The 72,089-nt window shown below is 38.5% G+C and overlaps 2 protein-coding genes across 2 annotated transcripts; both read left to right on the top strand.

The window, feature by feature from the left end:
* Positions 1-11,747: 11,747 nt before the first annotated feature.
* LOC139638056 (major intrinsically disordered NOTCH2-binding receptor 1-like) lies at positions 11,748-24,967 on the top strand. The gene is made up of 3 exons (XM_071512079.1): positions 11,748-11,894; positions 18,199-18,447; positions 24,767-24,967. Exons 1-3 carry the CDS (start codon positions 11,748-11,750, stop codon positions 24,965-24,967), a joined length of 597 nt encoding a protein of 198 aa, XP_071368180.1.
* Positions 24,968-33,312: 8,345 nt separating this feature from the next.
* Positions 33,313-39,773, top strand: chsy3 (chondroitin sulfate synthase 3; the record flags this gene model as incomplete). The annotated part of the gene is made up of 2 exons (XM_071512080.1): positions 33,313-34,645; positions 39,490-39,773. Coding segments are annotated over exons 1-2 (900 nt in total), but the record flags the coding sequence as incomplete, so codon positions are not given.
* Between the last annotated feature and the right edge of the window lie 32,316 nt (positions 39,774-72,089).

Genomic DNA, 72,089 nt, shown 5'->3' with positions numbered 1-72,089 from the left:
TAGCCATTAAACTGTGCGATCAACATTTACTTCATAATGATAAGTTAAAGCAAAAAAGTTGTCTGTAGGGTCTTTAATGAATTCATAAATAAATAATTTAAAAATCTATTTCAAAATGCAGTTTAAAAAGAGAAATAAATAACTGGATTCACAATTAAGAATACAGATTTTAGTCAGGCATTTAAAAGGGCAATTTCCTTTCCCATTTGCATTTCCATTTCCTCGCTGCTTTTCCTTTTCCTATTACCTATTCGCTTTATTGTACAATTAGTTATGAATTAATGAAATGCTTTATTATTATTTCCCTGACACTTGTGGTCCTCCATACATTTCTACTCTGAGGTAATGTGCAAAATTTGTTGTCCCTTCACCAATAGGAGGCGCTACAGCAACATTTACAATTTGAAATGCCCATAACCCAGTGACTATAAATTGTAGAATAAAATTCTTTCATTCAGAGACCAAATATGCCACAGGGATCACACTTGCACGTTGATCCACACATTTACCCCAGAGGTCATCTGGTGCTTGGACCCTGCCAATTGCTTATTTACTATTAGTTGTCACTGAATAGATGTTCAAGGCTTGATGTTCCTCTCTGTGTCCATGTTGGAAAGGATTTTTTGTTGATTTGGATCATAGGGTAGCCAGGGCAGAAAGAGAGGGTGGAGGACATAATTTGGTTTCCACCAGGTGATTTAAAGTTATATTGAGGATTTCACATTTGAAGCAGCTGTGATTTTTTTATGGTTTTGTCAGTGAAGGCTATCTCGTTAATGGGCAGCTCTTGAGCTATTGATTGCACTGTGTGCAGTTTCAAATGTACTGAAATTGGATTGAAAGGAAATAATAGTCAAATTCGGAGCTTCGATGCCCCCAAGAGACCTGGGCGTTTGCAGGGTGGATAGTTCTATTCAGGATTTTTTGCCTTTCTAGTAAAATGTATTCATTGCAGAGAGGAAAAGAGGACAGACAGCCTGAAGGTGGACGGACAGGTTTTTTGTGAGGGATACTGGCAATTTATTCCACCTTTTGTAAATTGTCTTTTGTGGTCGGAAGCAGGGGATTAAAGTTAAAAGCGTTACGGATTTCAAGATATTGAATAGATGGCCTCAGCCCCCCCCAGTTGAGTTTGGTTAGAGGCTTCTGATTGGCTTATATTAGGCTTATAATATACTTTTAATTTTGTGAATGTTTTTAAATGTTTTTCATATGTGAAGTTCCCTTAGATGGTGACACATGAAGCGTGGTTTTCCTATGATACAGAGATCATATGGTATTGATTATGAAACCTTTCTGTCTGGATGTAACATTCCAGCATATGTACTTTGAAGCAGTTATAACACTTCACTTAAATTCAAACTGGAACTGATTGAAAATGAAGCAAAATTGTGCCATGCAATGTATAAATATTACAGTTAAAACTGCCAATTAAAATATGAAAAAATTGCCTCTAAAGCATCACAATGCACTGTTACTTCCATGACTGTTTTTTTGTATTCAATCAGATAAATGTTAAGTCCACTGTATTCCCAAATGGGAGTCATTCCTATGTTCCCAGGGTCCTATTTTCCCCAGATTTATATGGCACATAATGGGAACATGACAAAGGGTCCTATGTTCCCCAGTTCTAGGGTTAGGGTTAAGGTTAGTAGGGTTAGGGTTAGGGTTAGGGTTAGAGACCTTCAAAATCAAATAAAATGATAACCATTGGTTTTGTTGTGTTTATATAGCTGTTTTGAAGCCTTGTTCCAATAAAAAAAACTGGATAATATTTATGAAATATTTTAACTTGAAACGGCTCAAACTTGACCCTAACACAATAGGAGGGTTAATGTGTATTAACAGAATATTGAACTGGGGAACATAGGACCCTGGTAACATAGGACCCTGGGAACATAGGTACGCTCCCCTTAAATGCTCTTACGATCCAGAAAATATTCATATTTTGTCTCAGCCGATAACTCACACTGACGACTCCTAGTGAGAATTGCACGCTGTATTCTGCCAGAGAAACCCTTCGCTCACTGCCTATCAAGACAAGTGTGCAGGATGTCAGACCTTGATGTGTTGGCTAGTTAATCCAAAGCCCTAAAGGTTCCTGGTATTCTCCTATCAAAGCTTACGCAGTGATACTTCCTACTCTTTTCACTCCTCTGTCTCTCACTCCCTCTGCATTTTTCATCCCTCTCCCTTTCTCTCAAGGCTTGCTGGCACGAGACGAAAGGAGCCTAACCTTGACGATTTTTTTAAAACTATCAATAGAGAGACGATATCTCAATCGACGTTTCTTTCATGTGGCTCCAAATTCTTCAGTTTTATGAAGATTCCTGCTTTTCTCACTATAAGCAACTAACGGCAGCAGTTAGTTTAGGTCATTTGCAAAACGCTACATAACCATTTGAGAAAAACACCATTACCAAAAGTTCATCATTAACATTATATTGATGTTACTTACAGTACTGATGGCTTACTCAAATATGGATTATGAAGCGTTAAATATGTTCTACATGTATAAATGTAACATTTTAGTTAGTTAATAAGCATTAACTAACCCTTAATTAACAGTTAACTAATGTGTCTGGTAACTGTTTACTAATGGTGTTCATGTTAACTAAGGTATTAATTTATACATTATTTAATAGTCATCTTTATAAATTATTAAATAATGTATAAATTAATACCTTAGTTAACATGAACACCATTAGTGTACATTAACTAACCCTTAACGTAGTGACCCTTATTGTAAAGTGTTACCGATCCATTATGAAATATGTAACAATGAAAGGAATTGGGAGTGTGTTGAAACTCCAGTGGATGGTGAGTATTTCCCTCCCCGCCCCCATATACTGTATATACATACTTTTTAGGGGGTTTTTTTTATGATAATTTTGTGCTATGGAACATATTTTACTTATTGCAGCTTTAATAGTTCTGGAAATATATAGTCAGGCCACTTCTTTTTTTAATAAACACAGCCCAAGTAGTATTTACAGTAGACCACCACACCATCTAAGCCATCTCTGTGTTACAGTGTTCAGGCAAGTGTGGCCGTGGGGTGCGCCACAGGCTCGTGAAATGTACCAACCCGCGCAGCAAGTGTGACCTGACCACCTTTCCCCGTGAGGTAGAGGAGTGCGAAGACTACTCCAAATGCTTCATCTGGAGGACTGGGGACTGGTCCAAGGTGGGTATCCATCCGTCTGTCTTGATGATGTCAGTGGACGGCATGACTGGCCAATGTCCGATATTTAATAACAGGCCGATTTCATCCTGATGTATCGTTATAGCGGTCTAACCCTAGTCCAGTTGTACGGCATTAGCATCTGGCATTGTGATTTGCCTAGATTAAATACTTGATGAAGACACAGATGTTCAGCCTTGATATTGATGTTCTGACTTCAAAATGTGGCAAATCGTCAGTCCTCAACACAACATGCAGGTTTCTTTGTATGTTATGCCAAAAAAATCTCTTGATCGCTTGTAGGAATAATCTAGACATGTAATTTACTGTGGGGCCTGTGTCAGGATTGTTCAGGTTTCATATGATATGTCATGGACAATTCTTAGTCACCTACTGGTTTGCATTTGCAGTTACATATATGTGAAATGAGCAGGTCTCAAAGATATTTTCCACATTTTAGAATAATAGTAAAGACATCAAAACTATGAAATAACACAAATGGAATTATGCAGTGACCAAAAAAGTGTTAAACAAATCCAAACTATCTTATATTTTAGATTATTATTATATTTTAGCTCTTTGCCTTGATGGAAAGGCAAAGGCTTTGGCAAGAAATTCATACATAGGATCAACTTCACTATTTATATTTGTCTAAGAAACACATTTCAAGCATTTAAGCAGAAGCCTTTAGATCAAAATGGCTTAAAGAGAATGAAAAACATAGAACATTCAATCAGGTGTGTCCATACCTTTGACTGGTAGTGTATATATACAGTATGTATTTTCAGTCAATATAACAGAAATGTACATATAAAACACCTCTCTTTTGTTGCAATAAATTATTTCAATCTTGAGTCGTGCCCCCCCCCCCCCCCCCCAATCAGTCAGGCTACAGTGGGCTATACAACTTCTAGTGCGATTTTGCCACTTTAAGATCATTTTCCTTGCCACTGCATTAGTAGCTGAGAGAGAAGTGGGGCAGAAAAACAACAAAAGAAAAGCTGCCCTTGCACCTATGTTTTCCTCAGCCCCATCTTGAAGGTAATATATAGAAAGGATGGATTAAAAAGGGAGAGGGGTGGGATTCAGGGGGGCCCACGCTTGTCTTTGCCTTGGGCTGCCAAATCACTAAGTCCGCCCCTGTGCATGCAAATAGTATTCATGATTACACAGAGCGATAGCATTCAAAATCTGACAGAAAACAATGAAAAGAAAGCTCTTCGTTCATGCTTTGGGGATATCACCTTTTCAGGTAATTCATCCATTAATACAGTGGTTCTCAACATGGGGTCCGGGGACCACCAGGGGTCCTTGAGGGGGTTCCAGGGGGTCCCCAGAAAATTGATGAATTATTAAACTTCACCATTATTTCATTTACAAGAAGTTAACACAATTAGAAATTGTAGAAGAATGACTGTTTTGATCATAGTTTCTCTGTTATCTCTCTACCTACAATATAGATAGTCATGGAATTCTGGACAAAGTCATATCTAACAATAAAAAATATTCTCAGATTTGGGTCTGAGAGACAAAATCTCATCAAATAGGGGTCCGTGGCTCTAATGTGTGCAAAATTAGGGTCCTTGATATGAAAAAGGTTAAGAATCACTGCATTAATACAGTCTTCCTTCAATAATATACAATAACGTTGAGTGTTTTGAGTGGCCTTCTCATCTTTGCAGCATACTGAAGGTCACAGCCGCACTGCAACCAATAGAAAATACATTATGTTGATTTTTCAAGTGAGGCGGCGTATACAATGTGTTATGCTAATGACTGTGACTTTGCGTTAACGGCGCTGACAGTGCTCGGTCACCTGCGGTAAAGGCATGCAGTCGAGGGTGATCCAGTGCATGCACCAGATCACCGGCCGCCACAGCAGCGAGTGCTTCCCCTCAGAGAAGCCGGCGGCGTACCGGCCGTGCCAGCAGCAAACATGCAACAAGAGGATAAACGTCAACACCATCACCTCGCCCAGGCTGGGTCAGTATCTCATGACGCATGACGCTGCACTACCTGTGTTTAATACCTGGCCCTTTTTACACACTTCTTCACAGGGAATCACTGTCAAACCCCTGTCTGGTGAGGTATGCCAAGTCGCTCCTGTGGTTTCTTAGTCCATATAACACACAGGGAGGTTGCCAGCACAACTTGGTAGCAGCCTTCTCCAAATTCAACTGAAGTCAATGGGGACCAGTTCTTTAGAGTTCCAAAACAGAAACAGCCAAACAATCACACTGTGAATAGAAAGACCTATACACCAAATCAGTCAGCTGTAGTTCAGATTTGCACTAAATGATGGTGTAAATATACTGTAAGTCATTTTGGAACTCTGAAGAACTGGTCCCCACTGACTTCAGTTGTTTTGGAGAAGGCTGCTATGGAGTTGTGTTGGCAACCTCCCTGTGTGTTATATGGACAAACTTCACCTGTGTTTCAACTGGCATGAGGGGGAGTAGATGATGACAGAATTTTCATTTTTGGGTGAACTATTCCTTTAAGGGTAGAGTTTGGCTCACTCTGTTACAGAACAGAACACATGTTTTTTGTGCTTTTATGAGGGAATTTGCCATGGGCAATGCAAGAGGAGATTAGATTGTAAATTGATATACTACTGCCACCCATGGGTGAAAAGCTGCAATGGCCATTCTGATGTATGTTCTTGAAAACAATATTTCAATTTTCAACATTTTACCTTTTTCAAAGATTACATTTGATGCACAAATTGGAGCACATTCAGAGTATAATACACGTTATCAACTGACTCTTCCGTCCTCTTCCTTCCCCAGCTGCGCTTACTTTCAAATGCTTAGGAGACCAGTGGCCAGTTTACTGCAGAGTCATCCGAGAGAAGGACCTGTGCCAGGATATGCGTTGGTATCAGCGCTGCTGTGAAACCTGCCGGGAGTTTTATGCGCAAAAGATGCAGCAGAGGAGTTGACCCCATCCCACCACCCACCCTCTGCAAACCGAGGCATCCGGATCAAATTTATGTTTATTATGTGCACTTATTGTACCACACACAACAAAAACCTAACCAGATTATAAGCACTGCAGTTTAATTTTTTTTTTATTTCAGTAGTGATTTGTAGCATCATGAAGTCACACCAGCTATGTCCAGCTTTTAAGTGTGCTATGGTTGGCAAGCCTTCATCCAGAATCCATTTAGGAAAACAGACCTTAAGCTGATTTAGGAACAATATTTAATATATTAATGGTGCTTATTCTTGCGCATTTCTTTTTTTGGTAATGGCGTATTGACAGTCTGACTGTGAGAAGTCTCACTTCTTGGATTCATGTGAGCCTGCGTTATTTTAAAGAAATAAATGTGAGGCTCTCAAAATAGAACACCTGGATTACAGTCAAAACTGTCCAAAACAATGGTGCTGAATTGTAAGCTTGAGCCGAGTATTTGTGTGTAATCCTTGACATTGAGATTCTTTAACTTGATACCACTGCTTACACATTGTTAATTCACAACGCCTTCAGGGCCAAGGGAAATATTCCTTTTTGTATGACAAAATATCTATCAGTGTGTGCAGGACTGAAATGAGCTTAAAGTAATATTCCACTTAGTTTTAACATGGGGGTTATCTGGCTCTTGACCACCATGAAAACCAGAATATGAACTAATCACCAACATCAAATTCAGCTGGACGAGTTTGTAGCATTCAGATTTTTACTTCCCATTCATTTGAATGAGGCCAGAAAACAGACTGAAAACTGACATTTAACACGTTGGTGAACAGATTCAACAACAAATCCCACTACTGTGATTTTCAATTGACTGTGGGTCCAATTTTTTAGAACATCATTTTGCCAAATAGCATTTTTATTAATAGAAGAGAACATACGGAGGAATACCATTTAGAAGAGATAGTTCCTGTTTGGGAGACTGGATCTACTTTTATTTTTAAATACTAATTTTAGTGTAAACCAAGAATAGAATTCGTGACCTTGGTATTATAAGATTCTATCTGACCTTTTTGTCAAAACTGAGTTAGTCAAATGAACCTATTCTATGAGTGCCTGTTGATATATGTGTGGTGTTATTTTTTGAAAATAATGATTTTTGAGTCTGTAATTTCTAAAACAAAAGGACCCATCTCCATTTAACTTAATGAATGCTGAAAACTTTGAAGCTCAATATCTCAGAACTATCCTGAAGGCAGATAGAACCTTATAATTCTAAAATCACGAATTGCAAAATGACGAAGGACCCAAGATTGCTTTATTGTCTTAAAAGCAGGATCTGTTGTTGAATCTGTTCACCAACGTGTTAAATGTCAGTTTTCAGTCTGTTTTCAGGCCTCATTCAAATGAATGGGAAGTAAAAATCCTAACACTACAAACTCGTCCAGCTGCATCTGATCTTGGTGATTAGTTTATATTCTGGTTTTCATGGTGGTCAAGAGCCAAATAACCCCCATGTTAAAACTAATTGGACTATTGCTTTAAGCAACATTTTCTGGTCAAAATGCACGGTATAACTTGCATGTTAGTAAATGTTACCATGCTATGGGCTGTTTAAGCTGATTATGGCGGGACTTGGTTTGTGTGTCATTTTCAACACAATGGCACAATTCTTAACATGAGGTCATAATTTAGACAGTTGCCTGCTTCACTAGCGATAGAGGACAATCTGCTGTAACATGCTAATAACTGTGCTACACAGTGCTATTCCCTCTACTTGAAGAGACCGATGGAGAAAACAAGGAAACACTGTACATGTTTACACTGAAGTATACTGCTGCAATGGGTACTGGTTCTCACCAGTTCCCCTAATGTTGACTTCACATGGTGCAGAAATACAACCTGTATGCCTTCTGTTTTAGGCCAAAAACATGTGGCTATTGAATCATATGGATGTTTTATACAGTAGGAGCCTTTTTTTTATTGTAAAACTGTGCCTTATTTTTTGTCACTCCCAACGTAAATGCATAATGAAGTCAGAATATCTTGCAGTTATTATGGAGAAGAAACTGCTGGAACATCATATTTTATTGAGAAATTAAACAGTAACACTTTACAATAAGGGTCACTAAGTTAAGGGTTAGTTAATGCTTAATAAGCATTAATTAAGCATTAACTAACCCTTAATTAACTGTGTAAACAGTTAAATGTGTAATTTACTAATTGTTCATGTTAACTAAGGTATTAATTTATACATTATTTAATAGTTTATAAAGATGACTATTAAATAATGTATAAATTAATACCTTAGTTAACATGAACACCATTAGTAAATGATTACCAGACACATTAGTTAACTGTTAATTAAGGGTTAGTTAATGCTTATTAACTAACTAAAATGTTACATTTATACATATGAACATATTTAACGCTTCATAATCCATATTTGAGTAAGCCATCAATACTGTAAGTAACATCAATATAATGTTAATGATGAACTTTTGGTAATGGTGTTTTTCTCAAATGGTTATGTAGCGTTTTGCAAATGACCTAAACTAACTGCTGCCGTTAGTTGCTTATAGTGAGAAAAGCAGGAATCTTCATAAAACTGAAGAATTTGGAGCCACATGAAAGAGACGTTGATTGAGATATCGTCTCTCTATTGATAGTTTTAAAAAAAATCGTCAAGGTTAGGCTCCTTTCGTCTCGTGCCAGCAAGCCTTGAGAGAAAGGGAGAGGGATGAAAAATGCAGAGGGAGTGAGAGACAGAGGAGTGAAAAGAGTAGGAAGTATCACTGCGTAAGCTTTGATAGGAGAATACCAGGAACCCTTAACTTAGTGACCCTTGTTGTAAAGTGTTACCAATTAAACACTTTATTCAATTTGATGTGGGTTTCAAGTCTGCTGCAATAATTAATGTTGTATGCAAATCCTGCATAGAGTTTTACCTGTAATATGCACAACAATGTGCTGTGTATTTGTTTTTACTACAGTTTTTATCCATAGGTTGTTTGATCATGAAGGAACTTTGCAATCATACATCACTATCTACCATAATATGACTGCTGTCTGTACACTGCATCCTTTTTAGTTTAGTTTGACACATATTGTAGAGCTGCACAGTGTAGGTTTTTCTTGCTAAGTGCTAATATATTGCTGTAAAGTGACTGATGACAGTCTAAAGCTAGCAAGGAACACAACCCACAGGTACAAACAGTCTGTAATCTCTGTATGACACCTATAAAATAATACACATCAGCAACTTGGGTTGTTTCTCTGTGTTCAGGTTTACTGTGAATCATTTTCCCTCAGCACAACATGTGGCGGAGCAGATCTCGCACTATTTGGCATGCGCAGTAAACAGTGGTGGAAAGTAACTAAGTACATTTACTCAAGTACTGCACTTAAGTACAATTTTGAGGTACTTGTACTTTACTTGAATATTTCCATTTGATGCTTCTTTGTACTTTGGACTACATTGTAGAGGGAAATATTATACTTTTTACTCCATTACATTTATTTCACAGCAATAGTTACTGGTTATTTTTCAGATCAATATTATATATGTAAAACATTTGATCATCTTTATAAAATAACTATAAAATAGCATTGTTATAGATTAGACTACCCAAAAGTATAGCTAAATTGTTAAGATTAGCTTCACGTTGACAACTTTAAAATGCTGCTTATATGTACATGTTTGTCAATAAATCAGTATTAATATTCCAATAAATTATGAAAAATATAACTCTCTAAATGGGGACAGTTTGCATAATGAGTACGTTTACTTTGATACTCTAAGTACATTTTGCTGCCAATACTTATGTACTTTTACTTAAGTAAGATTTTGAATGCAGGACTTTTACTTAAGTAAAAGATCTCAGTACTTCTTCCACCACTGGCAGTAAACGTCAAACTCATCTTAGGAATTTCCATTCATTACACAGTCGACCCAACTGATTCATGGTGAAAACTTAATAACCATGAAATGTGGCAATTCCTTTGATAATGATGTAATTAGAGAAAATAGTTCATCACTGAGTAGCCTGAAGGTGTTAGCTTGTCACTGGAAGGTTGCTAATTTGAATCCTTGGCCTGACTGGGAAAACGCAGTGGAAAATAAGTAGGCTAATATTGCTGTGCCCTCTTTCAACAATTACTGACAATTATGCCTTCAAGTGAGGCACCAAATTTGCTCTAAAAATTGCTTTCAGGCAACATAATTCACACTCTGATTGCAGTTCTAAACGTGGTTAATTTCTGTGCTGTTTTTGACTGGTTTTTGACTGATCACTGATCCATCTGATTGATTTTGTGTTCAGATAATGTCAGCTTGTTAGCTAGCTGACCATCTTGTAACATATCAAGTAGAAGCTAGCTAGTAGTCGCATATCGATTAACATTCCTTGACTAAATTATCTTGCTGGCCAGTTAGCTAGCCAACATTTGCTCAGGTTAAAGGAATAGTTCAGCCAAAAATGAAAATTCTGTCATCATCTCCTCCCCCTCATGCCAGTTGAAACACAGGTGAAGTTTGTCCATATAACACACAGGGAGGCTGCCAGCACAACTCCATAGCAGCCTTCTCCAAAACAACTGAAGTCAGTGGGGACCAGTTCTTCAGAGTTCCAAAAAGACCTACAGTATATTTACACCATCATTTAGTGCAAATCTTAACTACAGCTGATTGATTTGCAACAAATAATGGTGTATAGGTCTTTCTATTCACAGTGTGATTGTTGCTGTTTTTGTTTTGGAACTCTAAAGAACAGGTCCCCATTGACTTCAGTTGTTTTGGAGAAGGCTGCTACCAAGTTGTGCTAGCAACCTCCCTGTGTGTTATATGGACTAACAAATTTCACCTGTGTTTCATTTGGCATGAAGGTGAGTAGATGATGACAGAATTTTCATTTTTGGGTGAACTATTCCTTTAAGTGAGGTGACTTCTCAAGCTAGAGTGTTTTGGACTAAAAACACAATCACACAAACACAAGTACAGTTTACTCAACCTACATTTGGAAACACATATCAGACTATCCACTTTTATTTATAACATTAATAAATTGACCTACAACCACATCAGAACAATGTTTTCCAGGTAGCCTATCTCTCTTTTTCTTTTTCTTTTTTATCCCGGCTGTTGCATATTTCACCATTATTTGCGCACAGCCAATTCTCCAATGGCCCTCCATGATGAAGCCAGACGTGGCTGACAGGAGATTTGTAACATAACTGCAAAGCCCGAGGGATTCAGAGGGCTAGAAGGCTACAGCTGTACTCCGAGAAGTCTGATCATTGGTGCAGAAAGTCTATCCAGCCTGGGTAAAGGTTAAAAAGGAAAGAGTGAATTACATCATGGACCAAGGATCGTAGATTCCACCCTGTATCATCCATTACCCAGTGAAGTGTTAGTTTCTTCGTTAGATAGTCACACTCTTCGTTAGTGCCAGGTTTTACATAACCCAGTTCTCAGATCTCTCTCTCGCAGGGCTCAGGTTGGGTTACACACACACCTGCAAGTGATACCTGCTCATAAATATCTAGCTGCTCATGCATTATTACAGAGCTGGCGAGTTGTACTGAGCATGTGCATCCAGCCAGGGCCGCAGACTACTGACCGAGTCAGTCGGGGAGCAACAGTGAACCGAGCATGGACATCTCTGTTCTACCCAACAACAACCACCCAGAGAAGTTCCTCCAGCTGGATGTTGGGATGCTGCCCGTCACCCACAGGATGTTCCAGGTTGGGGCAGCCATGTCCAGTCAGAGACTTTGGCAAAATAGGGTCTACTCCCAGGTACGTGTCCAGTTTTAGCTGTTGTATACTGTGAGGGCAGAGTGTAGTAAAAATGGATCGACTTGAATGTTGCCAAATAATGGGCTGGAATATTGCAAACAATAAATATTAGGGCAAAAGACTGCTTTTTTACTGTTGTAGTCAGTGGTGGAAGAAGTACTGAGATCTTTTACTTAGGTAAAAGTAGCAATACAACAATGTAAAGATACTCCATTACAAGTAAAAGTCCTGCATTCAAAATCTAACTTAAGTAAAAGTACATAAGTATTGGCAGCAAAATGTACTTAGAGTATCAAAGTAAACATACTCATTATGCAAACTGTCCCCATTTAGAGAGTTATATTTTTCATAAATGATTGGAATATTAATACTGATTTATTGACATACATGTACATGTAAGCAGCATTTTAAAGTTGTCAACGTGAAGCTAATCTTAACAATTTAGCTATACTTTTGGGTAGTCTAATCTATAACAATGCTATTGTATAGTTATTTTATAAAGATGCTCAAATGTTTTAAATATAAAATATTGATCTGAAAAGTAAGAAGTAACTATAGCTGTGAAATAAATGTAATGGAGTAAAAAGTACAATATTTCCCTCTAAAATGTAGTGGAGTATAAGTACAAAGTAGCATAAAATGGAAATACTCAAGTAAAGTACAAGTACCTCAAAATTGTACTTAAGTACAGTACTTGAGTAAATGTACTTAGTTACTTTCCACCACTGGTTGTATTACAAGAAACTTTATTAGTGTATCGCTTTTCTGAACAGGTAGAGAAATATCTGTATAAAACCCTGACTGTAAAAATTTGTTTTAAAAGCTGATACTGATTTTGCCAGCTGCAGTTCCTCAGACAGGGCCTTGTAAAACCTTGGAGTCGGTCACCTTTGGTCTTTAGCTGAGACATTCAAACGGCCACGTGGTAGACTGAGGATGTCAGGCTGAACGCCTCCTCATAAGGGGGTTAAAAGATCTGAGATATATTTCAGAGCCGGACCTAGATGAGCCTCAGTGGTTTTTAGTAAACCCTTAAAACTCAATTCTATAACAAACAAGTCACTAAGCTAAAAAAGATAGAGATAGAGAATCCAAAATGTGTTGCAGTTAAATTGAATAAAAGTGGCTTAACAGGATGTGACTAGGAAAAAGAGTGATAGAAATAGGCGCATTGACCTTAGACCTCATGCCTTCAATCTGCTGCTTAGCATTAATTGGTTCCCGAAAACATTGGCTCTTGCATTTTAATTTATAAATTTTATGAGGACGTGAGGTTTGGTGGATTTCCACCAATGTTGCTAATAGATTTTAATTTTGTTTTGAATAGGGCAATAAAATTGTAATGTGGATGAGCAGAATTGGTGAAAAGAATTTAAGAAATGATTTGTTTGGGGAAGATTGAGCCTTGCACTTAGATCATAAAAAAAGGGGGAGTATTGTGTTATTATATCTTTCATTAAAGAGAGAGCACACAGTTTGCCTCATAATACATTGGTGGTCAGAGCAATTATTATAGTAATTATGTGTTCCATCTTGAAATAGGCTTCTATGTGCCAAATATTGGCCTAGGTTTGTTTTCTACTTCTACCAAGCAAAATTCAACATTACAATTTCGACTATAGTGGGTTTTTTCTAAATAATACAGGCTATGCCTATCCAAAGGCCTGATTGGCTTGTCCACTTTAATTTAGTGCACTTTCATTTGATCTGTTTGATCTGGAGGACTAGGCTACTGACTAATATCAGCTTCATTTCAGATAAATATGCTGATGTCACCATGATTTACTTATTTATGATCACATATGATTCTGTCTGCAGATCATGCCTAACACTCTATAACTAATAGTTACTGGCAATATAATTATTTGCAATGATAATTACATTGTTGTATAAATTAGTTCATTTTGACTTTTATAAATCCACCAAATAGTTTTATATATCCACAACTCACTTTAAATTAGGGCCCATTATTACACAGTTTCTTTAATGTACATTATTACACCTCTTTCCAGGCAAAGTTATAACAAATCCAAAAAGTTTCAATTTAAATTGCAATGAATTAAGAACAAACTAGGACACGCTTGTTTTGGAGAAACCCAACCCTAATGTGATTTGAAGCGCTCATTAAAAAACATGTGTGTGACACCAGGATCCCACCTAATCTGTAATGAATGCATGTTGTTGTGTCCACAGAGTGCTACACGAATCCTGCAACTTAAATGTATTCAGATGAAACTGATTAGACTAGTTAGTCATTGTAGTATTACAGCACACTATTTGGTTGCTGATTTACTGACAAGAGGCAGCAAGAAACAACATTGTTTTTTTTATTTTACGCATGCATTATCAACGTATAAGTAGTAATCAGAATCAGAATCAGCTTTATTGGCCAAGTATGTACACATACAAGGAATTTGACTCCGGTTTTTCATTGCTCTCAATGTACTTACACAGAATAAATATACAGCTAAAAACAAGGACAACAAGGACAACAAGTAGAACAAATCGAACACACGCAATACCTGCATCACAACGCAGTGCATCTGTAATGAACTGATGCAGTGGTAACGGATTCTCTCATTTGAAATGTATGAACTTCCATTGGAGAGAAGTGCATTCATTGCACTGTGTGCAGCCTGAGGTTTGAATACTGATGGGTGCAGTTTTACAATTAATTAAATCCCATGTGCAGACTTAACTCTGGCTTGAATCTTTGTAGAATAATATAAAATATTGATTTGATTCATATATATTTTACATCACAGTTATCTGAATAACAGACCAAACAGTCTCATCTTTACCCTCTTTGCAGTCTTGGGGCTACCAGTAACTATTTGACCTCCTCGACAGTTGTCATGTATGACAAGTGTTTTGGACAAAATGACACATTTTTTCAACAATAATGACTATTTCTTTCTTTTGGGTAGCATTTTTGTCTGTGTGTCGGCTGTTCTGTCTGAATATGCCCTTATTATGTGCTACAAAACTCTGGTTGATGTACTGCTCAGAGTAGATTATAAAACACCATCCTCAGATTTGACAAGGTTGGACCGAATTCTGTAGCAGAAATGTAAATCATGTTTGATTGGATGTTGGATAGGAATCTCATCAAAACACATTTCCCTCCCTACAAAACAGAAATGCATGGTGAACCATTCTGAGGCACAACACATAAAAGCATAGCTGAAAACATTTTGAAAGTGGTCCAAAACCCAAAATGCACAATCAACAGAGCCTGAATTTTTCCAACATGGTGAAGGGATGTTGATTTATAATGTTAAACCAGATGTATGAAGATAGCCTATATGCTCCTAAAAATTCAGCTAACCTCACATGCTACACAGATATATAAAAAAAACTACACCACAGGAAAAGTCCACCCTAAAGCATTTTACTGTAACTCTTAAAACACAGCTATTAGCAATGCACCTTGCATTTCTGGCCCAATTTAATTTTTTTGTGTATTTATGGGAAATGTCAGGTTTTTTTGTTGCACAGACGTTCAACAATCATACAGGGAGAAATCTGTTTTTAATGCTGTTTTTTTTATGCTGTTTTAATGCTGTTTTCTTTTTAAGTTGTAAAGTGCTTTGAGTTATCGAGAAAGCGCTACATAAATAAAATGTATTATTAGGGGTCCAAGCACGTATGTATTTGCTGGAATTATTCTGCTTCTTTCTTTCTTTCTTTCTCTCCGCTAAAAGTATCTGCAGCTCAGAAACCGTTAAGTCCTACAGCAGCCATATTTGGCAGGTGGGCTCCCACTCAGGCAAGGCAGCCCATGCACATTGGCCAGATGGTGGCGCTGTAACAAGCAACTTTACGTTTTGGCCAATAACTTCTGAACCGCGTGTCGTAGACTGAAAATTCTTGTGTTCCTAGATTCTTTGGAAGGTGCCGAGTCCAACCCATATATTACTTTCAGTGTCCACTATATTGCATTGTCCGCCATTTTGAATTATTTAAGAAACACTTTTTTGATCCAATTCACATGAAACTTGGTGTGGAGAATCTTGGGACCGTCCTCTTTCAAAGTTGTATAAAGGTTATTGATAGGTCAAATGGTTTGGCTTTTATCGACCAATAAACTTTTAACGGAACACACCATAACACTAAATTGGCCATAACTCAATAACCATTCATCTAATCAAGCCAAAATTGTAAAAAACATGTTGCGTGAACACACCCACAAAAGCATTTTGAGCTGTACCACTAGTGGGCGCTACAAATGCAAATCTCATAATTGACTGCATAGATTTTTATGAAAATTTTTACATATTTTATAGGCAAGGCAAGGCATAATAACAAAATCTTCATTGGTATTAAAGTCACAATTCAAAAATTCATTAAAAATCAGCCATATGTCCTAGAGAACTGAAATTTTCAGAACATGTCAGCTGAAGTGAGGTAAATCTTTTGTACACTGGTACCTACCCCAAATTCTGATGTCGCCCCCCTCTGTTTATAGCAAAAACTGACTGTGATCCTACAGTGTTGTCCTCCTAAAGCATACGTTAACGGAAAAAAAAACATGTTTTTTGAAATCGCCATACCTTAATTAGTAAACAGCCCAAAAATTATAATGATATCTTGAAAACTGAGCGCACAGTAGATGGAAATGTACAGCTGCAAATAGTTTGATAAATTGCCAAACTAAATACAAATGATGTCTGGACTGTCAAGATGATGTCTGTAAAGCCATGTGTAAATTGATTTGATGTGTGCGCTAGTACAGTTATAATATTCTTTCTGAGGCTTTCAATATGGGTTGGACTAGCACCTGTGACCTATCACTTGCTCACTTGCTTTGTATTGTTTCCCCACTGTGGCGCATACCAAAGTGGAAGTTGGCAACCTTGGACCACAAGGTTATGAGTTAAAGCATCTGATGAACTGTGACCATTTTGAAGTTTCATGAAAAGTAAATCAACACTAAATCACACAGTGCAGAAAACTCAAAGCAGGTGTTTGACATCATCTGTCAATGGCAAAATACCTGAATGTCATCACTGTATGGCCAGACCTTTCAACCCATAGAGAGCAGTGCAGCAGCAGTTTTCTGGCCCATGTGACTTACTATTTGTTTTATTTGTTAATGGAGAGTACTACAATGTTCTATAAAGTGATTAGCACTGTCAGTCTGTCAATCATAGGCTGCAGTATCACACTACTTCTCCCTTTAGTTATTTTCTCCTCACTAAACCTATAACAGGCGTTTGGCTCGGTAGGTAAAGCATCAGCCTTTCATGTGGAAGGTTGTGGATCCTTTCCAAAGTCATTAGTCATAAAGGACAAATAATAGAAAGTTTGGCCGTTGTGAACAACTCCAGCAATAAAAAGATTAACTTGACAGAAGTCACAGCCCAACACAAAAGCCGGTGTTAAACTGCATGTTTGTGTGTGTCTTGCTACCTTCTGTAATGTTTTGTCGATCTGTCTGTCCTTTCAAATTGTGCTTGGACCCCGCAATTGCCACTTGCGGCTATATTTATTATTATGGTTATGTGTACAATTGCCTGGTAGGGCTGCTAACTGTTTAAGGTAAGTCACAAAACATAATCTTTTAAAAGAAAGAGAAATTGGGATTTATAAAAAAAAAAGAAGTCAAAAATAATCTCAAACAATATTCAATGAATTTTTGCAGAGAGAGGTCACCTCTTCTGCAACACTGTAATCTACTCTGAGCAGTATATCAACCAGAGTTTATCAGCACATAATGACGTCGCCACAAATAACCAAGACAGACACAAAATACTTCCCAAATGAAAATGCGTCACTTTGCCTGCACTTTCCAAAGTCTTTCAGCTCCGACAACTTATAAAATTGTACAAACATCTTACAGCATCATGCTTGCAACTTCGTCTTTATTCTCACTGCAATGACCACTGTGTTTAGCATGAATTTTGAATTATTTTCCTACCAGGATAGGGGGGAGGCGCTGAGACTTGTTCAACAGATGATTGATAATTATGAAGACATTCAGAAAGTTTCATGACTGTTGTGTAATGGTCATAGATTATTTTGTTAAATAATTTCACCGTAGCAGCATTTTATACCCTCTATCTATTTCTCTAGAAGAAATGGAATAACATTTTCTCTCCAAAACAACAAAGATATGAAACTTAAAAGCAGCCTAATTTTTATTACTCCCCACTTTTTCTATGAAAACACCAAATGCATTGAAAGAATTTAACATTTTAGGCTGCATAGTATATGTCTCTCCTCTGTTTTCTCCCTGTATAAAAAAATGTGGAAACCATGAAAGGAGATGGTAATTCAATTCTCTCCCTCTTTACCTCCACAGAGGGAGCGAACGCTATTGACTGAAAACAGGTCACCTCCGTCACCAGAGGCTACTCCTGTGATATTTGTGGACAGATATCTGGAGAAGCACATCACTCCAGTCACATTCGAGCCTAACGTTAAAAGGAATCCGCTGTACATGGACATAAGGACTGTAGACACGGGGGACGCAGAGAAATCCAAGCCCTCCTGGACCATCCAGGACTATGATAGACAAACACTTCATGGCAACCTTGCAGACTATATGAAGGTAATTTGGGAAAGGAGAGAAAGGATAGATGGTTGATGTTGGTTGATGTGCAGACTGTCCATTTGACTTCAGACAGTGAAGAATGGGAAAGATAAAAAAAAATCATACAGAATTTGTTCATGCTACACTGCCTCCATGCATTGCAACCTAATCAGTAGTATTACCCTAATCACTGCGAATTGGACTGTGAGTGTCACTGGTTCCATCTCACCTTATCAATGCCTTCTGCCAGCTAGTTAATGCAGAAGATAGATGATTAGCTGTTGATGACAGAGCCACTATACCTCCAGCAACCACCCCTCAAACTGATTTGGAACCTGTGATGCTTAATATGTCTTTAAAAACAGGAATACAGTGCCTCCCAGGCCAAACTAAAAATGTAATTCCCCTCTGAAATGCAATAGCATCCCGTGAGAGTTGAATCTCCAATAAAAGATGACAAGTATAACAGCGTGTTATTATTTTGTTCCCTATGACAACAAAGACAAAGTCACTTGGTGAATAAGATCCGTCCTCTTTATTAGTAAATTACAGTGCAGTGAAGAGACGGCTGCCTTCCACTAACCGGCTGTGTGGGAGTTGCTGTCATAGCACATACACTGTAGATGACAGGACTAAACACATGTTGGCTGAGGAGAATATTGTGTTTTCATAATCCTTTGAACAAAACTATTATAAGACTAGGCATGAAAAAACATTTTAGCTAAAATGGAAAAACTGAAACTTAATATGTCTCTTAACATTAGCTGAAATGAAATCAAAATCAACCTCAACGTTTTTGAGTTTTGGACTCAACTTTGTATCTTTGGAAAGGATGCTAGAAATGCATGAGCTTAGATCCTCTATCACTACTAAATCAATACATTATGAATATTTGGCATTCCCACAGCTTGTCCCATTTCAAGGTCTTACAATTCTTATGCCATTAATAAGTATTTAGACTTGACTGAAGTCTCAATACTGCTTAGTTTTGCTTGCTTCCAGTGGCAAGTATATATCAGATCTTCTGTACTGTGTTTATATAGCACATTTTCCTTAACAACTGTTACAAAGTGCTTCAACAAAGGAAAATGGATCATGTGAAGAATAAAACAATAAAATAAAAACAAATCACGTAAGAGTTTAAAAAGGTGCATTTACAATTTACAATTACAATTTCACATTTGGCAGACGCTTTTATCCAAAGCGACTTACAAATGAGATTTGCAGACAACACAAGCAAGTTTCTAGATAGGAGAGAACAACGACAGTAAGTGCTATAGAGCTAAGTTCTGGTCCAACAGGACAAAGGTGCTACGAGACAGTGCAACAAGCTAAGTTCTGGTCCAACAGGACAGGTGCTACGAGGGAGTGCTACAAGGCAGTGCTATGAGGTAATGCATAGAGTGCATCAAAAATTATTTTTTTTATTTTTATTTATTTATTTTTTTTTTATGATTTAAAAGAAGTAAGACAGGTGACCGTACAGTTTAAAAGGAAGTTCCATAGCTTAAGTGCCCTGGTGACAAATGCCCTCTCCCCTTTAGTTACCAGATTAGCCCTTGGAACTAAAAGCCTTTTTTGGATGGCCTTAGTGAATGTCCCTGTACATATGGGGTGAGTAGGTTGGAAATGTAAGTTGGGGCTAATCCATTTAAAGATTTAAAAATAATCAATAAAATCTTAAAAAGTATTCTAAAGGTAATAGACCTCGAAGGCCAATGGAGGGATGCTAAAATGGGGGTAATGTGGTCTCTTCTCTTAGTTCCAGTAGTTAAAAGCCTAGCTGCTTCATTCTGAACCAGCTGCAAACAATTTTGTGCTTTTTTACTGGAGCAGAGGGATTTGCAGTAGTCGAGACGTGAGGATATAAAAGCATGAATGACTTTCTCCAGGTCAGAGGCAGATAAAAATGACTTGATTTTAGAAATATTTCTTAAATGATAAAAAAAAAAGACTGGAAAAAAAGAGTAATTGCTTGTATTTGAGAATCAAAAGAGTCAAAAATAAATCCCAAGTTTTTGGCAGAGGGCTTGATATTGGTTACCAAGGTGCCAAGACCATGCTAAAGCCCTGGTGTCATATTTGGAGAACCAAACAGGATAACCTCAGTCTTATCCTTGTTGAGTTGGAGAAACTTTTGAGACATCCAACACTTAATGTCCTCAAGGCAGTTTTTCAGAGAGACCAAGCTACTAGCATCCCTGGGGTTTCCAGGAAGGTAGAATTGTGTGTCATCTGCGTAACAATGAAAAGAGATATTGTGTCTGCTAATTATGTGGCCTAAGGGTAGCATATATATAGAAAAGAGAATTGGACCCAGAATTGAACCTTGCGGTACGCCACAGTTGAGTTTGGCAGAGGAGGAGGTTAAACTACCTAATGTCACCAAGAAATATCTGTCAGAGAGATAAGACCTAAACCAGTCCAGAGCCAAGCCATTAATGCCAATGTCAATCTTGGAACCCATCGTCTATTGGTCTGACGACAATTAGACACTGGGGGCGACGGCCAATATTTTGGGGTTTCCGGTGTAGCCAGCGGACATCCGGGCCAAGACTTCCTCTTCCGTGCGCCGGTCATTGTTTACAGTCCAATTAGCAACTTAATACGTGAGAGTCGAACGTTTCTCCACACAATACACAAACATCGATACTTTTTGTAGGTGTTTTAGGTCCAGACGACATTTTGGCTAATCTCTATAAACAGATATCTGCATATGAGACGTCGTCTCTCAACTCTAACTCCATTCTCACATCTCAAGTTGCTAATCGGACTGTAAACAATGACCACAGAAGAGGAAGTGTTGGCCCGGATGTCCGCTGGCTACACCGGAAACCCCGAAATATTGGCCATCGCCCCCAAGAGTCTAATCGTCATCAGACTGATAGACGATGGGTTCTGAGATTGTGCCAATGTAGTTCATGAGGTGGTCAAGTAAGATATTATGATCAACAGTGTCGAATGTCGAGGTCAAGCAGGACTAATATTGAACAAGTTCATGCATCACCACTGGCTTCCCATTGAGACTTCTCCATTTCCAACTCTAAGAAGAATTGAACCACTTGTTCTAGACCCCCAAACTTGCAAGCCAGGACCTCTCTACAGATCTCTCCAAGAGAAGTCAGAGGCATTTTCCACGTCAGTCACCGAGAGACCAGAGCCCCTTTTCAATCTCCAATAAGAAATGCCAGGATTTCCTTCTGTTCTCCCCTCAGAAATGTCAGGAATCCCCTCTGACTTTTCTTCAATGTAGCCAGCTCGCTGCTCTTCCCCCTCATTCAGAATTCACACTTTTCTCCATTTAAATTTCAGAGATATAGGCCTCTTGTTTGCCTACTTTCAGATAAGCCTTCCTCCAGCCTATATCCAGAGATGTCATATTCTTTCACCTACTTTCCAGACATATCAAGAACTTCCCTCATGCCAGATCCAGAGTTTACAGTTTCTAGGTCTGCCCACTCCAGATCCAGAGTTTCTGCGTCCCAATCCTCAACTTTCACTGCAATCAGAAGTCCTTTCGTCTTCCAATACAGAGCTTCAAAGGACGCTAGGTTTTTTTGTATGATTCCCACCCAGAGTCAGCTAGCACAACCTATTTCGAAAGGCCATCTTGAAACACCTCTTTACTTTCCATTTCCCACTCGTGCTGCTGCTCCACCTATTTTCTTGCACCCTGTGCTGACTCGTGTCAAAGTGAGACCTTTACATAGGCTGTTGAACAAAAGGCAAGTTGTCTAACATCCATAGTATCACAGAAGTGAAGAAATTGAGTCAGATGCTCTAAAAGGGTTTTGCAGCCAGCCAGTACCTCAGTAACGTTAGGATCAAATGTAATTTGTGAAAATTTGATGAAGTCAGCAAAAGTGAGCCATAATGGGGCCAGGAGTCTCAGTCATTTCTACAGTTTACACAGAACTCTAATAAAATGCTCAGTCATAATCCTGTTCCTGTCAAGACTATTTTCTCTTTTTGTAAGATTATTTTAAGGTATTTCTGCTTTATTATGTAATCACAGTGAAAAGAGACAGGAAAAGAGAGAGAAAAAAGAGATGACTTGTGACAAAATTCCTGGGCTGGATTTGGACCCACAACGTTGCTGGTACATGGAGATTTAACTCTTAGCGTCAGTTTTGGTTGTCTTAATGTTATATTGCCAAACAAGTCGTGTATTAATTTCCTTTTTTCCTATTAATTCTAATTTCCTTGTGTTGACAGAGACACAGAATTACAATGAATTTTACTCCTTAAGCAAAGACGATCCCTCTAATTTCTCATTTTCAGAAACCCAGACTCACTGTTCATGATGGAGCTGTTCTTCATTTATCATATCGGTACCATAAATTATTACCAGACACATTAGTTAACTGTTAATTAAGGGTTAGTTAATGCTTATTAAGCATTAACTAACCCTTATTAAGCATTAACTAACCCTTAATTAATGTACCCTTATTGTAAAGTGTTACCCAAATATCTTTCAGTGTAACTCCATACCATTTCTGGAATTCTCTCTTTGAGGTGTCTAATGTTTTCGATAAATAAGAAATTCTAGTTTGTGTGAATTGCTGCATCGACTTTCAAAACATAATAATGTTATCTCTAATTTCTATGATTTCTATGATTATTTGTGATTATGGCTATGTCATTATCAAAATGTGATGTTAAAACAATATTCAACTACACATATAGGATGCAGAGTTGATTGCTGTAATAATTAGAATTTGTCTGGATAGGATTTTTCTGTCATCAAAAAAGGTATTTTTATAGTGAAAAGCAACTACAGATACAGAATAAATGTCAGTTGCTGCCTTTTTTACTTACTTTTGTCTTTGTGAGGCAGTGTGGTTGTAGAAGTGAGTAGTCATACATTATCCACAGCTCCTGGTGTAATTGTTTTATATAGTTAATTAAGTCTCATATTTGCTGATAAAAAGAGGTTTCTGAACCTCTGATGGGCTGCAGAAGGATCAGCAGTCCCTTGTTGACCTTTGTTGGTAGATTGCAGTTTTTCTTTTTATACTGGCAAAACTGATGGCAGCTTGTGTGTCATGAAATTGGTATAATGACTTGCACCAGGTTGATTTAATGCCCTTTATTTAGGTTTGTTGGATGATTCTGTCCACACACAGTACACCCCCGAAGATGACCTAGAGTTGAAATCCTGTGTGGGAATAATCTACTCTATTCAGAGATCGGGAATTCAATTTTCATACAAATGTTGCATTATGCTATCAGTATGTCAATGTATCACTACCTCCTTTTTTTGAGCTGATCTGGTCCCTTGTTGATATCTGCCAAAATTGTGATGACTATATACTTTATTATAGGTCCTACTGGAGTTTTTTTTGCTGGTAAAATATCACCAACAAAAAGCGTAAAAACATAGATCTCCAATTTCAATGAGATATCCACCATTTGAAAAATCTGAGTCATGATTGCTGGCAGAAGATAAAGCACCTCAGAATCATTTGACTTTGCCAAGTACAATGATGCAGAGGGAATTAAAGCAATTCTATTCTGGGTTACTGCTTCATGCTATGTGTCATCTTAAGGCCTTTTAGATTTGATGATAGAATTATCTGTTTTTGAAATACTGACGGTTTGTTTTTCGGCAGCAAGAATTTTGGAATTCTAATTTTCAAATGCTATGAAAATTACAGATCCGAAATCGTTGTTGACCTTATGCTCAAAACTGTTAAAAGCTATAGCTGCTTCTCAGTTCTACATGGCCTTTAAGGATTTTGTGCTGACACTAGATAAGAGGATTTTTATGGAAAGAGAGGCTGGAAAAAGCCCAGCGCCCTTTGACTAAATGGCAGACAAGCTCAGCAGAAAGATGCACTGTAGACTATAGAGTCCCCTTTACTTTGCACATACACTTTTCTGAAAGTACTAATGAGTATTCTTTGCATGACCCTTTCCAGCACAAACATTATTATCCTACAAACAGCTACTGCTCGGCGAATGCATGGGATATGATTTCAAGATTGTATCTGCTGTTGTATAATGCTATACATTTGACCAGGGGCTTTACAATATGTCATATATGGTATATTATCATGATGAATTTGGTAATCTGGCACTAAAAAATTGCTTTAGAGAGTTTTTACATTGCTCAGGTAATGGCCAGGTATATTGATAAAAATTCATTCTGAGGCTCTTGCCTATTGACTGGGGACTACATACATATTGTCAGTTGTCTTGAAATATGCATTTTACAAACTTACAACTTATTTATTCTAATATTATTGTATATGGGTATTAATGATAATAAGAAGCACCACAATACCTATTCATACTGGTTGGTGTTTCATAGTTCCTATTTTCTTGTGCTTTGCAGGAGGAAGAGAAGACTGCAAAAGATTTAGATTTTTGGCTTGAGGATCTCTACACACCCGGATTTGACTCGTTGTTAAAGAAGAAAGAAGCAGAGCACAGAAGGAAAAAACTCTGTAAAATACTTGCTTCAGTGATTTTGACCATTTGCGTAATCATTGTTATCGTTACAGTGCCGGTTGTGGTTACAAAAAAGGCAAATTGATTGATGAAAGTGTTGCCATGGTAGAGTGTAGGCATATGTATTCATTATGCATTGCCCTATTCTTATTTTACTTTGTATAGACTGAGAGAACTGGGAAACTGTGACTATTTAACAGTCACAATGAACAATGTTAAGGCAATAGGCCCTTTTCACAAACATGGCTGCCGTACTTCCACAGGATATAGCTCGGTTCTCACCATTGCCAGGGGCGGACTTAGTGATTTGGGGGCCTTAGGCAAAGGCAAGCATGGGGCCCCCTGAATCCCAACCCTTTCCCTGAGCAAAGTATGCATGCAAGGGCACTTTTTTGTTGTTTTTCTGCCCCACATGGGTAGCTTTGCTTATTTTTTTTATTTATTTTATATTATATAAAGTAAAAATGTAACGGTAGGTAATGTAAGTCCTTGGATGACAAAGTGATACCACTCTTACAGAAATACTAAGGTATTAATTTATATATTATTTAATAGCCGTCTTTATAAACTAATTAACTAACCCTTAATTAATGTACCCTTATTGTAAAGTGTTACCAAATAGTTCAGCCCAAAATGAAAATTCAGTGATTATCGACTCACCACTGTCAGTCGAAACTCCATTGAAGTTCATAGGACCACCAAACATACAGCCAGTTAGCCGTGTATTTCTATTTCAGCCTTCTTCCAAACTATTTCAGTTTTACTGATCTAAAAAAAAAAAAAAAACATAAAATGTCCATCCAATTTCTCTAAACAGTTTGTGCGATATTCCAATTGTTTTGTAACCAAATAATTGCACTGTGGGTCCAAAAGTACATATGTATTTCATTATCTTATTTCATTTTCCTCACTGACAATCCTCTGGTTGTGCACACCCAACAGTAGCAAGCAGAGTCTTCTGCCGGACCACTTTAGGGGGCGAGTGCAATCAGAGCATTGACTTATCCGGTTAAATTGTCCTTCCAGCGATGATTCTCCCACTCCTGAGTGGATCTTCTCTTCTTTCCCACCCTGACAGGCTCCTGCCTACCTCATTCAGCTACAGTGTGTGCCTGATAGTTTTCTGCTTGTCTTATTCAGCTGATGTGTAATGCTTTTGTGCTTTTTTTCCCCCACCAAAGGGGGGACTATGGATCGGTCTCCGTCCGTTAGTTTGTTCGTTAGTTAGTCACACTGCAACGTTGACTTTGTGCCGCTAGGGGGCGGCATTGACAATGAATGGGGACTCAGTGGTAAAGCAGCTCATACAGTTAAAGTTATCATACAATGTGGGGGACAATGAATGGGGACTCAGTGGTAAAGCAGTACAGTTAAAGTTATCATAGGTAACATAATAGTCTACACACGCTACACACTTGGAGACATCAGACTGGGTTGATGTGTTGAAGTGAGAGTCAATGGAGAATTTTTGGGCAAACCTCTAACCACAAGACACTGTAGTTATTGTACAGTTGTTGGACTGTTGTACTGTTATTGCATCATCACTGCACTACCACTGTGCCGTCAGTGTTGACTACTTATATCATATTACCACTTACCTACTGTGCAATACCATATATCACTTATCATTTAGCATTTATATTATTCATAACACTCACACTCCTGGTGTTGTATGTTATATTGTATGTTGTATTATAAATTGTATTGTAGATTGTATTTATTGCGTATTGTAGTTCTTATATTTTGTACTGTATTGAGTAAAAACAGGACAATTACAGTTACTACATTTCAAGATATAACTTGTAAGCCTAATTCTGAGGCAACAGAAATATATGGTCAATCTGTCCTTTCATTGTCCCAAACCAAAATGCTTAAACAATTTCACTCATATTTCAAGTTCACTCAGCAATCACTGACTGACCCAAGGGTGGAACTACATCACTGGTGGGGGACAACATGTTTACTATTTGCTTGTTTGATTCTATTCCAAAGTCAGATAGTAGAGTAGATGACTCACTTTCACACACTCACATACACACAAAGATAAACAGTTACCTAACTGCCTAATCGCCTTCCCTTAAAGTGATGTTGAACTTTGGTATAGTACCTTTGGTTGTGTAGCTTCCTGGCCATCATATAACCCCCAAAATCTGCGATTCTGTTATCTCATGCTCTGGTGCGACTGTAATTGTAAATAGGCGAAAAACAGGGTTTTTTTAATATATATATTGTCAGAATCTGCTTTGTTCACATTGGATTTTCACCATACAATGGCAATGAATGGAGAGAGAAATAAAAAAGCAATTCTCCAATCATCTCTACCATTTTGCATATATCTGTCTTCTCCTTGCCCACCTGGACACTCTCTCAGACACTAAAACTTCAAAATAAGAGTGATACACCGACCAAACATGCAAATCCTAATAAAAAATCCTTGTATGGTACAGTACCTTGGCCTTATATATTAGGATTTGCTTTATCCAGAGAGGACAGAGATAAGCATGTTGTCATAGTCATAGTTGTCAATGTCAGTCTTTTTTTTACAGGAACATCCTGAATAAATTTAGGCTACTGTTTCCCATTCCACTGTTCAGATCCTCCTCCTAATCTCTGAACCTAATTTTGTTTTTTCTGGATTAGCTCATAGCTCTATGTTTATCTTATATTGGTTATGTCTTGCCCTCCAAATAATGCTCAGCTGCTACCTTTTGCAAATACTGAGGCAGTTTATCTGTTGGTTATGCTGTAGAGCCAAATCATGTTGATTGTTCCTGCTAAATAACGACACAGCTCATAAGTTTTTTTGAGAATATTGCCTATTTTGTTTCTAGATTTTGCAATTTTTTGTAGCCTTTTACAACTCACTGTGTATTTCTTTGTATTTTTTAGTTCAATGCCTGCAGCATCTATTTGTAAAAAATGAAAAAATCAATATTATGTATCATGCATCTAGCAAGTACTCCTGCTTCAGTTGACACTCACAAATCTGAATTAATGGGTAACACTTTACAATAAGGGTACATTAATTAAGGGTTAGTTAATGCTAAATAACTATTAACTTAATGCTTAATAAGCATTAACTAACCCTTAATTAACAGTTAACTAATGTGTCTGGTAATCATTTACTAATGGTGTTCATGTTAACCTAGGTATTAATTTATACATTATTAGGGTTAGTTAATGCTTATTAAGCATTAACTAACCCTTATTAAGCATTAACTAACCCTTAACTTAGTGTACCCTTATTGTAAAGTGTTACCAATTAATGAAGCCAAATGAAGATGCTAAATAACTTGTATGTATATGGTGTATCAGTGGTCTCCAAGCATGTGCCAGAGAGCCATCTGTAAACAGGATTTCAGTTTCAACCAATCAGTTTGGACAAAATGAAAATCTCTACATGGCACATGACTGGAAACACTGCTGTATACATATTTTCATTTGTCACATCTTGAGTTTTCATGGCACACTGAACTGGTTAGGACATAACACATCTTGGCTCGATGCTTCTTCTCAGTCTGCAGGGGTAAAGTGATTTGATGATAATGAATTGAACCGTGATCATTTGAAGTTGAAGGGTTACGATTTAAACTTGGGTGTATTATTATTCAAACAGGCCATGCCAATGTTAAGGACAAATGAGAGTATGTTTGGAGAGTGGTCTGATAATCGTTGGCAAAGGGGGTTGGGTTTGGGCTGCTCTTCTGTGATTGGTTGAATAATCGACAGGGTCTAAAAAGTTCAAAGGGTAACCGTACTTGCAGACCAAGCGCAACCACTTCATTTTGCATCACTTCACTCGATCCAAAGTCGTCGCTTGAGTGTTTCATTGGGTGTATTCTGGGATTAAATTCTCAGTTTGTTTAACATTGTTTGTATTTTACCATTTTTATCATTTCATTTTGCGCAAATATGATCCATAAGCATACATATGGAAAAGAAAATGTAATCTTGACATTCTGCTTTACTCTAGTGAGCTAGGTAGCTAAGTGGCTACAGCTGTTTGGATAATGGGATAGTTAGGCTAGCAAGCTATAGCGCTGAAGTTAGCAGCTAAAGTATTTTAGACACGTGCAAAACTCAAATTTCTATGAGCAAAACAGTTGTTTTTCTGTGTTCTAATATTTTATGTGAAATGTATATGGTGTAAGTAATTTGACGTTACCTTTTCTTGAGGTCTCAAAATGCTAACATGACTCCTCTCTTGAACCGAAGTTTGCACGGAAGTTTGCTAGCTTGTTAGCATTTTGTGACTTCCAGAAAGAAACATTTTAATGATAATGCAGTTCTTCGATAACTGGTGTAAATAATTTGTCATTATCTTTTCACATATAGCCTACATTTCCCATTATCAGAACGCAGAAAAAGCAACCACAGAAAATTTCGATTTTTTTGTTTTGCCCGTAGTGTGGGCAAAACAGACTGTGGCCCATTTGAAACGTCACACCATTCTAATCTATGGACATCGTTCCTATTTGCATAGTATAAAACTTTTGAAACTTTTCTCATTGCATCACAGGCCTGGTTCAGGTCGCCACCTGTCCCACCATGCTTTGCACACACTGTTATTCACTTCATACAGACAATGAATGGAGGCAAACTGTTGGCCTTGTGAAATTGTATCTGCTGTAAAGAGTCAGTCAAGAATAGGTGACTAAGATTGAAGCCACCCAAGTGAGAGAAAATAAAGTTATTTTTTGTAAATAAGAATATGCTGTCTGAGTCATTGATATAAGCAGAAGCCACCATTTAAGTGTGCAACATTTGGTCCTGGACAGTGGTGGAAAGTAACTAAGTACATTTACTCAAGTACTGTACTTAAGTACAATTTTGAGGTACTTATACTTTACTTGAGTATTTCCATTTGATGCTACTTTATACTTCCACTCCACTACATTTCAGAGGGAAATATTGTACTTTCTACTCCACTACATTTATTTGACAGCTTCAGTTACTTTTCAGATGGAGATTTGACACAATGGATAATATAACAAGCTTTTAAAATACAACACATTGTTAAAGATGAAACCAGTGGTTTCCAACCTTTTTGGCTTTTGACGTCTTCCAAAAAGCAGTGTGTAGTCGGGTCACATTTCAGATGTCTATGAGTTGTTAACAGCTCCACCAAATAGTGATTTTTCCCTCTAAACCTCACATGGTTTCATTTCAATAAATGTTCAAATGATCCAATATTTCAGCAAAAATCAAAGATTAGAGAAAAAGTCCAAAAACTGAAAACAGATTTGTGTCTCAGAACTTTGTTTTTTCTTCTTTCCCATTAATCATCTCACGACCCCTCCGATTTATCTGGTGACCCTTTGGAGGGGCCCGACCCCTAGGTTGGACTAAACTAGCTAACTGTATATAAAGTAGTTCAAACTAGCTCCACCTCCAGCAGCTACAACAGTAACATGCTGCTTACACACTGATACTTCAGTATTAATAATCTAATGATGTCATATATAATAAAATATCAGTCAGAGGGACCAAACCACTACTTTTACTTTAATACTTTAACTACATTTTGCTGCTAATACTTATGTACTTTTACTTAAGTAGGCATACGACCTCAGTTTTGTGCTCCTTTCTATTCTATAAAGCCTGAAACTGCAAAACTCACCCAAAATACATTTTTACATTGATAACACTGAGACGCCTCATCTCTTTATCTATTTCTTTCACACACACACACACACACACACACAGTTTACGTCTCGGGTGATAACACTTAGGAGAAAGACAGTAAGAGCTTTGTATATTAGTGTGTACATCTAGTCTTTTGTTCCAAATCTTAGATAATATTTAGATTCATATTTCTATTGAGAAATGTGCACAGTATAACTATTATATTTACTAATTTTGGAACAGCACATGCACCATATGTATGGCTGTAGACATAGGCAGGCATTTATTTTATTAACTATAGAAAGGTATTTATTCTGTGCACAACATAATGACTCATACAATTTATTATTATTTTGATTAAAAAGTGCCTCGTAATTAGTGAATTATACAAACAGTAAGAAGTAGCCTACATAAAGGTTCAACATAGCAATAAGGGAAAAAATCAGTTGGAATAGAAATATGAAAAAGGGAGAGAATGGAAAATAAAATGGGTTCCAATTTCAGTGAATATTTTGCATTTTTTCTTCTTTTTTTTTACCATTTGTTGTCATTTTATAAGCTATTCAAATTCTATCAGGAAAATGTCAAGCTTTGGTAATTTCTCAAAATGTTTCTCTGTGTTTACAATAAAATCCACACATTCCAATGGACATGATTATGAATTTTTTGTTGTTGTTTTTTTGCAGTTGTTCAGTCATAAAAAAAACAAAAGAAGATAGGTCAGCCTATAATCTAAAGTTTGGACAGTATTTTTTTTTTATCTTAGATCTCAATATTTTCATTTTTATCAGACATCAGACAATTAGCAGTGAACCAAGTCTCTATCCTGTAAAGTCTGGGAAGTCTGCTACTATAATATGCTAGTGTTTCTTATAAATTAATAATTATGCAACTGTTATATGATCACTTAAGTGACTAATGGGTGAGATGTTCGTTCAACCCATAATGTTAATTAAGTCACAACTCATGAATTCATAATTATACATTATGAAGCTGATAATTAGAAATTGGCAAAGACATCTACAGCAGCCTATTAAAGATGAGTTAGTTCAATAAATTGCACTATGACTAATACGTGTTGTAATAATATCAGATAACTGTTCTCATGCCTTAACAAAAACCGAAAACTTTTTGATTAGAAAATGTATGCTTGTGAATATGATATAATTAATTCAATAAGATAACATTGCTTATCATTGTTTTTTTTTTTTTAATCAAGGAATCCAAACAGCACGTTTTGATCAAACTAAGAAAAAATTATATTTATGTTTTCAGTGACGAAGCTAGAAATGTCTTGCCATAGTTTTCTAGTGTGAGGATGAAATCAGAACAGGTGAGACTGAGTCTGAAGTTAAGCATCACAGAATAAACAGTTTCCAATATAATATCGGCCATAAATTGGTATTTTCCGCCTTCTTTAACCTTGTTGGTAATAAAGAATTTGTGTGGCAAAACGACCAGACTTTTTTTTTCCATCAACCAGATTGGCTGATTCCATCAACCAGATTAGTGAGAAGTGAAGCTTCTCACTTTTCATTATGGCTTTTTCCTTAGGACGTCATGCAAGGAAGAGGAACGGGTTTCTATTTCTTGCTCCTCCCTCTGTTCCAAGGTGCGTCAAGCTCACAGAATAACACCGGAAGACGGGCTATTCTGACTTCATAATAAAAGCATAAGCTTGCTCACTGAGAAAACGATAGATATTCACTGTAAAAATGTTAAGGCACTTTAAGACACTTTAAGACACAAGATACGTTTCCCTGCTGCCTTGACATTGCCAAAGTTTTAGTGAGAGTCAAAAGTTACTGCGTATGTTAAAAAAACACACATTGTTCTAAGGTGATGATCATCTCAGCAAACCTTCAGGGAACGTTCCTTAAAGGTTCTCTGAAGGTTAAATTTTTTGCAACCTTTAAAAAACGTTCTAGGAACGTTCTTCAACAATAACCCTCAGGGAACGTTCGCTGTGGGGGTCCAGGGAATGTTTCCTTATCCTTCAGGCAACGTTCATGGAATGTTTGCGGAACGTTCCCTGAACCGAAAATTGTTTGCTGGGTATGAGCCTAGAAATTTGACCATACAGATGCACCATAAAATGCAGTGAAGTATTATACTTCTGTAAAAACTTAAGTAAAACTACTAACTTCAAAATACAAAAAAAGGTACACAAGGGCACAAAAAAACTATAGCCTACAGGTTCAGTAATAATTGTAACTCGTTGCTTCTACACACAAGTATTGGGATGGAAGTAAGTAGGCCTAAGTAAGAAGAACAAGAGAATAGCATTAAGGAATTATGGAAGCCCATTTCCGCCAGTGTGATGAAAAAAAAAAGATCCTGTAAGTCATTATAATGAGAAACTTTCTCAAAATAATGACTTAGTATCTCAAAATAATGATTTAGTATCTCAAAATAATGACTTAGTATCTCAAAATAATGATTTAGTATCTCAAAGTAATTACTTAGTATCTCAAAGATACGAACTCAATATTTTGAGAAAGTTTCTCATTATTTTGAGATAGGTAACTCATTATTTTGTGATACTAACTCATTATTTTGAGATACTAAGTCATTATTTACAGCACCGTTTTTTTTTCATCACACTGGCGGAAATGGGCTTCCATAATTCCTTAATGCCACTTTGGTACGGTTTTACTCCGAAAACGTCATTCAAAAAATGGCTTTATTTTGAAAGTCACGACAGGAAGTGTCACAGCTAACTGTGGGAGGCTTGACACTGGTCTTCAGGATGGCTACCTACATACAAACAGTGATTTTACCTGTTCCTCAAACGGAGAGAAATCAGAGGAGAGCCACTGTACGGTTCAGATGAAAAACTCAACCATCGCGACGTCAAGTTTTTGAACTACATCGCGAGCCGCGGGAGCGGATAGCGCTAAACCTGACGGTTGCCTACTGAGGAGACAGCGAGGATAAAAAAAAAAACTGACCCGTTGTGATATTTTGTGCACTAAAACCTGGAGGAAAACACAATGACACCGACTTGAAACGGGTTGTTGCTGCTTCTTTCTGCCCCGAAATGACGAGAGTTAACTTTGAGTAAATTGTTTGTTTTTTGGGTGTCGAAAATGAGGAACCAGCTGGGAACTCGTCCGGACTTCTGGAAGAACCAACGCTGGGTTTCGCTCGGACGGGAAGCTAACTTCTAGGACATTAAGCTACAAATACAGTGGGGTTTTTTTTCTTTTCTGTTTTTTTTTAATATCATTTGGGGGCTGCGGTACTGGTCGAGACCCAATTTCCAGCAACATGACAGGCGAGAATAGTCGAAGGGACTGACTGTCAAGCGGTTAGAAATGTCTCGTTAGCCCCCCTGAAATGATATTATCAGAGGCAGAGAGTGTGTCTGCTCTCTCCCTTCAAGGTAGGACACTCAATTAAATGCACTACGGAGATGTTTGATGACCAAACACGGCAGCAGCTCCACAGACAACAGCAACATTCATACCCATATTCATACTCCATTCACTGCAGATACAAACTCTCCGCGTCCACCCAGCCATGGCCCTTAGACTGAGAAGACCGTGGATGAGCGTCGTTGTCGGGGTCTTCCTCGGATTCACCGCGGCCTCCTGGCTCATCGTACCCCGGGTGCTGGAAATCAGCGGCAAACGCAAGAAATCTCCCGTGTGCTCGTACTACAGCGACGCCGCCGTCGCGGGGAAAGTGCCCGAAATCCTCGGGAACGCCGCGGGTCTTCGCGGCAGAGACCGGGACAGCCCGCCGTCCAGCCAGGAGGGCAGCGAGGAGGAGGAGGAGGAGGAGGACAGGGTGTACAGGACGGGTAACGGGAGCGGGGATAACGGGAGACCCGTAAGCCGACCCGGGCATTTCCTCTACGTCGGCGTGATGACCGCCAAAAAGTACCTGGACACGCGCGCCGTGGCCGCGTACACGACCTGGGCGAGTTCCATACCCGGGAAGGTGGAGTTCTTCTCGAGCGCGGGGTCGGGTGCAGTCCGAGTGGCCGTGCCCGTGCCGGTGGTGTCGCTGGCGGGCGTGGATGACTCCTACCCGCCGCAGAAGAAGTCGTTCATGATGCTGAAGTACATCCATGACCACTACCTGGATAAATACGAGTGGTTCATGCGGGCTGATGATGATGTTTATATAAGAGGTGATTATCCTGATAGAAAAAACGGGGGATGGCTCGAGTGTGTGTGTGTGTGTGTGTGTGTGTGTTTTCTAGGCTACACAAGTTTGAAGTAGTTTGACCCATATGGGCAGTGGGGGAAGAAGTACTCTGATCCTTTACTTAAGTAAAAGTACCAATACAGCAATGTAAAAATACTCCATTACAAGTAAAAGTCCTGCATGAAAAATCCTACTTAAGTAAAAGTACATAAGTATTAGCAGCAAAATGTAGTTAAAGTATTAAAGTAAAAGTAGTGGTTTGGTCCCTCTGACTGATAATTTATTATATATGACATCATTAGATTATTAATACTGAAGCATCAGTGTGTAAGCAGCATGTTACTGTTGTAGCTGCTGGAGGTGGAGCTAGTTTGAACTACTTTATATACAGTTAGCTAGTTTAGTCCAGTGGTTCCCAACCTAGGGGTCGGGCCCCTCCAAAGGGTCACCAGATAAATCTGAGGGGTCGTGAGATGATTAATGGGAGAGGAAAGAAGAAAAAACAAAGTTCTGATACACAAATCTGTTTCCAGTTTTTGGACTTTTTCTCTAATCTTTGATTTTTGCTGAAATATTGGATCATTTGAACATTTATTGAAATGAAACCATGTGAGGTTTAGAGGGAAAAATCACTATTTGGTGGAGCTGTTAACAACTCATAGACATCTGAAATGTGACCCGACTACACACTGCTTTTTGGAAGACGTCAAAAGCCAAAAAGGTTGGAAACCACTGGTTTCATCTTTAACAATGTGTTGTATTTTAAAAGCTTGTTATATTATCCATTGTGTCAAATCTCCATCTGAAAAGTAACTAAAGCTGTCAAATAAATGTAGTGGAGTAGAAAGTACAATATTTCCCTCTGAAATGTAGTGGAGTGGAAGTATAAAGTAGCATCAAATGGAAATACTCAAGTAAAGTACAAGTATCTCAAAATTGTACTTAAGTACAGTATTTGAGTAAATGTACTTAGTTACTTTCCACCACTGCATATGGGCATCTATTGGGTCTGGCAAAGTGTGGCACTCTCCATAATAACTAAGCCATGAGTCTCAATTTGATCTTACAGTTTATACTGGAGAGCAAAAATCACCAGATCATCTACTTTAAGCCTTAAAAAAAAAAAAAAAAAAAAAATCACATCACATCAGAGAGCATTCAGGGCCAATGTTCCCTGAAAGCAGATAGCTTGGTGACCTATGTTTGACACTTTGACCTCTCTGCTGTCTAGACGGTGGCAATGTGGCATCAGCTGGTTAACCTGACATGCATCTGTCAAGAATCTAAAACATTTCGTTCATGTGCTTGTGAATGTCTGCCCCCCTCCAGCATGCAGCACTGTGCCCTCTAATTGTTCATGTAGCTTGTGCATAAGTGGTATATGGCTCCAGTAAGAAAGAGAGTTTCATTTTCAAACTGTTATTATGTATAAAAGGACTATCTATAGGGATGGGGTGGGGGCAGTCGATTGTTACACCAACTAACACACCCTAACCCTTAATTTTATCCCTGAAATGTCCTTAATTTCTCATTACATAAATATTAATTATCCATTAAAAATAACATAGCTTTAAAAAAGTAACATGGGGTTATAAAGGATTTATTCATGGGTTGGTTCGTGGAGACACTAGCAATTAAGGGATTGTTTATGCCTTTTGGGCAGGTTTACAGGGTTATTAATGAGGTATTAATGGAAAGTTCCTGTCTCCCTGAATATTTCATTAAATTAGAAAGTAAGGAGTCAAACATTAAAGGTGGTTTTGATGGGGTCTCCTCCATTAATAACTCCCTTCACTCATTTTAAGGCACGAATTCAGGGGTGAATTCATGCAAACGCTTCTCTACTTTTCTCTACCGGTTTGTACAGGAAACCTTTGCTTTTCTTACGACTTAAGGGGCAAATGTAAAAACTCTATGCTGTCCCAGGTCAGTACTAATAATGTGGAGGACAATGCTGCACTGTATTGCATACATACGAAGTAAAATTGGTGATGGTTTTGAAATGGTTTTGAAGGAGCCTACAAGTGTTTTTTGTACAGCAGTTGATTTATAACAATTACAAATCCATCTAAAACCAAGCAACTCCATGCTGCGTCATGATAAAAAGTAGAAATATAAGGAAAGTATAATTTGTGAATGATGCTACAAGTAGGCTACACCTCCAAACTGAAATACAGACTTCTTCCCAACATCATGACATTACGGGTAGAGCTTTCCTCGATCCAAGGATTTTCTGGCCAAGCTGCGCAAAGCCAAAGAATACATTGATGCTTAAAGGAATAGTTCACCCAAAAATGAAAATTCTGTCATCATCTCCTCCCCCTCATGCCAGTTGAAACACAGGTGAAGTTTGTCCATATAACACACAGGGAGGTTGCTAACAAATGACGCTAACAAATTTCACCTGTGTTTCATTTGGCATGAGGGGGAGGAGATGATGACAGAAGTTTCATTGTTTGGGTGAACTATTCCTTTAAAACTGCACATTCTCTATGGTTATTTCCTTGATGCTGTAACATGTCTCAGGCTTCACTGACTGTCAGATCAAGGGGAAAAGACGATGAGTGACCCATGTGACAACATTTGATGCTTGGGTTGAGACAGACATGGATTGGGGTTGATTGGTCTATTTAGGTGACAGATAAGGCAAGGCAAGTTTATTTATATTAGATTAGATTAGATTAGATTAGATTCAACTGTATTGTCATTGCACAGAGTACAAGTACTAAGACAATGAAATGCAGTTTAGCATCTAACCAGTGCAAAAGAAGCAGTAAAAGTGCAGTGCAATGTAATGTGCATATGTATAATATATAAATAGAATAAGCTGTAAGGGTAGTATGAATGTGCTAAGATATATACAGTATGAACTGTATTAACAGTATCAAGAGTATGAACAGTGGATATGAATATGCAAGATATATATGCAAGATGTATGTAGTAATATATATAGTATATGCAGTATAGTGTATATACAGTATGAACAGTATGAACAGAATGAACAGAGTGGTATGAATAAGATAAATAACAAAAGATAAGTAACAGTATGAACAGTATAAACAGTATGAACTTATTAAACAGTATTATATAGCACATTTCATATACAATGGCAGTGTCAAAATAAAGACATAAACGACATAAAAAGATAAGAACAACTAATAAACCAAGAGGCCTAATTATGAGATCTTTAGAGAAGTAATGAAAGCTGTGTATCTAAACCATCTAAACCTGACCAGGGAAGCATTACCCTGTTTTCAGACAGGAGGCGTGACTTATCACTCGAGTTTCATTGCTTGACTTGAATTGATTGTTGTTTGCACGCAAATTTGATGACACCACTTGAATTATTACGATCAGTGGTTTCGTTTGCCATCTTGCTTGATGAGTCGGTGTAGATTAGTTGAAACTCCACTTTAGTATTATATTTTTTTATTCTATCATACTTGCATTTTGATCCCTCTGCTCCAGGCTTGGCATCAGCATCTTTTTTTGGGGGGGGGATCTAACTTTTAGAAACTTTTTGGTCAGATGTCATTGCTGGGTCAGTGCTATTTTTTCTCAATGTAAATATTAGCTGGGGGAGAACTTGGAGCTGATTGGCTTTCACTGTACTGGGTCAGGTGATTTCTTTCATTCATGGTGAAAACTTTTGACCAGAGCAAAAACGTCTTCCCCTCAGTTTGTGCCGGCCAGAGCAAAGTTACATCTGTTAGCCTCCTTCCATTGACTTTGCATGTATTCAGATCGCCTCTACATTTACTGTAGTGTTTTGAATGTAGGATTGGTCCTGTGTACCTTGGTTCCAAATCTATAGATACGTTGTACAGTAAGAGAAGAGATGCTTACACTATGGGCAGTGGTGGAAAGTAACTAAGTACATTTACTCAAGTACTGTACTTAAGTACAATTTTGAGGTACTTGTACTTTACTTGAGTATTTCCATTTGATGCTACTTTATACTTCCACTCCACTACATTTCAGAGGGAAATATTGTACTTTCTACTCCACTACATTTATTTGACAGCTTTAGTTACTTTTCAGATGGAGATTTGACACAATGGATAATATAACAAGCTTTTAAAATACAACACATTGTTAAAGATGAAACCAGTGGTTTCCAACCTTTTTGGCTTTTGACGTCTTCCAAAAAGCAGTGTGTAGTCGGGTCACATTTCAGATGTCTATGAGTTGTTAACAGCTCCACCAAATAGTGATTTTTCCCTCTAAACCTCACATGGTTTCATTTCAATAAATGTTCAAATGATCCAATATTTCAGCAAAAATCAAAGATTAGAGAAAAAGTCCAAAAACTGAAAACAGATTTGTGTATCAGAACTTTGTTTTTTCTTCTTTCCTCTCCCATTAATCATCTCACGACCCCTCAGATTTATCTGGTGACCCTTTGGAGGGGCCCGACCCCTAGGTTGGGAACCACTGGACTAAAGTAGCTAACTGTATATAAAGTAGTTCAAACTAGCTCCACCTCCAGCAGCTACAACAGTAACATGCTGCTTCCACACTGATGCTTCAGTATTAATAATCTAATGATGTCATATATAATAAAATATCAGTCAGAGGGACCAAACCACTACTTTTACTTTAATACTTTAACTACATTTTGCTGCTAATACTTATGTACTTTTACTTCAGTAGGATTTTTCATGCAGGACTTTTACTTGTAATGGAGTATTTTTACATTGCTGTATTGGTACTTTTACTTAAGTAAAGGATCAGAGTACTTCTTCCACCACTGACTATGGGTAACTGTTATATAGAAGAACCCTAACAAAGAGGACAACTCATTTCTCCCACCTCCCCCTCTCCCAGGTGAGAAGCTGGAGTTGTTCCTGCGGTCGCTCAACAGCAGCAAGCCCCTCTACCTCGGCCAGACGGGCCTCGGCATGGCCGAGGAGCTGGGCAAGCTGGCCCTGGAGCCCGGGGAGAATTTCTGCATGGGAGGTCCCGGCATGATCTTCAGCAGGGAAGTGCTGCGCAGGATGGTGCCCCACATCGGCACCTGTCTCAGGGAGATGTACACCACCCATGAGGACGTGGAGGTGGGACGCTGCGTGAGGCGCTTCGGAGGAACACAGTGCGTCTGGTCCTATGAGGTAGGGACCGCTTTCATTTGCTTTGATATTTTTTCAGGGTTCAGAGTTTCTGGAATATCATGGAATTTCAAGAGGCGTATCCCAGGCAGAGAAAGTCAAGGGAATTTGATCAGTTCTCTGGGGAAATCAGGGAATATCAGCCTTCCTTTATAGGAATATAGCAGAATGTATTTTCCGACTTTCACACATTCACTGTGTTAGATGGAGTTTTTTTTTTTAGCGCAACTGTGGTGGAAACTGACACAGAATAACAAACAAGGAAGGAAGAATATATTCTGATCACTAGAAACCCTCTAACTTAGTTATGGAATCGGAGCCACAATGGGAAGCCTGTTCTTTTGTTTGATTCGATGGAAAGGAGGAAGGAGGAAGGAGCCGGTATATTAGCTTGGCCACACATCTCAATATGAGACTAGTTATTGTAGGTAAGGTTTTGTGCTTCCTTTTGGACTGTACTTTTTAAAATTTGTAAATGGAGTGTGTTATGAAAATTGTTGACTGTGCACATAAGGCCCTGCAAAAAAGAGTTGTTACAAAGCCATGGATGGCCATGTCAGTGCTGTAGATGATTTGTAGAATTGCGAAGATCAAACGTTTTTGTTGAGTCTAAAAGCAGATTGATTTCCTCCAGATATATTTTCTCCTCACTCCATCTTTCCAAAACAGTAAATTGCCCCATGACATATTTAACTATCCAGAGATTGGTGTGAGTACTATTGATAAGTGGCATGAGATTTTAGCAAAAAAGCTAAAAATGTCAACCTGACATTTCAACCTGAAATTGCAGCTGAACGCTTGCAGACATTTAAAGCATACACTGAAATCATTGCCGTTTTGGCCTTTTCAATGATCGTCTCCTCACAGGAGCAATCACTCATAGTCTGATCAGTGGAGAAAAGCGTCTCAGTCAATTTCCTCAAAATCATTTCTTTGACATGAACAAAGATGGAGTCACAAATAAATGGAAAGCAGGAGACTCCACGGTTTCCTGAATGGATTTAGATATAAAAGCTCTAAATGAGAGTGCAAGGTTTGCCAAATTATTAAGACCAACTGAGATTTACAGAGCAGGATATTAGATTTAACTTATCGCTTATGTAACATAATTGCTTTTGACATCACCTTCACCACAGAGCAATGCAATGCACTGCTATCCAGAAGAGTGGGGAAACACACACTGTTTAAGAAGTAATTACTGGATAAACACATCCCTAAGATATTCTTCATGAAATGACAAGATGGTGTTCCAATCTTGATAATGAGATAGATTAAAACAATGTTGTCTCCACTGTCCAAAGTCATACTGCTTTTGCTTTCATTTACAGTTACAAGAAAAAAAATAATTTCAGACGGTGTCTAGCCTTTCCTTGTGTGTTCTTCGTTCGTTTAAGATTGCTCTTATTTGAGTACACTGCAAAAAAATATTAAGGCAGTTCAACTTAAAAACAGAAGTTTCCTTGCTGCCTTAAAAGTGTGAGTTGACTGAAGTACTACTGAATAGTTAGGTCAAAGATCATTCGTTTCCAAGTTGAATGCATTAACTGATGAAGTGAAGTCCAGTGCTATTTATTTTATCATGTTTTTTTTTTTTTTTTTTTTTTTTTTAAATCAGAAATTGACCCATGATTCACCAAACATACATACATAACAAGTCTCTATCCTGTAACTTCATTCAAACCAGAAGAAGGAAGAGTTTCTGGAGAGTTAAACCGAATGCCATGCATTCTGGGAAGTTTGCTAATAAACTAACAGTGTTGAGTTTAGTGAATGCTTTATAAGGTGTTCTTTCAACTCATAATTTTAAGTCATGAAGCTCATAACTAGCACTGAAATAAGTTGAAATTGACAAACACATCTATATACATTGTGTTAATGGATAAAGATGAGTTGATTTCACTTAATTGCACTATGAGTTTTTACACAGTGACCATTCTTGTTACTCTGTGATTAGGCTACCATTCCCCTTCATTAAATTAAAAAAACAGTTAACTATCTGCTGACTTGGAAAATATGAACATCAAATTTACAAACCATAATTGCTCATAAAGCGTTTTAACAAAGTGGTGCGTGACAAAGTGCTTTATAATGTACGAAGCACACAGCAATAGTTTCCAGAGGCAAAGGAAGTAAATGACTGCAGGGAAGGACATGAAGGGAAATGAATGGCTGGTAGGGTGGCAGTTAAGATAGATGGTTAACTGTACCAGATGAATGGCTCTTGACCTTTTGCAATAGAAAAAGCCTCTGCCCCCGGCTGCTTTTGTTCAGATGCGGGTAATGACATGGAGTTCTGTATTCTGGGAGCAGAGTATGTGTAGGGTAATAGGTAAAGATAAATCATGATATATTGCAAGACCATGCAATGCTTTGTAAGTTAATAGCAGCGTGCAATTATGTGCAATTACTAGGAGTCAGTGAAGACGGACTAAGCCTGGGATAATATGTTCATGTTTTGTGGTTTGCGTTCAAGCTGAGTTATGTTGGATATTTCAGTGGTTTTTTTTTTTATATATGTGTTTATTGATTTTTGATTCAGAAAACATTACGATTGCGTTGAAGCAACACATCAGCAAAAACAACAATTAAAAGAGGGACAAAATCCAAACAGAACAGAACATCTCGGCTCACAGACTCACACATTCAAACAGGCAAGTGACAGCAGTGATAGCAGAGATATCTAAACCGATATATGACATAAAAGGCTCCCATGTTCTACGGAATACATTGTCTTTGCGATGTAACACGCATGTCAAATAGTCCAAATATGCATGTTCAAGTCTGACATTATGCCAATATGTTTTAGATGGGACTTTGTCTGTTATCCAGTTCAAAAGAATGCATTTTCTTGCTCAGAATGTTAGCATTTTGTAGAGTTTCCCTTTATATATGTCAGTAATAAAGCCATTCGGTATCCCAAGTAACATGCATAGTGGATCACAAGTTGGAGAGTAGCTCACTGCAGTAGTCAATAGCATGAATCTGTTTTAGTAGGTTAGTAAAGGAGAGGGAATGCCTTTTAGTTTAAAAAGGAAAAAAAGTGAAAATATGTTTAGTGTTTCATGTTTTAATTCAGTCGAAGATAATATCAAGAGTTTTGTCAGAACACTTTGGGGCAACTGCACAGCTGTCGTAATTACTAGGGAGTGGCGATAAGAGCTCCTTGCTGCTTAGGGCCTAAAATGAGTATTTAACTTTTGTCTACCGTGAGGAGAAAGAGATTTGTTTGTCAAATGAAGATAAGAGAGGACCTAGAGGACCTACCTAAGAACAGGCAGGGGGTTACCATCTGGAATGAGACATAGGGATTTATTAGATAGATATGACCAAAACTGTTAAGAGCGGTATCGCCGCGGCCGACAAGATGTTCTCAGCAGTCCAGGAAGACGCCATGGCCAACAACATTAAGAGCAGCTCTTAAATCAAGTCGAACAAGAAGTGAGACAGAGCTGTGATCAGTAGCTAATAGCAGGTCATTTGTTACTTTGATTAGAGCTGTCTCGCTGCTGCAGGATATCTCATATATTGCCTCAATTAAGAAAGTGTGTAAGCTGCTGGGACACAAAGGGACATTGGAAACTGGTCTGTAATCTGTCTTCAGGGTCGAGGTCGGGCTTGTTTAACAGTCTTTTGATAACTGCTACTTTGAATAAATCAGCGGCATTTTGTTCTATTGAAAACAAGCTGTGTATAAAAATAAGCAAATTGGCTGATTCATTAAAATGTCAGCAAATTCGTCATTTGATCGGTTAGTATTATTAGTATGATTGACAAGTGATGCACAATTGTAGCTGGACAGTAATGTATAACTCAGTCACAGTACTTTTTACACTAAAAATGTGAGGAAATACAATTTCAGGAATAATATTTCAGTTACCACCCAAAAAAAACCACATCTATTATCTTATATCACCTCTAAATATCAGACTGAACGTTCTTCCTTTGATCAAGCAGAAGGATGACAAGAATATGGATCCCAGGCATTATACGGTTTCCTTGATCATTCACAAAATTTTTTAAGGTCAGAGAGGATGAAATCGTAAAATAGTGCAACGGATAACTGCTCCCACCGACTAATAAGTGAAGTATGTATCCCCTTCTTTGCCAGATGAACTGAAAATCATTAGGCCACATATCCGCCTTGTATTTGACTTTCTGCATTGGTTGACAATTTCACAAAATCACCCAAATGCGCATATAAGATCTTAAGAAACCTTCTCTTCATAAGATAAGAAAGGTGGGGTAAAGACTTGGTGAGACTTTGCAGAGTTTGTGCATTCAGAATGGCTGCTATCATTGCTGCAAGACACAGACATCATCACCAGCAAGTCAGTGCCAAGCAAGAGCTTCCTATCCTAGAATCTCAAATCGGCTTAGTAAACGCTGCAATTATAAAGGGGTTTTAGGGCACAAGGGTGCCAGTCTTGGTGGATCAGTCTTACAACTGAAGCATTTTGCGCTTGAAACTGGTGATGTGACAGTGCTGTTTTTGAGGGCTTGTTTGTGCCATAACTTGATATATAACTTGTATATATTTCTTAGTGAATAAGATGAAAACTCTGACCTCTTGACTCAAGCAACCAGGCACAAAAAGCAGTGCTACGGTGAGCACATAACCAACGTTACATGATTCAGACATCCTGATGGCAGTTTGGATTCATCGTGGATTCATCCTTCCTGGTGTCAACAGTACATGCTGCTGGTTGTATAATGGTGTAGGGAATGTTTAGGCCCCATAATACCAATCGAGCATCATTTGAACACCACAACGTACCTAAACATTGCTGCTGACAAGGTGCATCTCTTCATCAACGGAAACCCCCGTTAGGATAATGCACCATTGTCTCAAGATGGTTTCAGGAACACTTTCAGTTCAGTCCAGATCTCAACCCAGTAGAGGCCTTTGGGATGAGGTGGAACAGGATGTCAGAAGCATGAATCACCATGTGTCACCAAAAGAACTGCAGGAACTGCATGCATGGAGTCAGTATGGACCAAGATCCCTGTGGAATGAATCCAGCACTTTGTTGAACCCAGGCCTCAAAGAAATCAGTCACTTCTGAAGGAGAAACGGGGGTCCTACCTATAGTATTAGTTGGCTAGGTGAACCTAATAAAGTGGGTACTGAGTGTGTATTCCTGTCTGTTATAGTTGATTTATACAGTAACGCTGAACAATAATACCCCCCCCCCCACACACACACACACACCCATACTCCACACTAAATATCATTTAGTCTAAATATCATCAAATAACATTTTTGAAAAGTACTGTATACTACTATACTACTAACATAAAGTAATACTGTGTACATTATGTTAAGGTTTGTAATTAATTAGCTTTTCAATGCAAATGCACAATTCATCAGAGTGATCAGCAAAATATAGAGAATCACCACTGTTGCATATTATGAATATGAATATTTGTCAGATAGGTATTAGTTTCTGTATGTTTTTGATAAGTTGTGTACAGACTTGTTCGAGGACAAAGCACAAAATTCTAGTTGGGGACCATACTCTTTTTTTTACCCTAGTGATAGTTGAGATAACAGATATAAAAATTTAATGTTTTTCATAAATATTTCACCCCCCTCCAAGCTGCAGGTCTTTTATGTTCTTGTGGGACCAAAAAGCTTCAAATACAATTTCTCCCAGTGAAAAGTAAGTTGCTGCTGTTGTTTCAGTAATGACTTAGTTTTAGAAAATAATCCACAGACCTTGAAAATATTATGTTCACCTTCATTCATTTCCTCTCCAGAAACAATGATTTGAGCAGCTTGTAGTGATATGATTTGAACAGCTTGTAGTGATCGTAATGAGTTGAAATTGTTGCACTCTGTATGTTATAATAGGCGAGAACATAATATCCATTATCTGCATCAAAAGGAGGTGTAGGTTTCAGTTACTTTACCGCATGAGAGGAGCTTTGTGTGCAAGACACCATGACTCAGCTGCATTCAATCCCAGGTCTGCTGCCAATCATCTATTTTCAACCCACTTGGTCTGTTTCTTCTCTTTGTGTAGCAACATTTTAACACCCTTTGAATCCTCTCTGACAAGAGGTTCAAAGATAAAGAGCCTTCTCTGCCATGCGTATTAGAAAACAAGTCTCAGGTTGTGCTAAAACACACCTTCTAGCAAACATTTTCTTCACTGTGAACTTTTTAGAGGTATTGAAATACTGTAATTAATAAGGCGCACATTTATTTTAACACCAAATGTTGAGACCAATGTATGTTTTACCTGTAATGCCTTACATCACGTACCACATGAAGTTCTTTTGATCGAAAAAACAACTAATCCTCAGTAAATACTTTGTAACTCATCCTGTCTGGTTACATAAAATGTAGAACAATAATTATCACTAGAGCAGTGGTTCTCAACGTGGGGTCCAGGTACCACCAGGGGTCCTTGAGGAAGTTCCAGGGGGTCCCCAGCAAAGTGATGAATTATTAAACTTCACCATTGCTTCATTTACAAGAAGTTAACACAATTAGAGGAATAGAAGAATTACTGTTTTGAGCATAGTTTCACTGTTATCTCTCTACCTAAAATATAGATAATCATGTAATTCTGGACAAAATCATATCTAGCAACCATGTCAAGCTAAGATATCACCTTTTACTTGGATTAGACCGGAGAAATGGTGTTTTCAGAAAAAAGTGTTCTTTATCACAGTTTCAGTTCATCAATTAAAGGCAATACCTACCTACCACTATGTTACATTATAGTGGTAGGTAATTCAAAATAAATAATTCTATGTATCCCCTTCTTGTAGTTACAAAATCATAATATTAGTTCAATCTGTAGAGCACATTTTGCTGTGAGAATAGAGTATGGCTTTTGAAGTATGAACCATCATTTATGTCTTAATACTGTAGATGCCTTCTTCATAATCTTAAAACATAAAGAAGATTTTACACACCTCACTGTTGTTAACCACTGATTTGAGAATACCCAGGGTTTGAAACGGAGCGGGCCTGATAATTAATAATAATAATGAGAAAAATACACAGAATAATGAGTAGTAAAACATTGCAGATGAGTTCATTTCAGAAATAAGTCTAAATCCTTTACATATTGTTTATTTACGTACACTTGTATGTCACTTGTTTCGCCATGGTCGGTCGTACACAGGAAACGATCACAATGCATTCTGGGAAAGATGCGCTCCCGAGTCTAGATTGCTGTGGACTCGCGCCCTCGGTACGGAAGCCGAGAACGGCCGTGCTTGCAATTTTTTTTTTTTAACGCCGCTATCTCTAGATCACGAGTTAATTATCTCGTTATCTCGAGAAAACGAGCTTTGTTATCCCGAGACAACGAGATAATCAACCCGTTATCACGAGAAAGCAAAATGTCGTTTCCTCTTATTACTTATAATGTTTATCAGAGATCAGGAGTGCCATGCCAGCATGCAGAGATGGCGTCTTGACAACTGTAGCAACTGATTTAAGCTGAAAATTGTAACTGCAGCAAACAAAACTACACATTTACGCCTTGACTTACTGTTCAGTTCTGAATCCTCCCCAACAGTCATGACAGTGATCTTGAAGGCTGAAATCAGGTGTGATCAAATGAACCGGACACTCGTTTTCGAGTTCTCCATAATTATCCCGTGATGTTGAGAAAACAAAAGTCGTTTTCTCGTTATAAATTATCTCATTATCTCGAGAAATCGGCCTTTTGTTTTATCGAGATAACAAGATAAATTAACCCGTTATCTCGAGAAAACAAGCTTTGTTATCTTGAGATAACGAAATAATTAACTCGTGATCTCGAGATAACGGCATTAAAAAGATAATTGCAAGCACGGCCGTTCTCGGCTTCCGTACCTCGGCCCTTGACAGGTCAATCTTCGAAAGTTCATTTTATCAGAGTAACTTAAAGCAATATTGTTAAATGTGAGTTTTCAGGCTATTCACATGGCCTCATTCCAATGAATGGGAAGTATAAATCCGAACGCTACAAACTCGTCCAGCTGCATCTGATCTTGGTGATTAGTTTATATTCTGGTTTTCATGGCGGTCAAGTGCCAAATAAAACCCCATGTTAAAACTAAGTGGAATATTGCTTTAAGATGGCGGCAGGAATTTCCCCCGAGGGGAAGTTCCTAGGAGAAGTCAACAAGGAACGGATTAAAACGACTAATGAAACGCAGGGTCAGTGTCTTGCTCCAGGAACCTTGAGCAGGTCGGATGCTTGTTGACACAGTCGAACAGTGTCTTCCAGTTGAACTGTGTCGTCCAGTTGAAGGACGATCTCTTTTATGAGGCCACCCTGGTGGTTAGAGAGTAGGTTTGGAAAAATATGTTCACAAATAGCAAATAAAACCAAATTAATACAATTTTTCTTCTTTTTCCTCTTACTAGACCAGACAAATCAGTGAACCCATGCATCAACATGGCATCTTACCATCTGTCAAAATATACAGAGCATGTGACACAGACATGAGCTGCATGTGAACATATGTGAGCTATATCATTAAAAATGTAAAATGGATTCATTAAAGATAGACCATTCATTCTCTTGTGTTGTTTTCAAGTGTGTTAATTCCATTTTTATTATTCAGAACCATTTCTTGAAATGACTGAATTGGACCAATTGGTAAAACAGAAGGATCCAGTTCAATATATCACCCCAAAGTGCTCTGTTTTAAGCCTCCCACCAGACCATATGTATGTTAATCTATATTGATCTATACTGGATTAAAGAATAAGGGTCTGTCCGAATCAGAATGCCAATTTTGGGAAACACACAAATAATGTATTTGTATTGATATTAAAATCCGTTCGAATATCATCAGAAGTATTTGGATTTTTTTCACTAACACAACTAAAGTTAGAAAAATGATTTGACTTACAGAGGTCAGTCTAATGAGGGAGAGTGCTAGATGAGAAGATAAGAAGTGTGTGTCATGCAGAACAGGGGATGAATCATAGGACTAAACAAATATTGCTCACCGTAGATTGGCCAATTTCACACAATCAGATTTGGCTGGGGGATTTCTGGGTGTGATATTGATTGTGTGCATTTTGAGTTTGTTAGAGCAATTGCGTGTTCAGACTGAGAGTCGCAGATCAAAGCTGGCTGGCTGCCTAGAGGCTACAAGACAGTGCAGTATGCAGATAGCCAAAGTCTCGTTGCATACACATATTGACTCTGTGTTAGAATTTAGAAAGTAAAAAAGAAAGCAGCAATCCCATTGTCCGTTATTGCATCTAGACCTCATACAGATGATTGAAAAAGCTTGTTGTGGTGTGGCTGTACGTCCATTCAGTAACGTTCTCAGTAAAAGTGAATAGTATGATAAGGTGGATTTGTTTCCATGTTACTGTGACACAGTAAACTGTCTTGTCTTTAGCCCTAGTCTCTACTCCAAAACATGAAGAGTTGTAAGGCTGGGTATTGGCAAGGACCTCACGATACGATACGTATCACGATACAATTGTATCATGATACATTGCGTTACAATACATAATTTGCTGAAAATTTAAAGATAGAGCTGAAAATACAACTTGCTGTGTACCACCTGGGTAGTCTAATATGTACATCACCATATATTGATAAGTCAGCGGACAAATTGAGTCAAAACTATTTAATTCAAAGGGATTTGAGGGAAATTTAAGGACTTTAAGGATTTTAAATCCGTTTAGAACATGAATAATTTTTTTTTAATGTATCGATACGAGGGGCTGGAAAATCGATACAGTATCATGGAAAAAAAAAAAAATATATATATATATATACTCAGCTATATCGATTTTTTTGCACAGCCCTACTGAGCTGTAGCTTGAGAAGAGTCAGCTCAGTTAACCTGAACGAACCCTGTTAGCTAGCTAAATAGCCGACAGGCTATTTTAGCAAAGCAACTGACGTTAATGTTAACATGTTACTACTGGTCAGTAATAACGTTAGCTTCTACTAGATGCATTAGCTAATGTGCGAATCAGGTGTGTTTACAACAAGACTGATAGTTAGCTAAACAGATACCGTGGCTAGCTAGCTAAAAAGTGGGCATCAACCAAACGAAATGAATCAGAAATTAAATCTAGCCTGATATTCATTGAGATTGCCTCCTTGTTAGCCGTTTTCTGTGTGTTGGGGGGTGATTTCGCCCTAACCATGCAGCCACTCTGACGTTATTTTCAGTGACACGTGATGCTGGCCGTATTTACTACCTTCACCACTGTTTTTTGATAAAAATGTTGTCTTTGCAAAGATAATATGTTGGATAAGGGGATGATTTTGACAAATATTATTCAGCCGACAATGAAACGGCAATGAAAAACTGCCGCACGAACGGTTCAAATTTTAGTCCCACCTGCAAAGGCGCTGATTGGCTCGATTGTTTTTCCGAACGATGACATCGCTCGACAAAATCTGAAGAGTGGGCGGGATGCAATTCAGGAGTCTGGAACCAGGCTAGAAATTATCACTATCCAGTCAAAAACAGCACAGAAATTAAATATGTCTGGCCATAGTTAATTTCTGGTCAGCCACTGTTGTCCAAGAGCTGAGGACCTCCAATATGGCTGCCAGAGGGTGCATTACATTGACTGAAAGCCCCCCCTATTAGAGAATAAATTCACTATTCGCCCTTCTCTGGCTCTCTGTCCTGTCATTGAAGAATTCCTCTGGATAGTGTTAGTGATATGTGTACTCAGCGAGGATCTCTCAGGCCGCATAATGGGGTTAGTCACATGTCAGCCCCGCAGGTCTGCAGGGAGCACTGTTGACACCGCTGACATTTGGGATGTGAGTGCATGTCAGATGCTTCCTCCAGGTATTGATTAGGCAGGAAGCCTGCACTGCACATGTGCTGTCATGTCTCTGCACGAGTTTCTAATATAGCATGCAAGGAACTCCCAATGGGAATCATGAGTATGAGCAGTGCTGATACCATACTATTTGATTCTTGAGAGATTGCTGCTTAGGTAAAAACCTGTGGTGTACTGCTCAGTCCAGTGGCTCATCACTCAGACATACCTGGTTATGCAAGGCTGAATTAGTCCAGGTCGCCTCTTTGATTGGCCGGAAGCTCCAAAACACCTTAAGTTAAGATTTTCCTTAAAGTCCGAGTTGAGGTTTCCTTAAAATAAAATCGGTTGCACAAAACACCCTTAAGTCTTCTCCTTAAGGTTTCCTTAAAATGTTCACTTAAGTATTTAAGGTTTTCTCCTTATCTTGGTCTTATACTTAAGGAGTCCCTTAAAGTTAGTTAAACCGTTGCACAAAAGACCTTAGCAACCAAAGTAAGGAATAAAACTTACCTCTGACTCTATCTTAACCGCAACATGGCCGAGTTTATGGCGATAAATGAAGAAAATGAACGCATCCCGAGAAGAATGGATATGCTTAACGATGAGCAATTGATTCTGTAAACCTGTAATTAGTGATTCTCTTTTTTTATTTTTTTTTGGACCTCTTGGATGGACCTCTTTACCAGACTTCTTGAATTAATTTTCGTCGCAATTTCCTCCCACATTCGTTGTTTTCTGTTTGCTGTTATTTGTGGATCAATATGTGCTTTCTTTTATTGTATTCCTCCAGAAGTATAATCTTTTCCTCCTCTGACCAATTTGCTTTTCTTGTCTTCTTTTCTTCTGCCATTTTTTTTTACTATCTGTAGGCCAACTCTGTGAGACGATAACAGGTGAGGTGATAACAGGTATCACAAGCGCAAGTGCGAGCAAACAAACGGTCTCCATGGAAACTGTGGAATTTTACCACTGTAAAATCTCTTTCAATGCAGTAAATGCCTTAACGTTTTTCCTTAACTAAGAAAACCTTTTAAGGGATTCTGTGCAACACCCTTAAGTAAGTCCCTCAGCTAAGGAGAAATTAAGCCTTAAGTGTCATACTTAAGGAGAAGACTTAAGGTGTTTTGTGCAACCAGCCCCTGGTTCTTTCTCTTTTTCTCTTATTTTGGTTCTGTGTCCTCAGTCTCCAAAAATCATGCACATGCAGACACAGAAGACAAATTTATGATTTCATTTTATAGGTTTCCATCAACAGAAACCTATAAAAGGCTCCATCATGTCTTAAGTGCCTTGAGAGAAGACATCTGGAACCTTTCTTCAAAGTAAGCTTTACTCACAAGTCATGCTCACTACATTTGTCAGACTTCCCCCGACTAGACATGTAAATGCACCTGATGCACTTGTGCACCTATAGCAGCAGGTAAATATCGTATAGCTTTGCTGTGTTTGGATCGTTATAAGTCAGTGAACATTTTCATGGTTCATTGTCAGCAGTATACATGATGGAGGCGTACGCATCCACACAGCGGGGGAAAGGACAGTGTGGCATGCTTTCAGAGCGGGTTTGACAGCGTCTCTTGAATGTATTCCTGCTGGGGTGTATGGGAAATCAACAGGGTGAGCAAGCCCGTCAAGTGCTTGCCTAACAATCCTCAGAATAAATAGAAAATATTTCCATACATGAATCATTCAGTTCTTCTGTTTTGCATCATTTGTTGTCATCAATCTATCATCATCGCTTTCTCTTTCCCCCCTCTCTCTCTGAGCACCTGCTGCTCAGTGTTGAGCATACTAATGTTGAAAAAGTGTCCTCTCTTCCAGTCAATTTATTTTCTTCAGCATCACTGGCTGAAGAATGAAGTCCATGCTCCCACCCCACGGCCTGTATTGTTTAACAGAATAGCACGATTTTTTATTGCCATGGTCTATAATGAATCAGATTTTGTTATTTTGATGTTTTCTCTCAGCTATCAGGGCCTTCTAGTTGGCCTAAGGCCATGCAACCGTAGGCTCTTTCTTCTGTGAAAATATGTAGAGCAGGTCTTTTAAAAAAAAAAGATGTTTCATCCCAGTGGGAGTATGACAATTCAAACACATATACGTAACAGAATCCACGGTATATTGCAAGATTGTATTGATGGCTGGCTTGGAAGTGCAATGAAAACAACTCCGATATAGCTGATAAAGCATGCCTCGAAACATTAGGTTTGGTGTCAGAGCTTTTCTCGAGCCATATGCCTGGTAGAAAAATGGCCCCACTGCTAATGGGAAAGTATACAAGAGATACAGTGAAGGAAAATGAGTCGTCTCCATATTCCTTTCAGAATTCTACTATTTGACAGTAATGGCCGTTTTTGAAATGTGTATGCCTGTAATACAAAAAACATGTATGCTTTCTGATCCCTGTTGAAACAAGTGAATGACGGCAAGTGCACTGGCATTCACATGTATGATTCTCCTGTTCATCCATGGCTTATGTATTGCAGGCACTTATTTGCTTGTCCTCATACCTCTGTAGGGTTTGCCAGAATACCTTCTCCTAGCTGTAATCTGTCAGTGTGGGGTGTGTGCAAGCGCATACCAAGATTGGAAATAACAACTATCCTCACAATTTCCCATCCGCTGCACATTAGTAGTTTGTATTTGTATATTAAGGCTTTTACCTTTCTCTGACAACAGCACAGTGTGTAGACGTTTTTTGCAATGCTGCGTCTGTGACATGAAAGAAATCCATAACGGCGAAGGCTTGAACCACTGCCTAATGAAGCATTCAGGATGTAACACTTAACAGCATGCGGTGCAGTGGCATTGTCTGGAAGGCTAGTATGAATTATGCAAGCCGTCATTATCAGAATCACTTATTCTTCATTGTGTTTCATTTCGATGGAGTTTCGTTTACAAAGCCACTGATTGCTTGGTAAATATCCCTTGATTCACAGTACAGAAGAGAAAAAATGTAAATAGTTTGGTGTTTTCATGTGATTTGAAGATAGAAAACGTAATGTTATGTACTGTGATGGAAGTACTAAAAACAGTTGCTCTTGCTGAAGTATTTGATATCAGTGTCCCTGCCTGACAGCTGAACGAATGATACTCCTGAATTGGAAAAGACATAACCTAAATACATTTACAGTCTATTAATGGTTGGATGACTATTAGGGCTGAACGATTTTGAAAAAATATCTAATTGCGATTATTTTGACTGATATTGCAATTGCGATATGATTTGCGATATTAGAGGGAATGATCATTTTTACATCATTATTCTCATTTTCACTGAAAAACGTATTAAAATGATTACGGTGTGATTTTTGCGGGACTCTGTACCAAACAAAGATGTTTTCTTAAGTCTGTAGAATATGATGTGTAGGCCAGGACATCTCTGCAGCACCACAATATTTATTTTAAAATGCTATTTTGACACATTTCACCTTTAACAAATATTGCGCCTCCCGCGATTTGAAAATTGCAGTAGGCTATATTGCGATTTTAATAAAATTTCGATTAATTGTTCAGCCCTAGTCTATAAATGGTTGGATGACTATTTGGATATTATAAACATGGAACATGCAGTACTGTCATTAAAAGACATTGATAAAGGTAAACATGGAATTTGGGAGAGAATTAGATCATTTATGGATTGTCCTGCTGTACTGAGTGTTAACTTATGAATGTTTGCCAATGTTGTAATTGAGGAAGTATTATGCTGACCCCTCTTGTTTTTTTTTTGTATGTGATTACTCCGTTGGAAAATGATAAACTACTAGTAAAAAAAAAAAGATGTACTAAAAACTATGCTCTGAAAGCATTTCCCAAATCTACCCAACAACAGGTTCAACAAGTTTGCAGTATCAATTTCCATCAAGGTTTCAAAAAAATCTGCATTTTCTGTTATCCAATCCAGTGTTTTAGACAAAGATTGGACCAATACCAAAGCTCACTGTTAGATCGGTGCAATCCTACCTACTTAGGCTCTATTTTCTCTTACCTAAGCAAATTAAATACAGTATATAAGGGGGTCTACATTCAGTGCTGATGACCACAGCAGTTCTGACCTGACTTCTAGCCCTCTGGGAGGTCCTGCCAGTTAAGGGGTCAAGCTTGTTTCTCATGCAGCCCACAACAAACAGGGGTCAATGCCACCACCGGCACACTGACAGAGCATTATTCTGTTGGAAACCTTTTTAAACCATGATTGGATGCGGTCAACTGAAGTCAGTGGGGACCAGTTCTTCAGAGTTCCAAAAAGACCTACAGTATATTTACACCATCATTTAGTGCAAATCTTAACTACAGCTGATTGATTTGCAACAAATAATGGTGTATAGGTCTTTCTATTCACAGTGTGATTTTTTGGCTGTTTTTGTTTTGGAACTCTAAAGAACAGGTCCCCATTGACTTCAGTTGTTTTGGAGAAGGCTGCTACCAAGTTGTGCTGGCAACCTCCCTGTGTGTTATATGGACTAACAAATTTCACCTGTGTTTCATTTGGCATGAGGGGGAGTAGATGACAGAATTTTCATTTTTGGGTGAACTATTCCTTTAAAAGTGATAATCCTACAAGTGATAGGGCCTAATTCTTGTTTTTCTTGATTTTGGCGCCACCATTGGTTATAAGCAGTCATTGTTTTGCTGTTTTGCACTGCTTTTTACCAGCCATCACTTTGTAACAGTGTTGCCAGTACTTTGACATCACTGGAATGACAGCAGCTCCCAAAACAAATAAGCATGGGCTGCTCTATTGGGACTAGTGAAGCGGCTACAAATAACTGAAAGTATTTCTACAGAGACAGTAATGTCTACACTACATAATATATCAAACATGTTTCAGAAAATAATGTGATAACTGTTGAGTTACATTACTACGGCTGTTGTAGTCAATAGCCACAAAGAACATTCTCAATCCATAACATTATATCAACAAAATAGCAACTTCTTACAGTAACTTTAGCAATAGATTACATTACATTAATCCGTTTATCCTGCTGCACAAGCAGTCACTAAACTTACAAATAACTGAGCTAAACAGACAAGTTTGTCAGTGGATTGAGGCAAGTCTATTTTTTGCCACTGCTGTGCTGCACTTGGTGCCACAGACAGGATGGATTACCATGCAACATGGTAAACAATATTGCATAAACTTTGTGGATGGCAAAAGTTTCCCCTAAAAATGACTTGTAGGTGGGTGGAGATAAAGCCGTGTTCCAGGCAGACAACCCCATGTGTGGCTCAACCAATCAAATGTCATGGCAGTGATTTCACAGCCTTCCAATCAGAAAGGAGGGCTCAGCTTTGGAAGCACTTAAAGCATGAAGTTATCTGTGAGGAAGTTAAATGACTTCTGACTCTGACGGGACTCTTATTCTGAATGCTGCCTTCATGCTGGAAAACACAAATCTGCCTCTGAAACATAACAGCTCATTGTTGTCCAATAACTAAAGCATAGTGAGCGCATGTGTGACATGGTCCAAACAAAGGAACCAGTAAACCTGCAATAACCAATGTCAGACCATAACCAATCCTGAAACTAATGTGTGCTATGTGGAGATTTCATTGAGATAATGATATAAACCAATATCCACACAGCAGCAGCTGTGTTGCTGTTTTCACCTCTTTTCTAAAGCTTGTTGTCAAATTCCACTCCTGAACGAAGCTCCTCCTGCTCCATTCAGTAGCTTCTCATTTTTTTAAACTAGCTTGTCTCCTCACTCGCTGTTTGAAAGCAGCGCTCTCCCCGTCCCATTACTGAAAAAAATTCTGGTAATGGCAGAATCGATGAAGCGAGCGAGTAAACTTGATAAACTAGTAAACTTGTTAAACTAGTAAACTTGATAAACTAGTAAACTTGTTAAACTAGTAAACTTGATAAACTAGTAAACTTGATAAACTAGTAAACTTGTTAAACTAGTAAACTTGATAAACTAGTAAACTTGTTAAACTAGTAAACTTGCTACCTGCCTCTTCACTTGTCATTGTGGGACATGCAAGCTTCAGCAGGAAAAAATGTGGCGAAGTGAGACTGTTAACTGGCGATATTTCTCCGTAGGTACGGTTAGCTTAGCTATTAGCCTTTATACACAGAGCTTTGCAATATATGTCCTTCATTGGCTCCCGTAGTGCAGTGGCTTTGCTGTGCTTTATTTACAAATGTGTTGCAGTTTTTGTCACCCTCTAGTGGTCAGAACATTTTGCTTATTGCAGCTTTAAGGTACACCAAAATTGATAATTGAGTTTATTGGACAGGTCTTCACTTAAATTTATAAAAAGCTAATAGGTCAAAAATTTACAAAATCTTCATGCAAAATGTTCATTTTTTTATACAAAATGTACAATTTACTCATTTGACTCTCTGATGGGCACATTGATTTAGAACATCTCCCTTTTATTAATGACATATTTTTGTATTATGTTACCAAGTTTGAGGATGAAATGAATGACAATGATAGTTTTTCAAAGTATACTTTAAAGTTATTTACCTTTACACTTATTTACCTTTTCAACCAGTGGCAACCCTCCAAGGTCCTGTCCAGTCTATCTTGGATGGATTTGTCCCTCCATAACATTAAGAATAGCTCTGCTTGCGACCAGCTAGATCTCTTTGACATTTATTATTTTCTTTTCTTTATTTTTTTTTCTTTTTCCTCTGTTTGCTTTTGACTGCTGTCACAATAATAAAAACACTCGAGCCTAGGGATGCCATGCAGCGTTGCTTGGCAACATTGTGAAGGAGAAGTTCTTTGATTGGACACCACACGAGGGATGGAAAGGCTTCCAACCCTTTTCACACAGCCAACAGATAGCCGTGCTTTTAAACAATTTTCTGGGGATAACCCTGGAAAGTCGGGGTGAACCCTGCTCTGGAACAGGGCCAGCAAGCCTTGGGCTAAAGTCGGGGTTATCCCTCTTTGAAGCACTTAGCCTTGGGCGAACTGCCATGTGAAAAGCCCCAAATAGAAGACATTTTGGTGCGGTAAAACCAGTAAGAAGGCAAGCATGATTGACTGAACCACTTTTAAAGATTATATATTTATTATTTATTATTCTACCATGAGGTGGTCGTTGTTGGTACTCTGGTAATATACTAGGCCCACATCTGCTAAAGGTATGGGGCTGGCACTAATGATTTTGCATATTTAAAATGAAAGATTCTGATTTATTAACTAGGGACAGAAGCATTTTACACATGTAAAGTATGGAAAGAGTAAGGGTACAGGCAATACAGGTAATAATAATAAGACAGCAAGTGTTAATTTCTCTTTGTGTTGTTGTTTGACCTCTGTTCACAGAATGAACAGAGGTCAAGGAGGATCACAGTCTACTTTGCAGGCAGGGGATGGGAGCCACACAAGAGGATAGATAATTCAAGATGTTTTCTCACACCCCCTTTTTTTATGACAATGACCTAAAATAATAATAAGTGCAGAAATCCCCAGTGCAGAAATCCAGACAAAAATCTTTGCTTACTTCATGCCAATATTTTTGTCTTTGAGGAACAAATATCTAGTGTTGCAACTGCGGCACACGGCGATAATCCATAATTGAAATATGGTAATGTTGTCTAGTTTGGCAACTGTCTCACAGATTATGGGACACCTCATTAACTATGCATCCTCTCAGGGCACTCATTCAAATCTGGGTGTATTTGATGTCATTTCCACCAGTCGTTTACTTGCTATGCATATGCAGTATGTCCTGTTTGGCAAATAAAGCTATAGCCGGCATCACTCAAAGCGACCAGAGCGAGAGTTGAGGTTGAGCTGAGGTTAACGTTATGCAAATTAGCGGTGACGCGTCGAAGCGGCAACCAATTGCAGAGAGGGATTTGGGCACAACCCATACTTTCGAATTCTTGCTCATTTCTCCAGCTCCGCTTTAAAGCATCATTCCAGTGCCAATGTATAACACAACATTACCGAATTTCTGATGTGTTTACCTTTTATTGGACTTCATCTCTCACTGAGATTTCGGTAGAACTGGTGTATGCCATGTGTGCCTTCGTCCAGGAAAACTTCTCTTGCTACTGTACTTCCATAATAGCACCCTTTTCAACTATCTCCCTCTCATTCACTAACACTTTGAATGCCCCCTCTCTTCCCACTGTATGTAGTACAGGCTCGTCTTTAAGTAGTCTTTTACTGCTGACTCACACACAGAATACCCACTGTGGCCTCTGTGTTCTCTGATGTTTTCCTTTAATAGATTACAAAAGCAAATGGATGTTTCTCCACTTGTATTATATTATTATACATAACTTGCTGCTAATTGTGTTATTTCCATTTACTGCCGCTTCCATTGTCCTTCAAGAGAGTATTTTTGAAGCCATTTTTAGAATATTCATTCATGCATGCTATCTGTGGTTGGTGATGAAATGAGATATCCACGTGTTTTGAGAATGGTATTTGGTATTTTATATTTCAGTGACGCTGAAGAGCAGAGCTCTCGAGGTATGTTGTTGTAATGGATTATCCAAGCACGTTAAAATTAGACCACATATTAACACTTCATTCAGAAGGGCTTTTACCTGTTACTCCAGTAATTAAGACACACTTGCATGCTAGGCACTTCAGCCAACCATTAATCCACTAATCCATGAAATACATGTTTGGGGCTAGAAAGGGGCTTGATGTAAATGCCTTCAACCAAGGCAGATATCCACATTAGGAATTGGATTTTGCATTATGATAGAAATATCTTTGAATTCTCCTGACAGCCAAGCTCAGTGCAATCAATTGATGCCCTCCACATTATTAGCTGACTAATGGGATGCGGTATCTGAGGAGCAGATTATTTCTAATGAAAGCCAATCACGAAACCATGGAAAGTTGTATTACCTGCTGTAATTATCAATCAAAAAAAGAGGACATTTTGGTGCGGCAAAACCAATAAGAAGGGAAGTATGATTGACTGAACCACCTTTAAGGATTGGTTGAGGTGGATTTAGGTGACATTTTCAACTAAACCATGCTGCCCTAACTGTGAAGTGAGAGAATTATTGCCTGCTTACTTGGATGCTTACATGAGCCCCATGCATAAATTTGAATTAATTTCAATTAGTAAAAACCTGACGGCCTTTAAAGGACAAATAACACGACGAATTCACTTGGTCCTTCAACTCTGTACATCAAGTCTGTATCTAAGGAGTTCTCTCAGATTCATGTCAAAACTTTTAGCAACACCACAAAAAATTGCTTTGGCTCTTGCTGCAAAATCTCTCGCCTCAGCGACATGCCATAAGTCGGTTTGGCAGCGGTACACATAAAAATGGCCGCCACTCCAACCACTCAGGAACACTGATTTGAATGGGAAAGACCGTTCTATCCATTCAAGTTTTGTGATTGCAGACTTATGCCCATATTACCAGCAGAAGTATCCAAACAATGATAGAAGAATGACACAAAATCTTTCTCTTAATGTTTTTAATAAAGACAGAGCCTACAGCATTAAATTCAGACTTTCCAAGTGGTATTTACCAATTTGTTGGCTCGTTCATGTGCACTCTACTGTAAATCAGATATTTCTGACATGACTTGAAGGCAGGATAAGATGAGGGGAATCTTTTGATAGATATTACTCCATTAGATATTATGCCGTTATCTCGAGATCAGAGTTAATTATTTCGTTATCTCGAGATAACAAAGCTTGTTTTCTCGAGATAACGGGTTCATTTATCTCGTTATCTCGAGAAAACAAAAGGCCGATTTCTCGAGATAACGAGATGATTTATCACGAGAAAACGACTTTTGTTTTCTCAAGATCACGGGATAATTATGGAGAATTCGAAAACGAGTGTCTGGTTCATTTGATCACACCTGATTTCAGCTTTCAAGATCACTGTCATGACTGTCGGGGAGGATTCATAACTGAACAGTAAGTCAAGGCATAAATGTGTAGTTTTGTTTGCTGCAGTTACATCATTAGAGCAGACAATCCTGTTTTATAGCAGCCAAAGATGAGAGGTTTAGGGCTGCAACTAACGATTATTTTCATTGTCGATTAATCTGTCGATTATTTTCTTGATTAATCGATTAGTTGTTTGGTCTATAAAATGTCAGAAAATGGTGGAAAATGTGGATCAGTGTTTCCCAAAGCCCAAGATGACGTTCTCAAATGTCTTGTTTTGTCCACAACCCAAAGATATTCAGTTTACTGTCATAGAGGAGGAAAGAAACCAGAAAATATTCACATTTAAGAAGCTGGAATCAGAGAATTTTGACTTATTTTTCTTACAAAATTACTCAAACCAATTAATCGATTATCAAAATAGTTGCCGATTAATTTAATAGTTGACAATTAATCGATTAATTGTTGCAGCTCTAGAGAGGTTGACCAACTGTCATCTCTCTGCTTCAGCCAGCAGCTGCTCAAATAAAGGGTAACACTTTACAATACGCTACACAAAATTGTGGTCGTGATAATGGGTTGATTATCTCGTTATCTCGAGATAACAAAGCTCGTTTTCTCGAGATAACGATCTGTAATACCTTACTTTACTCTGTTACAGGAAAAAGTCATGTGATTAGAGTAACGCATTACTTTGTACCCCCAATACTGTTGATGACAGTGCTATAAACCCATCTAGCCTACACTAAGTGTTGATGTGTAATGGGTTGCAGATAGACACACACTCCACATACAGTAGGAGTATTCCCTCCCCACAAGTCTCAGCATGTTTATGTAGTGGCCTGGCTAGTCCTACATCAACTTGGTAGATTATAAAAACACCAGTCTGTTCTGCAGCTGAGCCAAACACACAGCCTGGAGACACCTTCGCATTCAAATGGATGTCATAGAGATGTGTGTGTATGTGTGCATGTGAATGTTCGTGATTTGCCTCTTTCCAAATACGGTATCCCCTAGATGTCACTTAGGAAAAAACAATGGCCGAGCTGTAAGTCCTCTCAATACAAATATGGACTTGCTGGGAACTATGGTGTTAGTATCTAGAGTAGCTTTGATGATAGGCTATATAGTGCTGTGCTTGCTCCCTTAGCTTTTTCATTAGCCCTGCTTTCACAAGTAGCCCCCTCCTACCTTCCTTGCCTCTTTAATGTACTGCCGTCCAAAAAGACTGGAGTGCGCCTCCTCAGTTAGATCAACCCTTTAATCTTCCAAGTGGATTCAAATCTTCTACAGAAAGTTCTGCTTTTAGCGTTGGTCCCTTTTGCCTTAATGTGTTTGTAGTATGGCTGTGGGAGGGTAGTCGTAGAGGAATAGACATCAAATGGAAGAACTGAGCTGACAATGACAAAAGTGAGAGACAATAGGGACTGTTGCTGTCCCCATCGATCCCTATGGACAGATGGGTGGCTGACACTCCTGGGCATTAGAACATGGCCATGAACATGGTGATGGTACAGAGGAGCGACTCTCTTCCAAAGACTGATTACAGTTCCACTGCGTTAGAGTAAAAAAAAAACAAGACTGAGTGAATTAGACTTACTATTTTACATTCATCATCACATCAAAGGCTAGCTCAGAGACCAAGAAGAAAGGGTTTGTCAGCCTGAGAAGCATGAAACCTTTTCTTTTGGAGCAATCATATATTTTTGGTGGCTGAGCAGGCTTTGGCGTACTTCATGAATTCCCAACAGTTTGGGTAGAAAACTGGCCCGCAACATTTGCTGCACGTCATCCCCTCCCTTTCTCCTCTTGTCTTTCCACTCACTCTGAAATCTATTTAATAAATCAGAAACATCACACAAATCTGTAAATAATACAAAAAAAATCAGTGGTCATGCCTAAATGGTAATTGGCTAGTCCTGTAGTATGACCACAAGCAGGAGATCACAACCCTGCAATAAAATCCCCATGAAGGTCTCTGTAAAGTGCCAGCCATACTGCGCTTCAATAAAAGAATCATCTTGAGCAAAGCGCCTGAGTGAAAACATGTTCTTTTCAATTTGCCTGTGTGCCTCTTACATTCAATCTTTTCAATATGATATAGATTTTACAATATCTTTCCAAGCTAGAGTGGCATATTATGCCCTCACTGAGCCAAATCAAGTAGTGTCAGCACATGCATTGCTAGATTTGGATGAGTTAAACGCTGCACAGCTCCTCATGCTAATCCTGAATTAATATACCTCCAGATAACATAATCAATCTCTTGTATGGACCAATAGGAAATTGGAGTATTAAATTAAGTCATGTATTGCCGAATGCACTTCCTCTGTCTACATAGTTGTGAATGCTTGGTAACCAAACCAGGGCAAAGTAACTTTAGTCAGCTAGCAACCTGTATTGGTGATTGGAGTTGCTCTACTATGGTTTTACTGTCAGACATGATGTCTTTTTTTTTTAGGGAGAAAATCATTACAAATCAGTAATCACTATTATATTATTATATTCTTCTTGTTATATCATTTAGTATCACTGGCGAAAATGAGGGAAAGGGCACTGATGACATCACTTGCCATACTGTATGGGATTCATTCATTCTCACTTTTTTTGTTTTAGATATACTGTATATACATGTGTAAGTGTGTAGTCATTTATTTATTTATCTGAATCTATTGTTATACACTCATTATTCAACTGGTACCCTGGTAGCTGATTGGTTCGGCCGAAATCTTAAAACTATATCTAGATTTTCTGAAAATGAATGGGAAAATTTACTTGTGAAAGCAGGGCCAATGAAAAAGCTAAGGGAGCGGGCACATTTCAGCTCTAAAGCTACTCTAGATACTAACACCATAGTTCCCAGCAAGTCCATATTTGTATGGAGAGGACTTAACAGCTCGGCCATTGTTTGGCCAAATGACATCTAGAGGATACCATATTTGGACACACAAATCATGAACACTCACATGCACACATACACACACCATCTCTCTAGCAACACCCCATGACATTCATTTGAATGTGTCCAGGAAACTTGTCTCAGTTTGCTGTCTGGCTGTGTGTTTGGCTCGACTGCAGAACAGACTGGTGTTTGATCCAGTGGAACAGGAGCCACAATACTTCTTTAGACTGGTGTTTTTATAATCTACCAAGCCGATGTAGGACTAGCCAGGCCGCTACATAAACATGCTGAGACTTGTGGGGAGGGAATACTCCTACTGTATGTGGAGTGTGTGTCTATCTGCAACCCATTACACATCCACACTTAGTGTAGGCTAGATAGGCTTATAGTACTGTCATCAACAGAGTTGGAGGTAACGCGTACAAAAGTAATGCGTTACTGTAATCACTTTTTTCCTGTAACAGAGTAAAGTAAGGCATTGCTGTTCCAGCATCAGTAATCACATTCTAGTTGAAAGTACTACTTGAAAGTTGTGACCAGTGGGACATAGCCTACACAACACAGTCACAGTTCACAGTATGTGAAGATTACGCTCCTCCACCGATAACTGGATTATGTGATAATGGCAGGAATTGGACACACCATTTTCACCTGTTCGTCACGTGAAAAGGTTGTCAAGTTCAAAAAGGATTTTGTTTCTCAAAGTGAACTATGCCTGCAGAGCACTGGCCAGGCAGCCTAGATGTTTCGTTCCTGGTATGAATAAAAATGTACAAATGTAATGAACTAGAGAAACCAATTAGGTCATCAAGTAAGATGGGTGTACTTAAAGAGCAACTAAACCCCAAACCCAAATCTGTGGTGAAGCCTGACACCTAATGGTGAAAAGTAAGGTACGGAACTGTCCATCTGCTATTGGCTGGTCTTTGGTGCCAGGTGATGTCACCTTCTATAGAGTACAACAGGTACAACATTATGTAATCTTCCATAGTGTAACTATGTGCACAACATCTGTTAATGTAGTACTGTAGAGCTACAGCAGTTTTACTTTTCAGATTTGGGTGAATGAGATGGTTAGTAAGTTAGTACACAATAATTTAAAATGGGAGTACAGTGACTGACCTGGGTCCCTGTAACCATCTCTTTCATCCTGATCTGAAAGATAAACTGGTTTTAGGTTTGCTGTGTTACACTAAAAGATATTAATGCACAATATCTATCAATTTGCAAGACATACTGTAATGTCTTTCAGTATACCGTACAACTGTATTGTAATCCTATTAAAGGAATAGTTCACCTGAAACAGAAAATTCAGTCATTTGGGAACTCAAAAATGTGAGAGCAATTACTTCAGTAGCTTTGATTCACAGGTGTTTAAAAAAAGAAAAGAGAAACAAGCCAGCTGCAGGTGTGGACTGGTGTTTCTTCAAAGCCTCCCCTCTCACTGGCTTGGGGTCAGTTGTGATGTGTGAAGAAAGGGCCGGCCGTGGGAGGATGAGCTGAGGTATTTGGAGCTTGAACTCGGTCTTCATCTTGCCTTCATATAATCGCCAACTTGCCCAGTGCATGCTGGGAGAATGTTGTCTTGTTGTATGCTGGTTTATTCGCCAATGTTTTGCCCTCCATAGAGTGTACAATCCATCATTCCATGTGTTCTGTGAATACAAATACAATGTAGTGCTGTACAACTGAGGTTTCCAAACCCGAAGTGTAGTTCCGTATGACAGCTTACGACAATGCGCTGATGATTCATAGCTGAAAGTTTATTTACAGTCATAAAATCTGCATATTATAACTTTTGGGCATTGATCTTATTTCATCTAATTGTTGCCGCACATTTTTCAAGTGAAGAATCATCAGTTTATTTTGTTCGGAATAATTTGCAGCACAAGATTATGAGATCCTGTAATCAGTAACCATAAATCTTCCATCCGCTCCAACACAACTTTCTCATCTACATAATGAGAATTTGAAATTCATAAATGCTTCCAAATCAAATGAGCTATGACTCCTCCGCAGTGATATAGCGTCTGTTGATAGTGATTTATTAACAATTTTGTGTGATGCTGCTCATAAAAAGAAATTAAATAAATTAATTAAATTGGATTATTTTGACGCCATTTATAATTTAAGGCAAACACTTCTTCCAAATGACTGAAGAAGTGTTTGTTGTGAGGAGGCAGATTTGCACTTACAGTTGCGTTGGGCAAAGAAAATCCGGCAAGTGTCCATGTTTCTTCCCTGGTTTTTCCGAGCTGGACTACCGGAAACCGGCCTGATCTAATGAGAATTCTTGAAAAAAGCATGAAGTCTTAAAATGCAAATATGGGCTTCGCACATGAAAAGTGAGAGAGTTACGTGTTCCCAGCATGAAAGGGTTTACGTGAAGGTGACATAAACAGGAAGTAGTATGACATTGAAATAGAGCGGTGGGAAGTAAAAGCACTGTGGGGGTGATGGATGGATGTATGCATTTGCCTTCAACGCGACCCAGGTTCGATTCCCAGCTTCTACCAAGAAGATTAATACTGTGGGTCAAGTTTTAATTTTTAGCCTAAGTTTTTCTTGTTAACCCTAACCCAAACCTACCTAACCCTAGCCCTAACCCTAGTCATGGGAAAGCTTTCTTCTTACCTAACCATAAACCTAACCGAAGCCTTTCCGTAACCTCAAGCAAATTGTTTTAATTGCCTAAGCATAACTATAACCTTAGCCCAAGCCTTAAAAACAGTTGTTTTAGTTTCTTAACCTTAACCAAAGTTGTTTTACTTCCCTAAACTTAACCGTTAACCAGCCCTTCGGTGAAAATGGTGTGTCCAATTCATGTTATTGTCACAGAATCCAATTGGTGGTTGAGGAATGTAATCTTCACATAATTTGTGTCCACAACACGTAGTCTGCGTTTCATGAAATTTTATGAGATCACGTTGACTGGAACGCAAGGAGGTTGTGACAAGGTTGTTCCAAACTACCAGCTGACTTTCAATGGAACACAGCATTAGTCCTTTATCCGAGGACTCTCTGTCTGTTGCCAGAAAGCAATGTCAGTGTGTCAAGTGTATATTGCTACCAAGATGTTCTGTATGTTCAGTAATAAAACCAGTTAATGTAAAAAAATGCTGGATAATGTAATGGCATCACATTATCCAGCACATAGGACTGTATCCGATGATGTAATAATAATGTAATGACTAATGAGTATGAGAAAAATGTAATTACTCGAGTGAGCATTATTATTACATCATCAGTTAATATGTTACACCAATCATGAAGTAATAATCCTGGTTAATGTGATAATGTAATGTTATATCATCCAGCAATTTATTACATTAACAGGTTTTATTCGAGTTTCAACCTATTTAGAGGGACACTTTCTTATATTTTTATATTATTACATTATCAGTTGCTACAATCCTTGACTTGGCAACTGGCTTTGAACCAGAAGTCCCGCCTGACTTGACAGTTTAATTTCGTCATGGCATTATAGTGTTACAACAATCCACTTGTAATCAACCCAATGGGGTTACCTGTGAATAATGCAGTGGCGATTCAGCCCTGATCTGTCTTCTATCCAGGCATGAAGCACTGGCACAGGACCGAGTGGTATGTGGTGGCTCTTTCAGAGTCAAATTTCTAAGCGAGGTATTCTTCTCACCGTGGCAGTCCTGATCAGAAATCTCTCTCATCCCGCAAACTTTGATGAAAAATGCATTTCTCTCTCACTGTTGTTTTTCCTTTGTTTTCTCCAGGGGGCTTTCAGCCTTTCTCGTGTTCCTCCACCTGTGATGTCTGTTATGCTGTCTTAAAGGATATAGTTATAAAATCTCTAGTCAGATATATACACGGTTTTTCATAAAGAATATCCCTGCAAATGCTCAAAAGCCATCCCAGACGAAGCATATGGCTATCAAAAAATGCCGTCCTTTGAAAACCACTTGCACTAAATTCTGGGTACATCAATGCCCCAGTTATGCTGCCTAATGCAAAATATTATGCATGCTGAAACTCAATTAGGCAACATCTGGCAGGGTACTGGCAGGTAGTCAGATTGCTGACAAATTGAGGCACCTCAAAGACTGATACAAACTGAGAGGAATCACAAGGATTTTAACTGCTGGGAAATTATTTTATTTTTCTACACTTAAAGGTTCTCTATCAGATAGGAATTGTTCAATATCTCATCATTCTTCAGCTTGATGCCCACCAAATGCAGCTCTTAAATTTGATCATATTTGCTGATGACAACTAATAATAGGCAGGCTGCCAGAAATTTGGGAGTTCTGCAGTGGCTCTGTAACATCTGGAAAGAGTCCATTCCCTGCCGAGGGCCGTGTTCTATGTCCCGTCCCGTTGACTCATGGATGGAGTATGCACTGAGACACTGCAGCTTGTCATGAGGCCAAACGGAGGAGGCAGCTTGAAGGATAACAAGCTGGCCTCAGGACAACATTAAAACACTGACCACTAGTCAAGCAGTTCATATATTGATATATTCATTCATATTCATGTAGGAGGTAAGCCAAGCCAAATATAAATTTCATTTTGTCAGTTACCGATACTAATTTGTCTCCTAATTACTTTCTCAGTTATTGGCAGGATAAAGCAATAAACTAAAAATAGCTGGTTTCCGAATCAGATAATAGATGATAGATTTCATATAATACTGTCAAAGTTCAGTGAAACATACTTGAAATTCTCAGCTAACAATATCATCTACCATCATACAATCCTGCTCATGACCAAAATATAATCTTTAGACCTAATAGTCCTATATACAGTATAGTTTCCTCTATTAACAACTATGAGAGACGGCCATAAGACTACCTTCATGCGCAGTTAAAAGCTCTGTAATATATGCTGGAGCAAAGCCATTTATTGCTTTAAAATGAATCGATAAAACTGTGAAAGCAATTATAAGCTCAACTACAAGGCAATGTATGGTAGCTTAAAGGTCCCATATTATTCAGTTTTCAAGATTTTGTTGTCAAATCTACTACAGCTCAGGACAAGAATAATGTTCTTCATGATGTTTAGTTTGGTTAAAAAGGTATTTATAGAATGAATTTGAAGCCCAAGTCCTCACAATACTGGACTCTGATTGGCTGACAACAGCAGCTCCTCTAATACCCATGAGGTAAACCTGCTGAGTGAAGTGGAGGCTTTCCAGTTCAAATTCTGCAAAGTGACCTGATTTTAGTCATTCTTTAGTGAGGGGAGCCAATCAGGACCGAGTCCAATTGTGATGCGTTTCCTCGAGTTAGTCTGAAACTGACTGGAAAAAAAGAGGGATTTTTGAAAATGCAATAACTTTAAATTCAACCACTCAAATGAAATCAACTTTTGACATTGTCTCCATTTAGCATCTTTGATCATAGTTGTATAGAAATAGTGTAAACTTTAAACTTGATAGTAGGGCCCCTTTAAGTGGGAGTCATTCCTATGTTCCCAGGGTCCTATGTTCCCAAGGTCCTATGTTCCCCAGATTTACATGGTACATAATGGGAACATGACAAAGGGTCCTATGTTCCCAGGGTCCTATGTTCCCCAGTTCTACATATGTGCTCTCCCAGGGTCCTATGTTCCCAGGGTCCTATGTTCCCAAAATCCTATGTTACCAGGGTCCTATGTTCCCCAGCTCTATATATCACATAATGGGAACCTGAAAAAGATGTTCCCCAGCTCTGTATTCGCTTAATATGGTTAGTTAGGGTTAGGGTTAGAGTTAGGGTTAAACATAGGACCCTGGGAGAGCACATATGTAGAACGGGGAACATAGGAGCCTGGGAACATAGGACCCTTTGTCATGTTCCCATTATGTTCCATATAAATCTGGGGAACATAGGACCCTGGGAACATAGATACCCTCCCTTTAAGTGCATACAGTAATTTTCTCTCTTGTTTCTTGTTGGTGGTGTATGGCAACTCTTTGCAATTGGCAGCCCTGGCAACTAGGTGGAAATGAAATTCTTGAGGGGCTGACAGGCTGGAAATCCTCATACTTTACAGTGTGGGTGGTCTCTTTTCACAGGACATCTGTTGACAGCCCGTTTAGCACATTTACAGACATTTACAGCAACATTTACAGTGTGTGTTAGCAACACATTCTCCCTCCCACAGCAGTCCCAAGCATGTGAATTACAGTCTTAGGCATGTAAAACTGTTTCACGCGACAGGATATCATATTTAACAGCACGATATAGGGAAAGCACGGTGTGAATATCAAATACTCAATCGCCATGTTCACGTTCGCATCTCATTTTCTTCTGTGCTTGACTTCAGCTCAGGGTAATGTGGAATGTTTTTTCTTTCTCCATTCCCCATGTGTACAATGTGAGGCTGTGGATCCCCTGTAATCTCCCCACATTATCACTTCTCCACATTCTCATTTCCCGTACCTTCCGTCATGGAAATACCAAGTATTAATGAGCGTGATCAATCTATTGATTTTTACTCCATTTGAGAAATTGTGACCTCAGAATTGGTCAATGGGAATACCCCAAGGCTATGGGATCTTGAACTGAGAATCCATTTTTACTGAGAGTCACAAGCAGAAAATGCTAAGATAATCCACTGTTTCTCACGGCAATATCACTGTATTACATCTCTGGAAGGCAACCGTTTTCAATAGATATTACACTGAATGACCCACTCATAACTAGACGTCTCCCTTCTTAAGTCAATGCATTTGCACAATCTAACGACTTGACATTTTTATGCCCTTTGAAGGCAACACAGCAGCACAATTCAAGATGTTGACTCGACTTCCCATTATTCCTATCCAGGCATGTCTCAGCACCATCATTGCCAAGTCCAACCATGCCAGTGCTGAGGGTGACTAATCATTCTGATAGCCGCTTGAATGAGGCTCTCATGGGACTAATGTTGTCTGTCTGGAGCGCATACAGCTTTAAATAGACCAAAAGCAGAGTGGGAAATAAAGCAATCACATTTGAGAGGGCCAATGGACCCCAAAAGCATCCAAAGCATGTCCGTTTCAAAATATTGCTTTCTGTAATCAGACATATATATATTTAATTTTCTGTTTTTTTCCAGGACCGGGCAACTTTCACGTTTTATTTTGTACTACTACAATGCTAAATGTAGACAGGCAGAAAGAATAAACAAGGAAGAGCTAAAGCAATGGCCAAGGCAGCATCAACATTGGATGAAAAAGGCATGACTTTAGATCATTTTCCATTTCTATCTTTTTGCCCACATGTCTCATAACAGGCAATATGTGGAAACAGCCATGCTTTGGGTGCTTTTGGGGTGGATTTGGGGGATTTGGGGTGTCCATTGGCCCACTGGTCCATTGCACCCAGGAAAGTAATTTGGTCAGAATTGATCGGTATGATGGAAAATGACCGGAGCCAGAATAATGCTTTAAATCCAAAAAGGTTATTCCCGTCACTTCCCAAGCGTTTATTAAACCCCAGTGAAATATGACATAAGCAATGCGATTGTCACCAAGGGTAGACAGCGTCAAAGGACCAGTACAAATCAGAGTCTTGGTGACCTACTTCAATCAATGCTGTCACATATCGGTAACCTGGAAGTATCTGAACTAAGGAGCTTATCGTTGCTCACCTTGTGCTGTAAGCTACATGTTTCTCCACCTGCTGTCACTGCGCAGCACATTCTGTTCAAAGAAGAGAACAAGCTAGAGGATGAAAGCCGTGACTGTTTGAGGTTTTTATCCTTGCAGCCATGAGAAGGAAAAATAGACTCACTTCAAAAAGTGATAATGCTGACATTTTTCACTCTTTTTTATTTCCTTTAGATTCACATTGCCTCTACAGTGTATTCCCTGTACATCTATTTCAGATGGTACGCTATAAACCACAACAATGGCTCTGCATTGTCTTCATCTCGGATTTTCTGAGAAGATGTAAAATCTCTATCACCAGAGTTCATAATCTGAAGGCCAGGGCTTTGTTGTTTTTACTGTAGCACAAAACTTTCATATTGAAATTAACAAATGAAACAAGGTTGTCCAAGATTTTACTTGCTGGTTTTATACTAGACAAACCCCAAATGCACACTTCACTGTAAACTGAGATGTTCCTATTAAGGTTGCACCCGATGAAGAATTCCAACAACTAAGCAAGTGCAGTTACTCTTTAGGTGGCACCCTGACTGTTAAATGACAGTCGGTCCTATCATGGGTTTAGGTCATGTACCCCAGGATAGGCCAAACAATATTTCCCTTATCTTGAGGGGCTGCAATGCACACACAATGGCAGAAAGCATACAGAAACCCATACACATTCCTTGATCCCTGCTCTGCTCGGCAGCTGCGTAATATACAGCCACACTCCATCTCCAGGATGCCACTAAACCAGTGGCAGCCCGTTGATTGAGAGTTGTTACTGGCATTTGCAAAGACGGACAGAAATCCAAATTTGATGCCGCCATGGTTGAACATTTCACCATGCGATTTCCATTAGGGGACAATTAATCATCTTAACATTCCAAAACCCACAGCACACAAATACAACTTTATTTATTACAGCACATTTCATACAACAATGTAACTCAAAGTAGGGCTGGGCAGTAATTCAATATTATTGTTTATCGTCTTTCAGTGGAATCATATCATGATGATATGAAGATATTTTGATATCGTGACACATATTTCTGCTGTCTGAATTGATGATGACATAAAATGAGGTATGGTAGGAATATTATTTGAAAATGTCAGTTTTGTTTGACACCACACCTAACATCACCATTCGGTTCAAAGAGATGAACATTCATTTGATTATTTAACGTGATTTTGCATACATGAACCATATCGTGATATATATTGATATCG

Source organism: Centroberyx affinis, unplaced genomic scaffold, assembly GCF_046629955.1.
Source record: "Centroberyx affinis isolate AG114_WGS23_722 - 3 ecotype Tasmania unplaced genomic scaffold, CSIRO-AGI_Caff_v1 ptg006070l_1, whole genome shotgun sequence".
NCBI classification, from domain to species: domain Eukaryota; kingdom Metazoa; phylum Chordata; class Actinopteri; order Beryciformes; family Berycidae; genus Centroberyx; species Centroberyx affinis.
This window is presented reverse-complemented; position numbering and strand designations above follow the sequence as displayed.

What these genes read in the sequence shown, in the direction of transcription:
- LOC139638056 (XM_071512079.1), top strand. Translation starts at nt 11,748, where the DNA reads ATGGACATCTCTGTTCTACCCAACAACAACCACCCAGAGAAGTTCCTC. An exon ending in AAAATAGGGTCTACTCCCAG is followed by an intron (nt 11,895 to 18,198) that starts GTACGTGTCCAG and finishes TTACCTCCACAG; the next exon opens with AGGGAGCGAACGCTATTGAC. An exon ending in ACCTTGCAGACTATATGAAG is followed by an intron (nt 18,448 to 24,766) that starts GTAATTTGGGAA and finishes TGTGCTTTGCAG; the next exon opens with GAGGAAGAGAAGACTGCAAA.